At 35.7% G+C, this 72,089-nt stretch overlaps 1 protein-coding gene across 1 annotated transcript; it reads right to left on the bottom strand.

Moving 5' to 3' along the window:
* Positions 1-28,654: 28,654 nt before the first annotated feature.
* LOC150090547 (deoxycytidylate deaminase) lies at positions 28,655-67,130 on the bottom strand. The gene is made up of 5 exons (XM_090378723.1): positions 67,053-67,130; positions 57,339-57,441; positions 54,198-54,333; positions 39,635-39,848; positions 28,655-28,742 (listed from the first exon to the last, which is right to left on the bottom strand). The coding sequence occupies exons 1-5, from the start codon at positions 67,124-67,126 to the stop codon at positions 28,667-28,669; spliced, it is 603 nt and encodes a 200-aa protein (XP_090234849.1). The 5' UTR covers positions 67,127-67,130; the 3' UTR covers positions 28,655-28,666.
* Between the last annotated feature and the right edge of the window lie 4,959 nt (positions 67,131-72,089).

The raw sequence follows: 72,089 nt of genomic DNA, 5'->3' as shown, positions 1-72,089 counted from the left end.
TGATGGTGTCATACTCTTATCAAAAGCAGCCTGCACACGAAAAGAGCTTTCACTAAGAGATCTGCAGATTTACTTAACAAGTACAGGTCAATTTGAAAAAAGGTTGCGATTTAGGATTCAATTTTAAAGTGTCTGCAATTCTGCTCAGACACAATAGGAGGGAGTATATGATGAGAGCCTTGTCAATCAATTCAGCCCTGGATAGATTGTGCAAGGCTCATAGGGCAGAATTTTTTCGGAGTGGTCTGTGCTTGCTAACACGAGAGAATGCTTCTACAAGGATGGGATAAATTAAATAGAAAGGGTGCAAGAAAATTTGCAGATGACTTTGAGGCAGTGTTAGGTGGGTTGGAAAACTGCTAGCTTGGGGGATTCACAGACTAAAAGGTTAAAAGTAGCTGCAGACAGAGGTGAAAGTGATTCTTGCACTGCTTCTATTAGAATGAGCAGCAGCCTGGAAAGATGCTGGGAGATTTCAAAGACTGCTGGGATTCATCACGGAACAAGTAAATACATGGACTGTGTCAGGTAAGAACAGGTGCATGTATACGTGCATATACACTAATGCTAGAAGTATAGTAAATAAAAAATAAATTTGAAGTACTGGTCAAGACATCAAAGGCAGATATTGTTGGGATATCAGAGACATAGTATCACAAAAAAATAAGCAGTGCAGAATTGGAATTTCAGGAGAACAACGTGTAAAGAAAAGGAGGAGGGGGTTATATTGTTAGTTAAGAAACACAAAACTTAAGGAAGTGCATCCAGTTGACATTGGCGCAATGTTGAGTCAGTTTGGTGTGACATAAGCAGCAGGAAAAGGAAAATAAAGAGTAGGAGTGTGCTATAGACCTAATGACTGATGAGTACAACGAACAATTGTGCAGAGAAAGAGTGGGCCAATAAATCAGAATGTCTTGTAATGGGGTATTTCAACTTTCCAGATATTGATTGGAACTTGTGGGACTTGTGGGTGAACTTGTGGGAACTTGTCATTTGCACACTAGCAAGACTTTTGTGAATTTATTGGAGGATTGTTTTCTACAGCAACATGTTCGAGGGACAATCAGATGGAATAATACTCCTGATCTGATTATCAGCAGTGATTATTCATGCATTAAGAATTTGCAGATAAAGGAACCACTAGGTGACAGTAATCATAGTGTACTGATGTGGGATTTACTTAAAGATGTTAACTACCATCAAGGGTAAAGGAAAGAGATTTGTTTTCGTAAAGGTGACTACAGTGGTCTCAGGCAGTTTTTAAATTCTATACAGTGGGATCAACTGATGATGTTAACAACAGCGAATCCTAAATGGGAAGCATTCAAGGAATTAATCTTGGAAGCTACTAGGCTTTTAATACCAACTAAGAAATACTGTTCAAGATTTAGACCTAAATGAATGTCAGATGAACTACTGACACTCGTGGCAGAGAAGAAAAATACATGTGATGCATATAAATTATAAGGCAACACAGAAGCCTATGGTAGATATAAGCTAATCTGTAATCACGGTTAAAAGGTTAGGCAGGCAAAGGCAGATTGCAAGAAATCTTTGGAAAAGGATGCAAAGAAAAACAGTAAAGACTTCTTTACTTATGTAAACTCTAGAAGGAATCAGATTGGACCATTTGATATTGATGGTTCGACTGTTGATGATCTTGCTCAGATAGCTGACAAACAATGAGTATTTTGCATCTACATTCACACGAGTAATTCTGTATAGAAGGAGATGACAGAAGTTTACTAAACTCTAACAGGAAGCTAAATGATTTTGTAATAACGGAGAGCAAAATGGAGGAGAAATTATTGAAGTTAAACAAAAAAGGCACCTAAGGTGGATGGAATCTATCAAGTTTTATTGAAGGAGGCAATGAGGGAAGTAAGCAAACCCTTAGCCATAATTATGAGAGCATCCTTGTTCGGGAGAGGTCCCCATGGACTGCAGATGTATCCTCAATTCACAAAGGGGGATCAAAGGGTGACGAATAATTATAGACCTGTTAGTTTAACTCCTCTTCTGGGGAAAATGGATTCGCTGGTTAAAGAAACATTGCAGGATCAGCTACAGCAGCGGTTCTCAACTCTTTTTTTTGCTCGTGGCCCACTTGAGTTTCATTCACCTCTGTGGCCCAGCCCCTCCTATTGTTTAATTAATAATAAATATGTACTTTATAAACTGCACTTTTTGTTTATAATATAATGAATATTAATAATAAAAAGGGATTTCTTAACTACAATCTTTATTTATAATAGAATATTTTTACTCATATAATATTGTTAGCATTACTAGAGGCATTTGATGCAAGAAAGCAAGCTTATAAAGCATCAGCCAAAAAAAAAAATAAATAAATAAATAAAAAATAACCACTTCCACTTCACCCCTCTGTTTGTTCGAAATACCTGTCCAGCTGAGCCTTAAACTTATTTAGGCTATCAACTTCCACGACAAGGGATGGAAGTCTGTTCCACCAACCAACCACCCACTGGCTAAAGGCAAATTTCCGCACGTCTATCCTACATCTGTCTTTCCTCAATTTGAATTTATGCCCTCTCAGGTGATTATTCTGAGCAAGAGGAAGAATCCCATCAGCATTGAGCATGCTCAAACCATTCAAAGCTTTATACACCTCTATCAGATCACCTCGCTGGTGCCTAGTCTCCAGACACTGTAATTTGCAAAACTTAAGCCTTTCTTCGTAAGAGCACGTCTTTGTTCCATTCACTAATCTTGTTGCTCTTCTCTGTACTCGTTCCAGCAGCTCTACATCCTTCTTGAAATGAGGCCTCCAGGCCTGTATACAGTACTCTAGGTGTGGCCTGACCATTGCCTTATACAAAGGAATAATCACCTCCTTATCCCTGCTAGAAAAATTCCTATATATCATTGACAATATACCATGAACTACTCTTGCAGCCCATCTACACTGCTCAGAGAACTTCATATCTACCTGAACAACCACCCCCAGGTCCCTTTCATTCTCTACCACTGTCAGTGTAGTATCACAGAGTTGAAACCTTGCTCTGGAGTTGCTGTTTCCCATATGTAGTACTTTACATTTGTCAATGTTAAACTTCATTTTCCACCTCTCAGCCCATCTGCTCAACCTTTCCAGATCCTGTTGCAGCAGCATAGTGTCAGTAGTGTCCTTGACAATCCTGCCAACCTTTGTATAGTCTGCAAACTTGGACATTAAGCTTGATATACCATCATCAATATCATTTATAAACACAGAAAACAATAATGGACCCAATACTGGCCCTTGAGGGACTCCACTAATAACATTAGTCCACGATGAGCAGTGTCCATTGATTACCACTCTCTATCTTCTCCCCCTCAACCACCCCTTTATCCATAGCAGCAATTTGCCTCCAATGCCACACTGCTCCAATTTGTGCAGCAGTCTTCCATGTTAAACAATATCAAAAGCCTTTCTAAGATCCAAGTATATAATATCAAAGTTATTCCCTGCATCCAGTTCTTTTGTGATTGCATCATAGTATCCAATCAAATTGGTCAGGCAAGACTTTCCCTTAACGAAACCATGTTGTGTCCAAGCTATAACTGAAGTCTTGTCTAGATGATCCTGCAGTGCTTCTTTAACCAGTGCCCCCATTAATTTTCCAGGAACAGAAGTTAAACTCACAGGTCTATAATTACTTGTGTCAGCCTTTGATCCTCCTTTGTGAATTGAAGTCACATTCGCACATCTCCAGTCCACGGGTACCTCCCCTGAGTCCAAAGCTCTCATAATTATGGCTAAGGGGTTTGCTTACTTCCTTTGCTGCCTCCTTTAATATAACCGGATAGATCCCATCCACCCTAGGTGCCTTTCTTGTGTTTATCTTCAACAATTTCTCCTCCACTTTACTCTCAGTTATTACAAGATTATCTAGCTTACTGCCAGAGTTGAATACACCTCTGGCATTCCCCTCGCTGAATAACTTCTCATGTGTGAATGTTGATGCAACATATTCATTTAGTTTGTTAGCTACTTGAGCAGGATTATCAACAGTTGACCCATCGATATCAAGTGGACCAATCTGATTCATCCCCTTCCTTCTAGAGTTTACATAAGTAAAGAACTCTTTGCTGTTTTTTTTTTTTTTGCATCCCTTGCCAAAGATTTCTCGTAATCTGCCTTTGCCTGCCTAACCTCCTTTGTGACTTTGTTACAGATCAACTTGTATCCATCATAGGCTTCTGTGTCACGTGTTAATTTGTATGTATTCCATGCATTTTTCTTCTCTGCCATATGTCTCATTAGTTCATCTGACATTCATTTAGGCCTAAACCTTGAACAATATTTCTTAGTTGGTATGTAAAGCCTAGTAGCTTCCAAGATAAGTTTTTTGAATGCTTCCCATTTTGAATTTGCTGTTGGTAATATCATTAGTTGGTCTCACTGTATAGAATTTAAATACCGTCTGTCCTTCGTAGTCGCCTTTACGAAAGCAATAACCCTTGCTTTTACCCCTAATGGTAGTTACCTCTTTGAGTAAATCCCACTTCAGCACACTGTGATCACTGCCACCTAGTGGTTCATATGCATGAAGAATCACTACTGATAATCAAATCAAGAGTATTACTCCCTCTAGTTGCCTCCCAAACATGCTGATGTAGAAAACAATCATCCAATAAATCCACAAAAGCCTTGCTAGTGTGTGAGTGACCAGCCCCCAAATTCCAGTCAATATCTGGGAAATTGAAGGCCCACTCTATTTCCCTGTACAGTTTCTTATTATACTCATCAGATTCATTAGGCCTATAGCACACTCCTACTCTCAATTTTGATCTCCCAATGCTTATTTCACACCAAACTGACTCGACACTGCACTCTCCAGCGATGTCGACTGGCTTCACTTCCTTGGATTTTATGTATTTCTTAACTAAAGCATAACCCCTCCTCCCTGTCTATCCTTTCTGTAGACATTGTACTCCCCAAATTCCAGTTCTGCATTCCTTATCTGTGTGACACCACGTCTCTGAAATCCCAACAATATCTGCCTTTGATGTTTTCAGCAATACCTCAAATTCATCAAATTTATTTACTAAACTCCTAGCATTGGTGTACACGCAAGTATACATGCACCTGTTCTTTTTCTTAGCTACCCTAACACAACCCATGTGTTTACTTGTACCCCAATGATTCCCAGCAGTCTCTGATATATCCTGCATCTCATTTTCCAGGCTGCTGCTCATTCCAACAGAAGCAGTGCAAGAATCATTCACCTCTGCCAGTGGCTACAGTTAATCTATTAGTCCTTATATCCCCCCAATCTAGCAGTTTTCCGACCTACCTAACACTGCCTCGAATTGTTTATTCACAATATACAATTGTGCTCCTAATAAAAAATATTAGTCCCTTAGTTTAGTGAGATCCTTGCAGATCTCACTAATTTTTTTTATATTAGCAATAATTTTATTTTAGAAGTGAACTTTTCGTGGCCTGCATAAGTTTCCATGGCCTCCGATTTTATGACTTTTACCTGTGCCCCTCAGAAATACAGCATGGCCCCTGTTGAGAACCACTGATGTAGACAAGACTGCAGTAATAGTTCAGACACAGCATGGGTTTAAGGGGAAGTCTTGTCTGACCAATTTGATTGGATACTATGACGTGGTCACAAAGGAACTGGATGCAAAAAATAACTTTGATATCACATACTTGGATTTCAAGAAAGCTTTTGATATTGTTTCATGTTTGTTTGTTATTTGGGTTTTAGGAGCATTAGCAGCTAAGGCCATATTGCTCTGTGGGGGGGGGAGAATATGCTGTGGTCATTCCCTGACCTTTCTGCATCCTCCGTATTTGGTGGGCACGGGCTCAAACCCCATTCTAATCAAGAAGTGTGTGCTACGCACTGCTGCTCCTGCCCACCTGGCTACGGAGGTGCCTATTGTTTCACGTGAAAGACTGCTGTACAAATTGGAATGTTATGGCATTAAGGGCAAGTTACTACAATGGATAAAGGGATGGTTGAGTGGGAGATGACAGAGAGCAGTAATCTATGGATACTGCTCTTTGTGGACTAATCTTATTAGTAGAGTCTCCCAGGGTTCAGTGCTGAGCCTATTGTTGTTTTGTGTATTTATCAATGATATTGATGAAGGTATACAGGCTTAATGTCCATGGGTACAGATGATACAAAGTTGGCAGGGTTGTTAATGACAGTATGCTACTGCAGCAGGATCTAGAAAAGTTAGGCAGATGGGTTGACAAGTGGCAACCGAAGTTTAACATTTTTGTCAAAGTACTGCATATGGGTAGCAATAACCCAAGAGAAACGTACCAACTGTGTGGTACTACACTCAGGGAAGTGGAGAATGAAAAAAAGATCTGGGGGTATTTGTGCAGTCAGATATGAAGTTCTCTGAGCAGTGCAGACGGGCTGCCAGGGCAGGTCATGAAGTCTTGTCAATGATATTTGGGAATTTTGCTAGCAAAGACAAGGAGGTAATTATCCCTTTGTATAAGGGATATGGTAGCCACACCTTAGGTAATGCATCGTAAAATGAGGTCTGGAGGCCTCATTTTAGGATGAATGTAGAGTTGCTAGAAAGAGTACAGAGAAGGGCAACAAGATTAGTGAATGGAACAAAGGGGTGCTCTTACCAAGAAAGGCTGAAGTTCTGCAAGTTTCAGCATCTGAATACTAAGCACCTACGATGTGATCTGACTGAGATGTATAATGCCTTGAATGGTTTGAGCATGCTCATTGGCATTGAGATTCTTCCTCTTGCACAGATTATGCACTTGAAGGCATAAATTCAAATTGAGGATTTTTTTGATTTGGTAGTTGTTGGCGCATCGGCTTCTGTGGCCATATTGCACCTCCCAAGGTTTTTGCAGTACTTTGATCCAAGCCCGAGGCGGGAATCGAACCCGCGACTTTTGGGTTGCCGGGCAGGTACTTTACCCACTCGGCTAGCCCGGTCGGCTCAAATTGAGGAAAAACAGTTGTAGAATAGATGTGAAGAAATTTGCCTTTAGCCAGAGGGTAGTTGATTGCTGGAACAAACTTCATGTTGTTGTGGAAGCTGATAGCTTAAATAAATTTAAGGCCGAACTAGACAAACATTTGGAGTGACTGGATGGGTGAAATATTTTTGGCTGATGCCATATAAGCTTGCTTTCTTGCACCATATGCCTCAAGTAATGCTGTCAGAAGTTATGCCTGCCAACATAAAATCGATTGGGTGCGAGTTAGTTGGATGCAAAGGTATAATGAGAGTGGGAGTTATCTGCGGACCAGGATTATAATGCGTGTGTGGGTATGGTTTTTTATTGGTGCATTAGCTGCTATGGCTATAGTGTGTCTTATAAAGTGAATGATAAGTCTCTACATGCAAATGAAATGGGCAAGCAAGTGTGAATGTCTTATTTTGGGTGACTTCAATCTTCCTTTAACTGACTGGAATTAGTGGGCGGGAAACTCACCACAGATAAAATTTTTAAACTAGAATATTATTTGTCAGCATGTCAAAAAATATATATTAGGGGTAAGAATATTCTAGACCTCAGAATTACTCACAGATCAGATGACATCACAGGTCTTGCAGTACAGAAACCATTATTGTGATCAGATAGTGATCATGCAGCCATTAGTTGGAGGATGAAAAAAGGTGGTTGCAGTAGTTAAAGGCAAAAGTTTTAATTTCAGAAAAGGGGACTATGGCAGTTTAAAGCTCTATGTAGCATCTATTAATTGTGTGCATTGCAGAGAGAAGGTGAATACATTAGAATTATGGACTATCCTTAAAGCAATAATCACAGAATATATATCATTCCCACTGCCTTTCCCCCCCTTTTTTTTTTGTGCTTAATTTTGAATATCACTTTAAGGATGCTGACACATTCATTAGTCACAATGAATTAAATTTATTCAATGAACAATTATAATCACTTTTAGAAATCATTAAAAAAAAAATTTCAGTTCAGATCCCTTTTAGCCAAAGTTATTTCAAAATTAATAAATTAATCATAATATGCATTATAGGGTGCAGTGAAAAAAATTACACTCCATTGAGAAATGTAACTATATATTAGATATATGATTTATGTTCTTAAAGTACTTAAATTTATTATTTCTGTTTCATCCTTTCCTAGGGTTGTCAAGTTTCCTAAAAAAATTTTTTTTTGTCAATAAAATTAGTTTTAAAAAATACAAAAAGATTCAAATTGTCTGATATTTTAATTGTACTTATTTTGATATTTTTGCCCTTTTTAACAATTGTTTATTCCATTTTACACATTGAAGGAACTCTTTACAAATTAAAGAGAAATTCATTACAATCTGCAACTCTGCTTCAATTAATTCTCGGTGACTTGAATGGGTTGAGCACGCTGAACTCTGATGGGATCCTTCCACTTGTTCAGATTACGAACCTAAGGGGGCATAAATTCAAATTAAGAAAAGACAGATGTAGAATAGATGTGTGGAAATTTGCCTTTAGCCAGCGGGTGGTTAATTGCTGGAACTAACTTCCATCTGTCGTTGTGGAAGTTGATATGTTGAATAAATTTAAGGAGGAACTGGACAGGCATTTGGTGGGAATGGTGTGATTTTTTTTTTTTTTTTTTTTGGCTGATGCTGCATAAGCTCATACACTTGCTTTCTTGCATCACATGCCACCACTACTACTTCTGTTTCTGACATCTATCCACTTCAATTTCATTAACGAAAACTCCCTTTCTACTACAGCATCTGAGCCAGGGATACTTAACAAATATCCTACTATTCTACTGATATTGGGTACATTTTCTCTAGGAACTTAGGAAAAAATATCAAGCCACTTGTACATATCACTTCCTGTACACAACACTTTCCAGCAACTTCAACCTATTCTCACAAAACTCTTCCAGATTTACACATTCTTGGAGTTGAAAAATAACAATTACCATTTCAAAATCTTGATACAGTCAATCCTCGTATAGAACGATAGTTGTGTTCCTAGAAACCCTTGTGCAATATAAACAACAGGCCCTATGGGAAAAATAGGGTTAGGTGCCGACCACCCAAGATTGAACACACATTTGTAACCAAACACAATAAATAATCGTAATAAAATACTTACGTATAAAATATTTTATTACGTAGTAATTACGTAATAAAATATTGCTAATGCTTTTGCTTCTCTCGTAAGCAAACTTGTTTTTTGTTTGATTTTCTATCCAAACAGATGACAGCCGTTCCATCTCTTCCAATTCTTTGTGTTTTAATCTAATGGATTTTAATTACACTTTAAGTTGTTCCTGCTATGAAAGTTGTTTTTATTTTCTCTGCATTCTTTGTAATTCTCGGCATTGCCTCATTTAGGTCTGTAGCATGTGCAATATCACATGGTCTTTCATTTCGCTCAAAGCGTTTCACAATTTCACATTTTTTCTCTATCGACAAACTGCCCATAAGCCTTACAGGGGAAACCCCGGTGGGTCGGAGGCCAGTGTGATTTTGGCCATAAACCATAGTATGAGGCCACTATAAAATTTCCCAGGTAAGAATTTTTGACCCAGTCAGCCTCTGTTTATCGATATTGCTTTTCTTTTTCTCCCTGAATCTGTAGTGTCTTCACCAGGACGCTTCCTTTTCACCTTTTAAGTATTTTACTCATTTTTAGGGAATAAAGCACAATTTCAAAGCGAGGAGGCACACTTGATACACGTAAACAAAGCTGCGCGCATATAGCAACTGAATAAACTACACCATAAAGGCAGAGACACACTATTAACACCTCACTGGCTCACATTTTACTAAAGCACATTTCTGGGGGTTACTACCATAAAACAAAAACAATTTCCAGTTGCGTTCCTGCTAATGGAATCTGTTATAAACTGGTAGTAAACTCGATCTAATTGCATTTGCGATTATACCGATAGCTGGAATTGTGTTGATTTTTACGTTATTATGGTGAAATGTGTTTCCCCTTCACTGATATAAAAAACATAAATACATTTTCAGAATCTTCTCTTCATTCCTATCGTGTTATGTTCGGTTGGGGTGATTCTGCGTTCAACTGCCATTTCTCGTAAACACAAAGGCGAATTGTGCATAAGCGAATTCGGTTCGTGTTATATAAGATATTGTTCCCCTATTTATAAATCATGTATGATCGAATTCGTGTAGTCTAAACACGTGTTATACGAGGACTGACTGTACTTAATTTCTTCTGTTTCCAGAGAAAAGTTTATCAACTTAGAACACTTATTTTTCTCACTGAAGTCTTAGTTTTTTTCTAGGTATTGCAATAGATTTGAATAAAAATCACAACATTCATCAACAATCTTTTTCTGTTTGCATATGGGTAACTTTTTCAAAAATTGCTTTGTGGAATTTCCGAAGTGTTGATCCTGGATTCTTTGATTTATTTTATTTCTGATCATTGTCATTGATTTGTATGAATCCATAATACTCAAGCCACTTTTCTCAAGAATTGTACTAGTAACATCTAGCAATTCTCCAACATTGACAAAAAAGTTAAAAACCACTTGCAATTTTATTTCTGAATCTGTATCCTCACTTTGAAATAATTTGGAGAAAAATTTGGGGCAATCATCAATACTGTGGAAATAGTTCTTAATAGCAGACGAGTTCTGAAGTAAACTTTTAACAGCTGGCATTAAGGACAACCATCTCATTGGTACAAAGCATACTAATTCAGACCAGTCCAGCTCCACAAAGTCAAAAAATGATTAAGTTTTTCCTTCTTTTAGCTGATACAGAAAAAAAAATTGTAATTTTCAGTACAATGTTTTCTATATCTACTTCAAAACTGTCACAAGCATATTTCATGGCATTATGCAATATGGTTAGCAAAATTACCTTTAACAATATCAGCATTACTTGCCCATAACAACTGAAAAACAGTGATATTTTACAAAATTTACATTAGCATTATCAGCACTGTATGCAGAAATATATTTTGGGTTAAGGTGAAAAGCCTCAAGCTTTTCTAACAACATTTCAGATATAGTAATAGCTGTTTCATCAGCCCTTTCAACAACATTAACAATTTATTTTCTATACCTTTAGTAGGATCAAAATATCTAATGCAAAAATGGAAAAAGCTTTCTATTGCCCTTGTTTGAAGCATCTGCAGCAACACAAAAACACTGACTGCATTTAGTGGTATCATTAAGAATGTCCACAAAGTCTTCTACACTTTTAGGAGCTAGAACGTTTTTAACTAACAGTTCTGATTTTGTTCTTCCACAACACCATTTTGTTGCAATATCAGAATAAGGATGATGCCATTTGTTACCACAGTCCAAACTATTATAACTATGATTGTTTCACATTATGGCATATTAACTCTAGTTCACATGCTGTCACTGTCGTATTTTGGTTTTTTAAAACAAACAAAATAGCTTGATACCCACATTTCCCTTTTCTTTTTGCTAATGTCCTTTGTATTGTGCATGTTGCTTAACGTTGGCTTGACCACCATGACTTATAGAAAAATTCTTGTTGCACAATATGCAGTAGCACGGCACAATCCTCTGAAGAAGCTGGAGCCACCCATGCAAAAGTTTCTTCCCACTTCTTTAAGTAGACTTGCTTATACTGCAATTTCTTCTTTTTCTTGGGAGCAGTGTTGGGAGGACTAATGGACTGTGATTCTTTACTCATTCTATCAAAAATTATTCAATGGCAATCTGAAAATAATAATAATAAAAAAAAAAAAAAATTAATAGTAAAAGTTGCACAAATATCAAATATTGTTTGTCAGCCTAACAATGTATTTCAGTACATAATAATTTGTTAATCCTACCTCATCAACAAATAATCCAAAGCCCACATCTCTCCTAAGATCTTGCTCTCAATTCGAGAAAGAAAGAACTATTAAGAAGAAATAATGCGCACAAGTGTTTTTATATTTAAAAATACCAATAATAGTGCACAATATACATTAAATTTCTATAAAGTTTAATATTCCATATTATTAAAAAAATGATAAAGTGCAGCCATTAACAACCCACTGCAGGATGGAAGCCTCCTCAACAATTCATGCTGAGGGAAATGGACCATAATCTGCCATGCTGGTCCAGTGCGGGTTGGCAGATTGACCATATTCAGCAGTCAGGGGCTTGAACCCCGGTCTACTCAAAGAGCGTGTGCTACTGCACTCCCACTCCTGACCACTCTGCTACGGAATACTATAACTTATTAACAACTTCACATTTCAACAAGTGATAAACAACATTGCATCCTTCTCACACACAATGAAAGTGAGAGAACATGTTCTGCAACTTCCACCTTTCTCATGGTAAGCAACTGTAGAAAAAAACTTTGTTGCCAACAGTTTTTGAATAGCTGCAGCATCATCTGATGGTTGTTAGCAACCAACTTTTAACTATGTTTACTGGGACGTTCGAAACATGATTTTCATCATAAAAAGAAAAAAAAAAAAAAAAAGGAAGAAACCTATTTACAGCAAATTAAAAACGTAAACAGTAAAACTGGCCAAAAAACGTAGGACATGGCAATCCTACCCTACCCTTCCCTCTCACTTTGTTCATTTAAATAGTATTTGCTATCAAATTTGAGTTCTGCAAAAATTTAACCTTTCACCAGTACTGGGCAGTCAGTCTCAACAAGACCTGAAAGCCTTATTTTGAATGATGATAAGGCTTAAAGATATACAGTACTGTCTGATCTTGAATTCATAAAATCAAATCCATCCATATCAGTCATAAGTCCTGCACAATGCTTTCAAAGCAGAGACTGCATTCTTAGTTTTAGCACTCATTTTAGTCTCCTTAAGAAGTGTTTGTTTTCTCAAGGGGTCTTGTCAATGATATACAAGGATTTTGCAAGCAATGATAAGGTGATTATCCCTTTGTATAAGAAAATGGTCAGACCACACCTTGAGTACTGCATACAGGTCTGGAAGCCTCATTTTAGGAAGGATGTAGAGCTGCTGGAATGAGTACAGAGAAGGGCAACAGGATTGATGAGTGGAACAAAGGGTTTCTCTTATCAAGAAAGACAAATTCGGCAAATTGCAGTGTCTGAAGATTAGGCACTGTGAGGTGAACTGATTGAGGTGTTTAAGGCTTTGAATGGCTTGAGCAAGCTCAATGCTGATGGGATTCTTCCTCTTGCTCAGATTACAACCCTGAGGGGGCATAAATTCATATTGAGAAAATACAGTTGTCGAATAGATGTGTGGAAATTTGCCATTAGCCAGTGGGTAGTTGATTGCTGAAACAAACTTCATGTTGTTGTGGAAGTTGATAGCTTAAATAAATTCAAGGAAAAACTGGACAAACTTTTAGAGCAAATGGATGGGTGAAATGTTTTTTTTTTTTTTTGGCTAATGCTTTATTAAGCTTGCTTCCTTATATCATATGCCTCTAATTCTTTAATATAACTGGGTGCACCCCTTGAGAGAGACTTAGGTTCTCTAAACCCCAGAAGTTTTTCTGAAAGGTCCTTTGCAGCAATCATAACAATCTAACTCTTCTATGGTTCAACTGTGCAAAGGTTGTAAATATGGATGTAAAATACCTGTTCAACTCATCAGCAATTCTTGCTAGCTTGTCTATGATTTCACCATTCTCTTTAGGTAAAACTCCCAGTCTTAATTTTTTTTTTTTTTTTGGTAATTTCTCACTCAGCTTTCACTTTGTTATTGCATCTAGTACAGTCAGTCCTTGTATAGCACGATACTTGTGTTCCTAGAAACCCTCGTGCAATATAAACAACAGGCCCTATGGGAAAAATAGGGTTAGGTGCCGACCAACCAAGATTGAACACACATTTGTAACCAAAACATTACCAAACACAATAAATAATCATAATAAAACACGTATTTTATTACGACTATTACGTAATAAAATATTGCTAATGCTTTTGCTTCTATCGTAAGCAAACTTGTTTTTTGTTTGATTTTCTATCCAAACAGATTACAACCATTCCATCTCTTCCAATTCTTTGAAAGAGATGGAATTAATCTAATGAATTTTAATTACACTTTTGAGTTGTTCCTGCTATGAAAGTTTTTATTTTCCCTGCATTCTTTGTAATTCACAGCGTTGCCTCATTTAGGCCTGTGGCACGTGCAATATCACATGGTCTTTCATTTTGCTATCGCTTTTTTTCTCTATCGACAGAGGCAGACTGGCCATAAGCTTTACCGGGGAAACCCCGGTGGGCCGGTGTGATTTTGGCCATAAACGGTAGTATGAGGCCGCTACAAATTTTCCCAGGTAAGAATTTTTGGCCCTGTCCGCCTGTTTATCGATGTTGCTTTTCTTTTTCTCTCTGAATCTGTAGTGTCTTCACTAGGACACTTCCTTTTCATACCTTTTAAATATTTTACTCATTTTACTCCTCATTTTGTAAAGCACAATTAGAAAATGAGGAGGCACGCGTGATACACATAAAGCTGTGTGCATGTAGCAACTGAATAAACAACACCGCAAAGGCAGAGACACTATGAACATCTCACTAACTCACATTTTACTAAAGCACATTTCTGGGGGTTACTACCATAAAACAAACAATTTCCAGTTGAGTTTCTACTAGTGGAATCTATTATAAATTGGTAGTAAACTTGATCTAATTGCATTTGCGATAATACTGATAGCAGAATTGTGTGGGTTTTTACATTATTATGGTGAAATGTGTTTCCCCCTTCACTGATATAAAAAGCATAAATACATTTTCAGAATCTTCTCTTCATTCCTATCATGTTGCATTCAGTTGGGGTGATTCCATGTTCAACTGCCATTTCTTGTAAACACTAAGGCGAATCATGCATAAGCGAATTCGGTTCGTTATATACGATATCGTTCCCCTATTTATAAATCGTGTAATGTAAACACGTGTTATACGAGGACTACTGTACTCTGTTTATAGTTCTCATAAGTGGCAGTGTTGTGTGATAATCTATCTCATGCTTCCTTTTTTTGGGTGTATAAGATTTGTCAACTCTTGTTGTATAAGATCTGTCAGATTGCATCTTCCATTAATGATACTTTACCTCAATTTGTTTAATTATTTCCCATGCATTTGTACCCAGCAACCTGAAATTATTCTCCCAATTGACAGAGCCTAAGATGTACCTTAAACCATTTTAGTCCCCCCCAAATCAAAATCCTCTTCTGGATACCATCCATTTTATAATATAGAGGTCAATAAACTGCTAGTGTTCCTATACCCTATCTTTGATAATACAGCAGACGCTCGATTTACTGGGATCAGATTAACCGGGACACCTCAAGACTTCAAATTAAAATTTAAAAAAAAATCAACCAAAAATTATAAAATTCAAGTAATAACTAGAATAGGTATAAAATGATGTGTCGCAAGTTGTAAATAAGCGACAAAAAGCAGCAGTACGTAGTCATTAGGAGATTAATGTGCCTATTATCTTGCAACCCCTGCTGTCTTCACACCCACTGCTCAAAAAAAAAAAAAAAAAAAACCCAAATGTTAAGTTTGTTTTAGCGTGTCACACCACAAAGACAAATTTTTGTTTCGTTATTTATGTCAGTGGTGTCAAATTTTTTTTTTTATAGTGAATATCAGTGCTTTTTTTTGTAAAAAAATAGGTGCCGGTACTCATTCTTTGCTATCGGGAAAAATTGAAAATTAAAAGGATATGAAAAGTACTCTAATTTAACCCCCTCCCCAATATTGTTACTTTAGTAGTAATTTTTTTTTTTTTTAGAATAAGAACAAGAAATTAAGTATATTAACAGTTTATTAAGCATAAATTTATTATTCAAGTATATATAAAAAAAATAAGTAAAATGTGAGTAAAATAAGTAAAAATAATTTCATAATAACGTTTTTATAGAATATTCCAAATTTTTATTAAGTTCTCATCCAACACCTATGCTGACTTCTTTTCCTGCTCTTTGCAATGGCTGGTGAATGACGTTTTCGAAGCAGCCACGAATAGACATATTTTGCTGGATCGCAGCCACGTCAGCGGAAAGCCCACAATTTTAAGAAACAGTAGTGAAGAAACCGTTTTTGTTATCAACAAAGCGCTGGTTGGCGATCAGATTTATTTCTGAAAATCCTCGTTCACATTCACTCGGTGAAATTGGTATTGTACTCAGAGCGTTCATCAAATGCTTCAATTCTTCGGAAACCTTATCAATTAGGTATCCACGAATTGCATTTAACTCTAATTGACAATTTTCTAACTTCATTTTCACCAAATGCCAACATTTCAGGTTTAGAAGGTTTAATACCTTCGTTGTCCTCGTTTTCCTTCTATCGTCATCAGTATTGTCACTAGTTCTTAAATTTAAAATTTTTTTCTTTTCTTTTTTTGAAACTGTCCAAAATATCAGTATCATTTGGATATTCAGGTAAAGTACAGAGATAGGGAAAATTTTCAGTAAAATGTGGATAACGCACTTCTGCGAAATAACAGATAATTATTTATGGGGTAAAAGAAAATCACTTTTCTAATTCTTGAACGGGGCACTTACAGTTGATTCACAGAGGTGCCCAACCTACGACCCCGCAAGGAAATTAAAATAAAACAGCATTTTAAATTTTATTATCAAAAAATTTTTCTCATTAAATGTTTTGTTCAGTAAATGTAATTGTGTATTGTACTTAAGTAAATTTTTGAATACTTTCAATTTTACTTTTACATGCAATAAGATATCGAACGTGATCCACCAAATACGGAGGATGCGGAAAGGTCAGGGAATGACCACTGCATATCCCCGGAGCAATATGGCCTTAGTTGCTAATGCTCCTAAAAACCAAATAACAACAACAACAAGATATCGAAAATGTAACACACTAAAGAAACTTTGAATTTTTTTGAATATGGCCCCGGTACTGGAAAAGGTTGGACACCACTGCAGTAGGTGGGCCAGAGCCCATTGGGAATACCCGTTGATCTGCTCACTCTTGACCAGCGTGACTTCTCCATATGTGGGACAGGTGGTCGGATGGGTTTTACCAGGTACCACTAAGTTATACAATACTAATCACTTTAGCTCTCTTAATTCGCACAGCAGTACTAATTGCCTGAAATATCACATTTCTGGCCTGAAGGCCAGAAATGTGAACAGTCCCTACCAAGTTAATTCTCGCCTAATCCGTTCGCTATATAAAAATTTTCTTCCCTCAACCGAAACTATTTTAAATGTAACTTCCAAGGGAATTCAAAATAATTAAACAGAGGTCCGACTGAGTAATTTAGAATTATAAAAATGGCTATACAGTTTTATATAGAAAATATCTTAACAATAAACAGTAAAAAATACAAATTTAGTTAAATTATTTTAAGCTTATTTGAACAGTAGGTAAACATGTGAAAAAATTTATGGAATATTATAAATTTCAAAGTGCATTGCATCCAAATGTCACACATTTGTTTGTTTGTTATTTGGTTTTTAGGATCATTGGCAACTAAGGCCATATTGCTCCGGGGATATGCGGTGGTCATTCCCTGACCTTTCCGCATCCTCCGTATTTGGTGGTCACGGGCTCAAACACCGGTCTAATTAAGAAGCGCATGCTACGCACTGCTGCTCCTGCTCACCTGGCTACAGAGGCGCCATGTCACACGTCACTGTTAATAAAGGTGCCGGTACGCCTTACTGTTACAAAAAAAGCACTGGTAAATATATATATTTTTTGTTTAGAAATTGCGAAAATGATGGGTAAACGCAAAAGAGTTGCACTTTCAGTTAAACAAAAACTTGAAATTATTCAAGTTTGAAAACGGTGCATCCGTTAAATCTTTAATGAACCATTATAATGTTGGTGACCAAACCATACACATCGTAAAAAATAAAGGGAAGCTATTAGATTTAAAATCAACATCGCAAAAAATAAAGGGAAGCATCATATTCGACACGCGAGTAGTACCTGGTAAGTTTTTTTATCTATCGCCATATTTTTTACATAGGCTGCTGAACATTTTTCGATACAATAAGTCCCCGACTTACGCAAGTACGGATTTACATAAATTTTTTTCGCTCGAATTTTTTTTTTTTTTAGGATTGTAAAATTTAAAACAACAAAAAAAAAAAAAAAAAAAGCAATCAATAACGACGATCACGGCACGCACAAATTTCAAAAGTGAGATCGGAGTAACAAGCAAAAAAAAAGGAAAGAAGAGAAGATTCTTACAATTTATTTATGTTTTTTTATATGACTGAAGATTTTAGTGAAGGGGACACACATTTCACCATAATAACGTAAAAACCCACAGAATTCCAGCTATCAGTATTTTCGCAAATGCAATAAGATCAAGTTTACTACCCGTTTATAATTAATTGCACTAACACAAAAGTCCAATAAAACGGAAAGTGCAAATTGTTTTTATTGTTGTATGGTAGTGACCTCCAGAAATGTGCTTTAGTAAAATGCAAGCTCGTCCTGGGTGATAATAGTGAGTTTTCACCTTAAACCTGTGAAGTTCTTTACAGAAAATTTCATTTTGATCGTTATCATGGTGTCGACTAAGAGGATAAGTGACAGCAGTACTAGTAAATATACCAAAAAAAGGAAAGCGATCGATTTGGATCACAAAATTAAACTAATAAGAATGTATGAAAATGGTCAAACATTAACACGTATTACGCTGAATTTAGATTTGTCAGTAATAATATAGTAGTAATATGTTACAAGCCATTCCTGAGTTACGTAAAACTTGACGAAGTAAGAAGTCCTGGAACGTATTCCTATGTATGTCGGGGACTTATCTATTTTTGGATTAACCGGGATTTGTTTTTTACCATCTATCCCGGAAAATCGAGAGTATACTGTACTTGGATCCTTAGTGAGGACCAAGCCGAGGATATAGGGGCACCTTTTACTTTCCCTAACATTGAATGAGTAAGTCATCCAGTGGTTATCCATACCATTCCTTCAGTATACTTCAACTATTAACCACTAATATCTCCTGCATGATTTCAAAATCCCTCTCCAACTTGTTTTTAACAATTAGGGCAGAATAAGCCAAGAAACTTCAACCCCCACCCCAAGTCCGATAATGTAAAATCCCACTGAGCATTACTGAACAGAATTGCATTAGTCACTTATGCACAGTACTCAGTTCATTTACGCTTAATATCATTAGTGCCCATATGTATAATCATACCCCCTTTAATCTACTTAAGAACTGACAACTGGTTTATTACATGCTCAATCTTAATACCAGGCAGACATATTCTGGCTTTACATTATTTATTTACAGAAAATATTCCCAGTTTCCTTTACAATTGAGTCTCCAAATATAATTAACTAGTCTGAATCTGAGCATTCAGCACTTGATAAATCCACGTTTCAGGTTAGTCAGTTGGCAGTATATGACTTAGCACACATAAATACTAAACAATGTAGATAAGCCAGGCCTCAGTTTTAATACTTTCTAAATAATCTACCTCCTTCTCAGAGACTCAATTCTGTTCATTAATATGATAAACTTTTTAAGCTCACTGCATCCTCTATAGTTGACACACAAAAATGCGTCACCATCACTTATTGTCAAATAACTGCAAAAAGGAGGGCTTGCATCAGTCAACAAACCATAGTTATGACAACCATAAGGCAGTCATCCACTATTTTCTGCTTTCCATCTGTTCCCCCCCCTTTAGCAATTTTATTTCTAGTAAAATTATGTAGTTTTCAACCTTTTTTAATAACGGCACCACTTAAGTAATTAATTTTATTTTGTGGCACTCCTATTCAGTTTTCTGACTGTTAGATCTCCGATTCTGTGTGTGTGTGTGTAAAATATTAAAAAAATATGTTATATGATAGTTATTACAACAATATAACTATAAACAAAATTACAATTCATAATACAAATTATATATAATAATAATTTTATTCTTTATATAGAAGTACTAAATTAATATCAATTAAAAAGATACTGTACACCTTTTTATAATTAAATAAATATATAAATTTAAAAAAGTTTAAGTAACTTAAACCCAAATTACATGGCACCCATGGAATGTTGCTGCAGTACACTAAGGTGCTGCGGCATCCCAGTTGAAAACCATTGAACTATATCAGTGGTTTTCAACTGGGGTGCCACAACAACATTCCAGGGGTGCCACATAATTTGGGTTTAAGTTACTTAAACTTATTATTTTTTTAATTGATATGTTTATTTCATTATAAAACGGTGTACAGTATCCTTTTAATTTTCTGGTGATCTATAATTGATGCTTACTAGTACCTCTATATAAAGAATAAAATTATTATATACTGTGTATATATATAATTTGTACTTTGAAATGTAATTTTTATAATTATATTATTGTAATAACTATCATATAACATATATTTTTTAATATATATATACACAGAGAGAGAGAGAATCGGATATAACAGGCAGAAAACTGAGTAGTTGAGTAGGGATGCCGCAAAATAAAATAAATTACTTAGGGTGCCGTTATTAAAAAAAGGTTGAAAACCACTGAACTATATGATTAACTAGGATTTATATTTGCCGAAATAAAATTCCCAAATTAAGTTCTATAACAAATCCTGCAAAAGCAACTTTATAATTAATTAAATATTTAAATAAATCCAAAACTTTTTAATAATTAAACCTACATGATTAGGACTCCTTTACTACAATTTACAATACTGATTCCGCAGCAACAAAAAAAAAAAAAAAAGAAAGAAAAGAAAAGAATCCTTGCTTATAAAGTTTCCACCGAAATTATGGATACAATCTTTAACAATAATCAAAGGGTGATGCAAATAATTAGACCTGTTCGTTTAACTTCTGTTCTGGGAAAATATGGAGTCACTGGTTAAAGAAGTGATGCAGGATCACCTAGACAAGATTGCAGTAATAGTTCAGACGCAGCATGGGTTTGTTAAGGGAAAGTCTTGTCTGACCAATTTGATTGGACACTATGATGTGGTGACAAAGGAACTGGATGCAAAAAATAATTTTGATATCATATAAAGCCACTCCCCAGCTTATGTAATACTTGACTTGCAAAATTCTACTTTAAGTAAGTTTTTGCCGGCTGGTGCAAACATATTTTGTACCCCGTAGGAATAGAGGTATTGTGAAAATATAATGTGAATACATAATGAATTTTTTTTTTTTTTTTTTTTTGTAATTAGTTTCATGACCTCAAGAAGTTGAAATTTTCACTATATATCTAAACTATCTCTCTAAAGGATCATTTTTATAATGGAAATAGCACTACACTTTCATTGTTATCATATGTTCCGTTACAAGAATCAATTTTTAATGCCTTTGTGATATTTTTCGAAAACACATTTCTGGAGGTCACTACCATAAAACAAAAACAATTTGCACTTTTGGTTTATTGGGCTTTTCTGTTAGCGCAATCTATTGTAAAGGGGTAGTAAACTTGATCTTATTCCATTTGCAATAATACCGACAACTGGAATTCTGTGGGTTTTTAGGTTATGGTATTATGGTGAAATGAGTTCCCCTTCAATGAAATCTTCAATCATATAATAAACATAAATAAATTTTCAGAATCTTCTCTTCATTCTTATTTACTTATTACAATGGTGAAGGGAAAGAGATCAACGAAAAGTGCAAGTGCTGGTAGTGCTAGGAAATGAAACAAAATTGATGCAGAAATGAAGAGAATTAATTAAGAAGTACAAAGTTTGTCTATTACACAGAATTAGGTCTCGCTGCTTCAACGGTGAATATTCTTTTAAGTGCACGTATAAAAGAACATGTTAAAGGATCAATGCATTATGATTAACAGTGATCATAAAACAGCATTCAGGTGCTTTATCCAAGATGGAAAAGCTATTAATAATATGGATAGAAAATCAGATTCAGAAGCAAGTGCCCCTGAATCCAATGCCCATTCAAGCAAAAGCAAGAAGGATTTATGAAGATTTTTTTTTTTTTTTTTGTTAGTTGTTGGCGCATCGGCTTCTATGGCCATAATGCACCTCACAAGATTTTTGCAGTACTCTGATCCAAGCCTGAGGCGGGATTCAAACCCACGACCTTTGGGTTGCCAGGCACCTTACCCACACGGCTATGAAGATATTAAGGATAAATACAGCGAACCCCAAGCCCAGTTCATGGCAAGCAACGGGTGATTTAATAGGTTCAAGCATTGCGCTGGTTTCCAAAACATTAAAGTATGCGATGAAGCCACCAGTGCTGATTCTGCAGCTGCAGAGAAATTTTGTGATGTGTCGGGGAAAAAAACCCCTTCTAAATCTCCACAGCCCTCAACATTTGCAGCAACATGCTTATGAGCTGGAGAGTTAATTCTGACAACAATGCTCGAAAGGTAAAACTTGTTGACATTATGCCTGTCTTCTCTCTTTTTGAAATTTTTGTAATTTTATCTGCACATGAGATAAAAAAATTAAATAAATAATTCTATTTACATGTTCGTTGAACATTTCTTTTTTGCTTCAATCAAATTTGAAAGTGCTGCATAAACATTAAGAGAAATTCCAACTTACGTCAAGTTCTGCAGAATGCAACCCTTACGCAAGTTGGGGAGTGGCTGTACTTGGATTTCAGGAAAGCTTTTGATACTGTTGCGCATGGAAGACTGCTGTACAAATTGGAGCGGTATGGCATTAAGGGAAAGTTGCTGCAATGGAAACTGCTATACCACAAGTTGCCCAGGTTTCAACACTACGTTCAAACAAAGACATCAGAGAGAGAGTCTAGTCTGCCTCTGCCATTTATTTAACTATCCACTTATGATGAGGAACAAGTCCTGAGACAGGCGATCTATCACAGTGTCTCATCTTTTAATTAAATGGGAGAATAGCCTTTTAATGTTCATTTGACTGAAAGTAGTGCAGTACCTACATAGCTGTTGATATAGGAGTTTGCTATTTTCTCAGTACTAAGACAACTGCAATAGTTACTGCAGTTTACAATTTGCTGGTAGAAAAAATATGCCAAGTTATTTTATATAAATAAAATTCTACCATATACAAAATATATCACAGAAGATCAAAACACAAGAAGTTTCATACAAACATTGCAAAGTCCCACTGTCTGGCTGCTTTAACGATGCAACATTTCTACAATTGATAATAACCTTGTTTATGTTTTGAACTACAGTAGATCCTCTATTTACAGGAATTCGTAGATATGTGATTGTGGCAATAAGTTTTTATTTATTTAAACAGTTTAGGTACTTCAACTTCTACAGTCATTTATGTGTGTGTGTGTGTGTGCGCAGATATATATGTACATACATACATATGTATATTTCATAACATGATATTGCATCAAGCTCAATAGACAGTGTTAGCTACTGATACGTTGATGCACAAGCCAAAATGACACTTGGAGCTTAATAGATGGCATTTCTGGTAAGCTGATAATGTCACTGCCATTTTGTTTGGTTCTACTTGGATGCAAGTTGTCTTGTTAGTGAATCTCTAAATATGTCTGAGAAACATAAAAGTGGTGAGAACAATGTAGACTGAAGTAGAAATTATGAAACATGAGAAAGGTAATAAGTTTTTACACATTGCGTGCACTTATGAAGTGAATGAATCGACTGTTAGAACTGTGTGTATTATAAAAGATGAAGTTCAAATTACGCAACACATGAAAAGTTCTTTACAAATGCAATCCATGATTATTTCCAAGAAAAAAGCATATTAAAAGAAGAAATTAGATAGTATGAATCAGAGCTGTAATACTCAATATGTTCTACGTTGATAATAATATTAGTAAATTAATAAGAGGAGTTTACCTCAATATAGTACGTAGAACACTTCCGTATAATACCCTCCAGAAATTAAAACGGAAAAAACGAAAAAAATCGACAACTTACCGGTACATTAAAGTAAAATATAAATAATTAAATAATCAATTTAACACAATTCAAAATCAATTTAAAACAATTAAAATTCAAATTAACGCAATTAAAAGAATCTAACAAAAAAATTCAAACCGATTTTCCTTCCTGAAGCTGACAATGCTTTTCGACCGAGTGTCGTGATCACAGGAATGAAAATTCGTTAGATTCTTTTAATTGCGTTAATTTGAATTTTAATTGTTTTAAATTGATTTTGAATTGTGTTAAATTGATTATTTAATTATTTATATTTTACTTTAATGTACCGGTAAGTTGTCGATTTTTTTGTTTTTTCCGTTTTAATTTCTGGAGGGTATCATACGGAAGTGTTCTATGTACTATATTGAGGTAAACTCCTCTTATTAATTTACTAATAAAAGAAGAAATGGAAAAATTATTGATTTAGATTGAAGACATGCAACAACAATGAATGACAATAAGGCTTATGCTCATACAAGAGAGAAAGTCTTATCTTCTTGAAGAACTAAAGCATAAAGATGGTGAGAGCATTGCTTGTGATACATTCATTGCATGCCATAGATGGTTTCGAAGATTTAAGGTGCATGCTAAGCTACATAACATCAAAGTGACTGGTGATGCTGTTGGTGCAGCCACAGCAGCAGCTACGGAGTTCCCTAACACTTTGGCAGAAATCATCAAAAACAAATACCACCACAACAGATTTTTAATGCAGACAAGAATGGGTTATTAAAAAACATTCTTGCATAACACAAGATGAAAAAACTATGGCAGAATTTAAGGTATCAAAGGATAGGCTGATGCTTCTACTTGGTGAAAATGCAGCTGAGAACTGCAAAATAAAACAAGTTAGTTTACCATAGCAAAAACCCAAGGGCTTTCAAAAATATTTCGCAGGCATCACTACCTGTTATATGGAAATCCAATCCAGGGGCATGGGTGACTCAAGAAATTTTTCAAGACTGGCTTCTCCATCATTTTGTACATGGGGTTGAAAATTATTGCAAAGAAGGAAAACAACCTACCATTTAAGATATTGCTGTTGGCTTATAATGCACCAGGCTACCCAACAACTGTGTGCAACTATCACGAAAACAAAGGTAACATTCTTGCCTCCAAATACAACTTTCCTCATATAACCCATGGATCAAGGTCTTATACAAAGTTTTAAAAGGTTTTATCTACGAACAACATTTAGACAGGCAGTAAGGGCTACTGAAGGCCAGAATGGCAAAGCAGTTCTGAAAAGAGTACGACATTTACAAAGCTGTGAAAAACATCAGTGCTGCCTGGAGTGAAATTACAACATCTACCATGAATGCAGTCTGAAAGCTCCCACCCACTCCAAGTTGCTAAGGATCTGAAGAGCATAAAGATGTAATTAGCAACCTCATGAAAATGATCAGGAAATTTGAATTAAATCTAGAGGAAAATTACTTTCTATTGAATTGTTGCAAATTCATACAAAGGATATGAGCAATGAAACTTTAACAGAGTTTGAAGACCAAAGATATGAAGATGGCCACCAAAACAATTTGAGAATAAGCAGATGGCAGAATGATTTAATATGATCGACAAAGGACTTACTACCTTAGAGGCTCTCAGGATCCAAACACCGAATGGTTTGCGAAAGTGTTTAGAGCAGTGCATGATGCTATTACATGCTATAAACTGATTTATGATGAGAAGAAAAGAGCTGCAGTACAAACATGTATTTTCATAAATCAGAGAAAAAAAGGTCAGGCACTCTCAAAAGTTGCACAGTTTGAGCACATAATAATCAAATAATATGTATAAATATTCATAGTGAACATATAGTATGTATTAGTTTTCTTACAATTGTTTTTATATATGTACTCTAAGAGCAGATATCAAAAAGTTCATACCCTTACCTAGAAACAATACCCCTAGAAAGGTGAAATTTCACAGGAACTTTAATCCTTTTCTGTGTACTCTCCGTGTATAGTAACACATTTCTCCTATCTATGTCAAAAGTGTGTACTTTTTGCCTGAAACCATGGTTCCACTTCATTGATGACTTCTCAGACAAATCAAAGCGGTATCCACGCAATGGTTTCTTCATTTCTTGAAACAAGAAGTGTGACGGTGCTATGTCAGATGAATAGGGTAGGTGCTGTTGGTGGAGACAACAGCCGTGTGAGCCGATGCATTGTCTGACAGAAGACTGATACCTTTGGTTAACATTCCACACCTTTTCGCCTTCAAAGCATCACATAACTTTTTCAAAATATTTCTGTAGTATTCTCCAGTAAGTGTGTAACCACAAGGTAGGTAATCTGTCAAGATAACCCCTTTTCTGTCCCAAAACACAGACAACATCACCTTCTTCGCAGATGGAATGGTCTTTGGCCTTTTGTAAAAAAGTGGAAACAGGACTTTCCATTTTTTTTTGCAGTGTAATAGGATGGACAATTCTGCCCATACACAGCTTTCATTTCTTCATCAATTTCCTGAGCTTTTTTGCCCTACAAATGCAGAAACTTGATCATTGCTTGATACTCCACTTTGTCAACTATAGTGTCCTTCCTCAGATTCTGGGCTCCGCCTCTGGTGTACAATCACCTACGATAATGAAATTTCACATGTTAGTTATTGAACATGCAGACAACATATTAAAAACGGCATCTTCCTACTGATGTTTTATCTAGGTCAGGGTACGAACTTTTTGACACCCCCTCGTATATGCATACTGAATAAAAATTTATTTTCTTAGTGTTTTATTTTCAGAATCAGAACCTGTTTAGCTTTAACTGTCCTTTGAAATTAACATATACATCAAAAAATATATCGTATTTAGGCACTGCTCAACTTACATGGTTTTTCAATCAATACAGAACCTTTGGAACGAATTAACCACATAATCTGAGGACATACTGCACTGCAATCATCTTAGCCAGTTGCTTTTCTGTAAAGCATCATGCTCTATACATGAATCATTAGACCTAAAAGCTCTGAGTAATCCATTGCTAATTAGCAATGAGTCAGAAATCACATTCACAAACAGCAGTAAATAATTCCATGGCCTTCTAATAAATTTCTCAATGTTGTTAGAAGGCAGTAAAAACTTTTTTTGCCAAAGTGAAATTGCCACCCTACACAATCAGCTCTGATGTGCTGCTCAACCAAACGGCCAACCCAAGAACTAAATTTGTTGGATTTGTTTACTTTCCTAAAGATAGTCAGAAAATGGATTTTCAGATTTAGGATATTCCACTGTATATTTTTTAATTGTTCCTTCTACATCATAAACATAAATTGTATTTTAATGGTGTCAGGTTGTCCTGACTTTTGATGTTTGTTTGTTATTTGGTTTTTAGGAGCATTAGCAACTAAGGCCATATTGCTCCAGGGATATGCAGTGGTCATTCCCTGACCTTTCCGCATCCTCCATATTTGGTGGACAAGGGCTCGAACCCCGTTCTAATCAAGAAGCATGTGCTACGCACTGCTGCTCCTGCCCACCCAGGTACGGAGGCAACGACTTTTGATGTACGCTGCATAAAGATAAACTCCTTTTTGAAGAAGTCTACAACTAGCATTAACCCAGAAGTGACAGCACTTTCAATCATAAGCAATGCTACTGGAATTGATCAGGCCCACCCACTTCTTTTTTATTGCTGTGGGGGGGGGGGTTAATTCTGCTTGTAGTTTACCAGTGTTTGAAATCTAATGAACTGCAGTAATTATTAAACATTTATTTTTAATAAAAAATTTTGAAAAAAAGTGTTTTTATACTTATTTTAAATATAAAAAAACTTCTAATTCTACTGGCAAGGAAGAAAAAAAAACAAAAAAGTATAAAGCCATTGTGAATGCAAAAATTCAAGCTAACACACACACACACACACACACACACACACACACACACACACACACACACACACACACACACACACACACACACACACACACACACACACACACCTTGTCAGATAAATAATAATCAAGTCAGCAAACCATTTATATAATAATAGTAGTAGTGTCTTAGTAGTTCCACAGCGCCTCTGTAGTCAGGTGGGAAGGAGCAGCAGTGCACAGCACACGCTTCTTGATTAGACCGGAGTTCAAGCCCATCACCACCAAATACAGACGATGCGGAAAGGTCAGGGAATGACCACTGCATATTCCCAGAACAATATGGTCTTAGTTGCTAATGCTCCTAAAAACCAAATAACAACAAGTAGTTGTGCAACTGTCTGATGGGAAACATCTGCTAACACTGCTGTGAAATCAAAAATAGCAGCAAAGTGTGGATAATTTTAGCACAAATGGTGGTGGCTAATTTATTAAATGTTTCACATAACTCTGCATAAAAACATATCACTTCCAAAACTATACGTAAAACTGTATTTTTTTTTTTATGAAAACCCCAAACACGAAAGGTATCAAAACCTATAGTACTTAGTACCGTGCTTGGGTTGAAGGAGAAGTATGGGGGGGGGGGTTTGCCGGAAACTTTGCTCTAGAGCCTAAACATGGGTTTCACCACTTCAAGCCTCCAATAAGCAAAGTGGTGGTATTTCACCGGTTGATGAAAGTCATCTACCACCTCAATGCTTTGGAAGGTAGACAGAAACACAACGAATCTCTAACTGGCAATTAATGCGCAATAGATATAATCACAGGTGGGCCTCTTACATCTGCCAGGTAAAGCAAATGACACTTCTGCCAGGTAAAGCAAATTTTTATGTCATTACTGAAGTAAAAAAGAAAAATGAGTAAGTTACACCTCCATCAATGATAATTGGCTTGTCTGAACTTTTGTACCTAAATCTGGAATGTCTTAACTGTTCACACCATGAAGGTTGCATGCAGTTTTTGATAAAATCTTTATTACAATAAAATCTGTTAATACTATACATAGGATGATACTCAGGTTTCAGAAAATGAGGAGTGATTGATAACATCAAAATCTATTTCAATTTTTGAAACTGTGGAATGATGCTGCCTGTAAATGACAATAAAAAACAAAAATCAGTTTTGAAATTAAAAAACATTTTTAATATTCTATAATTAATGTGTTAAGAAAAGGATCTTACATAATGACTTTCAAAAATAAGGGGAAAGCCACTTATCTCATTTCACATGATAAGATTACTTTTATTTATATATCAGAAGAACAGTTATAATATCACAATCGAGTACTAAATTATGAGACAGTTAAATATTTGGTATCCTTTGTCATCAAGCCAAATACAAGGAAAGGGGGCTTGAGAATGCTAATTACTATCACGTCCAACCAGAGACAGGGTTCCAAATATCCAGAAATAGCCAGTTGTCATTTAACAGCTATCATTTAACATCTAACAATAAGTGGTGAGATATTGTAACTGCAATTCTGGTATAATCTGAAGAGTAGTTACATAATATGTAACCAATTGCATAATATGTCATTTATAATAAGTGCTTCCTTTACTTTATATTATTAATTTAGAGAGTTGCTGGTCATTCCTCCAGAATTTCCAAATATTCACTTAGAAGTATATGGATACTGAGCATCAACCAGAGAGATCCAGATTTTGACACAATACTTCTAAACAGCTGGTTATGTTGTCTTAAAATCTTCACAGTGTATACTGTATGTAGAGCATTACGGAAAGAGATCAAGGAGAAGCTAATGCCAACAAGCAATTCCATCACAAAAGTTAATGCTGGAAAGAAATGGCCTATGGAGAATTGGAAAAGTACACCGTGAAGCAATGTTTTAACATTTGCTTCTATCAGATAGAATGAGTTTTTCACCAAATCAAGGATAGTCTTGGAAAAACCTGAAGTTTTTTCGATTGCCATACGACAAAATTTAAATTGCAAACAGAGAATTTCATTAAAATTTACAAAATGTATAGGAAGTGACTCCACCTTGCTAGCATTGACATGTATTCCCTAAGTATCAAATTCCACAACGACAGATGGAAATTTGTTCCAGCAATCAACTACCTGCTGGCTAAAGGCAAATTTCCGCACATCAACTCAACAACTGTCATTCCTCAATTTCAGTTTATGCCCCCTCAGGTGTGGAATCTGAGCAAGAGGAAGAAACAATCATCCACAAAAGCCTTGCTAGTGTGCGAGTGACCAACCCACAAGTTCTAGTCAATATCTGGGAAGTTAAAATCCCCATTATAAGACACTGATTTATTGGCCCACTATTTCTCTGCATAATTATTTGTTGTACTCATCAGTCATTAGACCTATAACAAACTCCTACCCTCATTTTTGCTTTCCCAGTGGTTATGTCACACCAAACTGACTCAACACTGTCCATCTGTCAACTGGATGCACCTCCTTAGATTTCATGTGTTTCTTAACTAACAGCATAACCCCTCCCTATTCTGTCTATCCTTTCTGTACACATTGTACTCCCCAAATTCCAATTCTGCATTCCCTATATCTGTGTGACACCACGTCTCTGATATCCCAACAATATCCACATTTGATGTCTTTACCAGCACTTCAAATTCATCAAATTTACTATACTCCCAGCATTGGTGTACATGCACCTGTTTTTACTCTTAGTTACTGTAACACAGCCCATATATTTACTTGTTTCATGACTCCCAGCAGTTCCAAAATCGCCACCAACTTGCTTTCCGAGCTGCTGCTCATTACAATAGAAGCAGTGCAAGGATCACTTCCACCTCTGCCTGCACCTATTGTTATCTATTAGTCTGTGAATCCCTCCAAGCTAGCAGTTTTCTGACACACCTAACATTGCCTCAATAGCCATTTAAGTGTATCCCATTCCTGTAGAAGCAGTCTCTCCTTTTAACAAGCACAGACCATGCTGAGAAAAATTCTACCCCATGAGCCTTACAGAATTTCTCCAGGGCCGCACTGATTGAAGGCTCTCATATACTCCCTCTTATCGTGTCTGGGTAGGATTGCAGACACTTTCAAATTTAGCCCTAACTCATGACTTTTTTTTCAACATTGACCTGTACTTGTTAAGTAAATCTGCAGATCTCCTACACTTAATGTCATTAGACCTATAACAAACGATATCACCTTTAGTGACCTTAAAAGATATCTGCTCTATTAACATTATCAACTTTTGCCACTGGCAGACATACCCCGGTCCTATTCCACCTACCCTTTTTGTACAGTATATTTCCAGTTTCCCTGACAAGTGAATCACTGAGAATAACTAGCTCCTGTGGGACCAGCGCATTCTGCACCAAAGAATGCCGCTGTTTTGTTCCTGGTGCACAAGAGTGAGCTCTGGCATTGAGTTGGGCAGCTGAGAGCTTGATGGGCCCCCCCCCATTTTAATTCCTTCTTGACGCCCATCAGAATGCTGAGTTGGCGCCTAATTTCTTCACATTCTCTGCACCTATCATACATAGACATCCTCCATGGCTATATCATGTCCTGTTCCAGAAAGATCTGCAAACATGTCACTTTTTGCACATTTTTTTAGACTCTGATGCATTGGAGAATTGCCCCCTTCGGTTCTCCTCTGAACCACAGCATTTGCGCTACTTTGTGCACATTACTTCGCTGCTCTAGTCTGAGGCATGATTTCCGTTTAAATACAATTTAATGACATCAACCCTACGATTTTTGTAGAGTTGCATCAACTCTACAAAAAAAAAAATAAAAATCGTTAATGGTGCAACACAGTTCTCTGTGCTTTGCTTCAGTTCATCCAGAGTACATTGGTTGTTTACATAACCCTTATCCTCAAGTGTGTCTCCACAAATAATGTTTCAAATTAAGACACTTTCCCGAGGGGATCTATATTACACAGCATGCTAATAAATACTGTACTACTATTCAAATACTACTGCCTTCTGCCACCTGTCCTAAAAACATTACTCCATACTTGACAAAACTGAGTGCTCTTTTGCCACAGTAACCTCAGTACACACCACTGACCAATGGGTCATGTAACAAAGAGATAAACCAGTATAATGATGGAAGATGGATTAGATCCCTGAACCACCAACTAAAAGAACTTTGCCATGTCCTAAAAGGAATATATCCTTGTTTGAAACATATGAACTGATCCAATCATTGAATGAATATCTAATAATAAATCAAAAACCCATGTCCAGATCCAATACCTTTTAAGCCCGAGAAACAAAATAAAAAGACTATTTAAACTACATGAACTATTGTTATCAAATGAATTTTACTATGTAAAAATTATGTGGCACTGTGTGCCTGTAGATCCATTTTTCGATTTGATCAGTGTGTATACATTAGAAAAAAAGAACCCAAATGGCATTGGAGAAGGAAACTTAAGTATTTATCTTTCTTCTAGAAGGGTTTGTTTTTATTACTTTAAAACAGAAAATTGTATATCTAATGAAATCACCAATGATAAATACACATCTGTGTAATATTACTAAAAGCTACAGGTGCGATCAAAAGAGTTTGGAGACCAACTTTGTATCTTGAAATTGCGATGTCAGTGAGTTGTGACTTTGCAACATGTTTGGCAGCTCGTCTAGATGTAGTACTGCATGAATCACCCACTTATCTGCAGTCAGTCTAAACTGGTGCATTTGGATAGATGGCATTTTATCTATTGCACTGCATCTTAAAATGAGTTATTTTAATTAACATTCAAATTTTATTTCAAATTAGGGAAAGTGCAACTGAAATCCATGAAATGTTAAAAACAGCTTTCAGGGAAGATGCTATGTGTTGATTGAAGACTTTTCATTCGTTTGCAAAGTTTAAAGAGGGCCACTTGTCTGTCAAAAATGATCCCTGCTCTGGCTACCTACAACTTCAAAAACCAATGATTCGATCAGTTGTGTTAATGATTTGATCAGGAACGACCGACTTGAACTACCCACGAAGTTGCTAACAAAAGTGGCATATCTTATAGATCGTGTTAATCAATTTTAACCCAAGCTTTGGAAAAGTGATATCTCTGCCAAGTTTGTGCCTGATATCCTCACAGACTATCAAAGGGCAGCATTCTTGCAGGTCAGGATCTTTGTCAATTTGTTGCTGCTCCATACTTTGTTTCTTCCATCATTACTGGTGACGAATCACAAGTATATAGCTATAACTTGAAAGTCCAGTCTCCTCAATGAAAGACTTAGTCTTCTCCAAGGCCCAAAAAGCTAAACATCTTGATCAAATATGAAGATCATGCTTATCATATTTTTGACTCACAGTGCATTGTGTATTTGTCCCACATGGTCAAACAAAACAGTAAATCAGGAATACTATAAAACATGTGTACAGCAAATGCAGATTGCTGTTCAGAGAAATCAGCTGGAAAAATGGTTTTCAGGAAATTGGCACTTGCATCATGACAATGACCCTCCAAACTTGTAGCACTCCATTTGAGAATTTCCTGCAGAGTACTGCATCACTATGGTCCCCCACCCACTAAACTCAATGGATCTGGCTCACTGCAATTTTTTGTTTCCAAAGATTTGCAACAATTAAGATTTCCAAGCTTAAAACTCCCTTAAAAGGTCACAAATATGCAACAATTGAGAAAATTATTCAGAATGCAACAAAGGAACTATTAGCAATTCCAAAAGAAGTCTATTGGTATGCCTCCAGCAGTTGCAGAAGCACTGTAATCAGCATATACAGTGTAAGGAGACTACTTCAAAGAAGACCCATCCAAATAGCTGGTAAGCTTAATTTCCTAAATATTAGATTCAGTCCCAGGACTTTTATAACACCTTATAACTGGATAGCTGTGGATTCCACCAGCAAGCTAGTGAAGATATCATGAATCATCACATAGGCTGATCCAGAAATTAGGTGGGGGGGGGGGGGAGAAACAAGTTCTAGTGTCAGTTACAATAGTCTAGCTCAGTGGTTCTCACACTTTGAGCCTACACCTAACTTCACCTGCAAAATTTTCCCGGCACCTCCCTTGAAGTAGAACATATATAATCGTGCAATTTCTTATTTATAATATGTTAATACAATAATTCAAACTCATACAAGGTAAAATAACGTTTGAAAATACCCGAACCAATCACCCGTAGTAATCAGATCAGAAGAATACAGTAAGGGAACATGATGCATTCTCTTTGTCAAAAATACACTAAATATTTTCAATAATTATTAAATTAATAAAGATCAAATTGTAGTAGATATCTAACAGAAAAAAAAAAAACACATTCTTAATATTTTCCATGGAAATCTTACAAACTATTACATTGTCCAAGGTGCCCCCGCTAAATTATTAGCATTAGTAGAGGCATTTGATGCAAGAAAGCAAGCTTATGCAGCATCAGCCAAAAAAAAAAAAAAAAAAAAAAAACCACTTCCACTTCACCCCTCTGTTCGTTCAAAATATCTGTCCAGCAGAGCCTTAAACTTATTTAAGCTATCAACTTCCACGACAAGGGATGGAAGTCTGTTCCACCAACCAACCACCCGCTGGCTAAGGGCAAATTTCCGCACGTCTATCCTACATCTGTCTTTCCTCAATTTGAATTTATGCCCTCTCAGGTGATTGTTCTGAGCGAGAGGAAGAATCCCATCAGCATTGAGCATGCTCAAACCATTCAAGGCTTTATACACCTCTATCAGATCACCTTGCAGGTGCCTAGTCTCCAGATGCTGCAATTTGCAGAAATTAAGCCTTCCTTTGTAATAAGACCCTTTGTTTCCCTCACCAATCTTGTAGCCCTTCTCTGTACTCACTCAAGTAATCTCGACACCTTTCTAAAATGAGACCTCCAGAGCTGTACGCAGCACTCCAGGCATGCCCTGACCACTGCCTTATAAGAGGATATCACCTCTTATTCCCTACTAGTAAAATTCCCATATTCATTGACAACACAACATGACCTGATCTGGCAGCCTGTCTGCACTGCTCAGAAAACTTCATATCTGACTGCACAATTAGTACCAGGTCTTTTTTATTTTCTATCATCCTAAGTGTAGTATTACACAGTTGGTACATTTTTCTGGGGTTACTTCTACCCATATGCAGTACTTTGCATTTGTCAATGTTAAGCTTCAGTTGCTACTTCTCAGCCCATCTGCCCAACTTTTCTAGAACCTGCTGCAGTAGCACACTGCTATTACTGTCATTAACAACACTGCTAACCTTACTATCATCTACAGACTTGGATATTAAACCTGATATACCTTCATCAATATCATTGATAAATATACAAAACAGTGGTCCCAACACCAAACTAATTTCTCATCAACTCTGGGGGACTCCATAATAACATTAGTCCACGAAGAGCAGAGTCCATTGATTACCACTCTGTCTTCGCCCACTCAACCACCCTTTTATCCATTGTAGCAACTTGGTCTTAATACCATACTGCTCCAATTTGTACAGTAGTCTATGTGCATCAAAAGTTTTCCGGAAATCCAAGTATATGATATCAAATTATTTTTTGCATCCAGTTCCTTTGTAACCACATCATAGTATCCAATCAAATTTGCCAGACAAGACTTTCCCTTAACAAACCCATGCTGTGTCTGAATTATTACTGCAATCTTGTCTGAATTATTACTACAATCTTGTCTTAATGATCCTGCAATGGTTCTCTAACCAGTGACTCCATTATTTTACCCAGAACAGAAGTTAGACTAACAGGTCTGCAATTACTCATGTCACCCTTTGATCTCCCCTTTGTGAATTGGGGCTACACTTGCATATCTCCAGTCCATGGGGACTTCCCCTGGGTCCAAGGATGCTTTCATAATTATAGCTAAGAGTTTGCTTACTTCCTTTGCTGCTCCTTTAATATAACTGGATAGATCCCACCCACCTCAGATGCCTTTCTTATGTTTAACTTCAACAATTTCTGATCCACTTTGCACTCAGTTATTACAAAATCATTAAGCTCCCTGTTAGAGTTCTGTCCTCCACTTCCCTGCAGAATTCCTCATGTGTGAATGCGGATGCAAAATACTCATTCAGTTTGTCGGTGGACCATTCTGATTCACCCCCTTCCTTCTAGAGTTTAGTTAAGTAAAATTCTTGCTGTTTTTCTTTGCATCCTTTTCCAAAGAATCTGTCTTCGTTTGCCTAACCTCCTTTGTGACTTGATTACAGACTAGCTGATATCTACCATAGGCTTCTATGTCGACTAATAATTTATATGCATCCTATGCATTTTTCTTCTCTGCCACAAGTCTCATTAGTTCAGCTGACATCCATTTAGGCCTAACCTTGAACAGTATTTCTTAATCAGTATGAAAAGCCTAATAGCTTCCATGATTAATTCCTTGAATGCTTCCCCCCATTTAGAATTTGCTGCTGGTAACATCAACAGTTGGTCCCACTGTATGAAATTTAAAAACTGTCTGAGACCACTGTAATCACCTTTATGGAAGTAAAAACCCTTCCCTTTACTCCTAATATTAGTAATATCTTTAAGTAAATCCCACATCAATACACTGTGATCACTGCTACTTAGTGGTTCCTTTATCTGTAAATTTTTAATGCATGAATAATAACTGCTGTAATCAGATTAAGAGTATTACTCCCTCTGATTGCCTCTTGAACATGCTGCTGTAGAAAACAATCATCCAATAAATCCACAAAAGCCTTGATAGTGTGCGAGTGACCAACCCACAAGTTCCAGTCAATACCTGGGAAGTTAAAATCCCCCATTATTAGACATTCTGATTTACTGGGCCATTCTATTTATCTGTACAATTTTTACTGTACTCGTTAGAGTCATTTGGCCCCTAACAACACACCTACTCTTATTGTTGCTTTCCCAGTATCACACCAAAATACAATACAGCCAGGCCTCGCATAACGCGAGTTTGATTAACGCATTTTTCAGTTACCGCTATTTGAAAAAATTATACCACTTTTCACTTTACACGATGCAAATTTCCAGTTAATGCGATCTTTTTTTTTTTTTTTTTTTTTATGCGATAGTTGAAAAAGATTTGAATCGCGCGTTGGACAGGCAATAAACAAGCATTTGCTTGCTGCCCACTTCAGTTGTGCTCCATCAACCATTGGAAGAAGACGTGTTACTTGTTTGTCTCCCGCTAATAAAGTCAATGCAGACTTGCATTTAAAAATTCAAATTTTTAAATGAGCCAAATGAAAATGTTACCGTGAAGGAGATAATGGTAAAAGAACTAGATAAAACCTTTCGTATCGCAGAGAACCTCAAACAAAAGGTTTGAGGTTCTCTGCGATATTTATTTCGCCAGGGCCCAGAGAAGATTGTTGTCAGCTATCGGAAATTGATTGATGAAAAGAGAAAGTCAATATTGTTCAAATATTTCCGCAACAGTCATTTCTTCATTGTGTATTTTATGTCAAAGGTTCCAAAATTTTCTTGGTTCACGGCACCCTTAGTGTCTCAGTAATTTTTTCACAGTGCACCCAGACCAAAAGAAATACCTAACAGTTCCATTTAGTAGTTAGGTCCAAACAACTTAATAAGAAATGTTGAAACTGTGAACTACCTCGAGCTAGTAGTTGGCGCAGTGTCCAACAGATGTCGAGTATCGCTGTTTTATGCAATAAACATTTAATTCCATAATTGTTTTCATTATCTTTTACACATTGTATACATTAAAAAAGTTATTTAAAAGGTATTTTTAAAATTCTTTATGGACATTCCAGAAGGTCAAGGACCAATTATAATATTTTGTTCGGTTTTTTTTTTTTTTTTTTTGGCTGGTGCAGCATAAGCCATAGGCTTTCTTGCACCATGCAGCCATTACTAATACTAATATTCCTATTTATTGTTATATTCGATTAACGTGTTTCCGTTTTGCGCTCGCGGGATGAATTACTCATGTTAATCGAGACCAGCCTGTACACTGATTCAGCATTGCACTATCTACCAATGTCAACTGGATGCACTTCCTTAGATTTTGTTTCTTAACTAACAGCTTAACCCCCCATTCCTGTCCTGTTTATCCTTTCTGTACACATTGTACTCCCCAAATTCCAATTCTGCACTGCTTATATCTATGTGACACCACACGTCTCTGATATCCTAACAATATCCGCCTTTGATGTCTTGACCAGCACTTCAAATTATACTCATTAGATGTACATTAGCGTACATACAAATATACATGCATCTGTTCTTACTCTTAGTTACCCTATCACAGCCAATGTATTTATTTGTTCCATTATTACTCCCAGCAGTCCCTGAAATCCCCATCACCCAGCCCTCCAGGCTGTTGCTCATTCTAATAGAAGCACTGCAAGAATCACTTTCACCTCTTCCTGTAGATCTTTTAGTCTAAAAGATCTACAGACAGACTAATCTTTTAGTCTGTATATCTCCCCAAGCTAGCAGTTTTCCGACCCACCTAACACTGCCGACAGCATCAGCAAACACTCTTGTACCCCTTCTATTTAAGTGTATCCCATCCCTGAGGAAGCAGTCTCTCCTGCTAACAAGCACAGACCATGCTGAAAAAAATTCCACCCCATGAGTCTTGCACAATCTCTCCAGTGCCGAATTGACTGACAAGGCTCTCACCATGTACTCCCTCCAATCATACCTGGGCAGAATTGCAGATACTTTCAAATTTAACCCTAACTCGCGACTTTTTTTCAACATTGACCTGTATTTATTAAGTTTAAGTAAATCTGCAGATTTACTCTTAATGCCATTAGTACCAATGTATACAATAACTTTGTGCCCTTAAAAGATGATATCTGCTCTTCATCAACTTTTGCCCCTGGCAGATATACCCTGCTCCTTTTTACACAATATATTACCTGACTCCCTGACAGCGGAGTCACCGACAATAACTAGCTCCTGAGGGATCAGTGCATTCTGCCCTGAAGATTGCTACCGTGTTGCCTGGTGCAATAACAGTGAGTTCTGGCATTGAGTTGGGGAGCTGAGAACTTGATGGGCCCCTCCCCATTTTAATTTTAAATTTATGATGTTTCTAATTTAAATTTAGGGAAGGCATGTAACTCTGGGGAATCTAGTAGGCATGTTACATTGGGGAATCTAGCAGAAGACTGAGACTGGATCCCAGGGCATGAGAGGGCAATCTGGTCTGCTGATTCGGAGCACTCTGTGGTCACAGAGCATTATTGGTCTTGACCCATGCCAAGACATCAAAGTCATCGACCACTCAAGAGATTACCACCAATGATTGTGGCTAGAATCACTCCACATATCAGGTTGCCATGGTGCTTTTAAATGCAATAAAGGAGCACATATTCATCCTATTATGGAAACGGTTATCCTCCAGCATGATGAACATTGGCATGCACCCCATGTACATGCTTTGCAATCACAGCTACAAATGACTAACTCCAACTAGTAATTGTTGCTTGCACTCATGCCATGCTTTTGTTTGCCTCACATGACGACGACCAGGCATTCTTTGTTTTGATACTAACATATATTCAACTGATGAAGAGTCTCTGACTTGAAAGCTTCTGTTTTTTTTGTTTTTTTTTTGCTTTAGTTTATCTTATTAAATGGTTCTACCTACAGCATATTTGTTTTCTTTTTATCTGGAGTAAATAGTAATTTTATCTTTATCATGAATACTGGATTCCGAGGCTTTTTTAACCTTATAAATAAGATTATACTAAATTGCATTAGTAGAATTACATTAAATGTTCGAGCTTTTACCCGTTTTGTTGCTAATGTTATGAATGATCGATACAAGACTGTTTTTCTCATTCCCGTATAGTGTATATAAAAAAAAAACCTTTTAGAAATCAGAGAGAATGAGAATATTTTACCAGAGAGATTATACTTGCAATTATGATAAAATCAACAGCAGCTCAATAAAATTCTTTAAACAACCAGATAGCATAATAATTAAAGAATGAAAACAGCACACAGCAATTTTTGTTCTTTAATAAACTGATATGTCTGAAAACTCGCATTTAAAAATTCCTTTTTTAAATAAAGTTATCTAACAATAATATACCTATACTTGATTCCTGCCAAATCCAGAAGTCTTCGAGAAGCAACTGTGGAAGGCTTATCATGATATTTATCTGACATATACACTATATCCTTGATTCCAGACTGTATAATAAGTTTGGCACACTCATTACAGGGAAAAAGTGCAACATAAATAGTACAGTCTCTCACATCAACACTGTTTTTGTTAAGAATAGCATTCATCTCAGCATGACATACTAAAAAATAAAAATATAAAAGTTATTCAGTATGAGATGAGAATTTAGTGAAATTTAGATTACGCAACATTAAAATAAATTTTACTAAGAGTCCTAATAGATGCTAAAACTCTAGCATAAGGAGATCACAATATATCATAATAAATAACAGATGAGAGAGCAGGGTTGAGTGCATTAAAATAACTAAAACTTAAAGGCAATGCCATGAGTTTTAAATAAATATTGGATTCACCTTTTTTGACAATGACATATGAAAGCAATACTAGCAACTCAGGTTGGTACATGGATCACTAGCTAATGTGAGCATAAAACTTGGAAGCCAATTGTCCATGACAGTATAGTGGTTTTCCCAGTTTACACTCATTTGGAGAGGTCACAGTTTGATTCCCATCTATGATTTGAGGAATTTTAAAAGTTCTCTTCAACCTAGACTGTAGCTAGTCAAATTCATGCAGAGGGAGTAGGCCCCCCAATGAGTTAATACAGGTTTTTTACACTGAACAATGTGCAAGCAGGCACATGAAACACACTTGTGCAGACAGTACACACTAGAACAATATGGTATAAGTTGCTGATGTACCCAAAGCCCTACAAATGAACTAAGAAGCCAAAAGTTAGTCTCTACTAACTTTTGAAATGTCTTCAAGGCAGAATCTGAATACAGAAATGAATAGAATTTTCAAATTATTTGCTAAAACTATTAAAGAATACACTGAAAGTGTCCATCTTGCTCACATAGACATGCATTTCACCAATGGTGTGAATGCAGTTGTTAGTGTTTATTTATTACTGAACATCTATTAGACCACAAGGATGGTCTGGATGTAAGGTAATGTTCTAAAAATAAAGACATTTTCTTTTCAAGAAAACCCACATTACGTGCTACTCTTTCAAGTATACTACTGCTTACAGTATGAGTTAAACAATTTAAAGATCTGGGAATAAGACCTGTTGCACTGAGTTGTTCTATAAAGTTGAGTGGAAGACCTTGAAAGGCAAAAAATGAAAATATAGAAACAATGAAGCAGTTTTTGGCAATTCCAAATTACTTACAGCACTGGTAGGAATAGTAAAATGTATATGTGTGTAAAGGAGCCTGCTTTGGAGGGTATTAATCTCTTATCCTTACGAATTACAATATCTCAGTTTTCACAGATTCAACCTTGATACTTTGATTAGTTGTTACATGCACTACCCTCCAAAAAAAAAGCATCTAGGCATCCCTGTTTTCATACTCCACTGAACTTTCCCGAATAGACAAATGACTCAGACTGGTATATAAGGAAGGCACACGAGTCACGCAAGTTATCTGTTCTCATCATAGCATGTAGAGTTAAGCTGATCAATTTCAGATGTCACATTGCTGGATTGTCAAATTTGTGAAACTGCTGACAGCCTACACTAATGGTGGGTATCCCATGCATTATGCATTCACACTATTTGTAGCCCACCTAATGTGACACACACACAATTTGAAATATCAGATATGAAGTTAAACAAATACACCTGAAATTCCACTTTACTGCCAAAATTTAAGACTCAGATTAAGATGTCAGGATTCATATTTATCACAGATAAGTAGGGACATTAGTGAGCACCTGACACATAAATTTTGTAAGAACAAATGTTTATTTGCTAACCTATATTAAATTTATTTTTATAAATGTAAATTTGTTTTAATTTTTTTTTAATTACAAACACAGAGCATAAAATTCCTTTAAATAATTAACAAAAACATTTGGTGGTGGTGAAGTGGTATTGTTATGATTCCACTAGTTTCTGGATCTGACCCTAAATGGCATGCTGCAGGAAACATTTGCCCACCCTTAGTCTTCACCAGTGGTCTTCAAACTTTAGATACCAGAGGAACCCTTCTCAATGTGAAAAATCAGTGTGGGAACCCATTAATAAATACATTTCGTGCAATACATTTTATTTGAACTAAATGTTACAATTAAAGTTGCAATAATACATTTCATACATGTAAAAAGGACCTATTTATAAATACATTAATGAACCCATTTATTATTTAGTAACTAAATAATACTAAATTTACTGAATATATACTAAATTTTAGTATAATGTCACTAACAAATAATATAAAAAATTATACTTTATTTTAATGACTTGGATGTGCTTGTATTTTGCAACAAAAAATCAAAATTGATGACAGTTGCAAGTGCATTTCTGGTTCTGCATCCATTTTATTCCTGTATTTTGTTTTTGTCGCTGTATACATGGAAAAAACCTTTTCGCATAAATAAGGTGACAAAAGACATAAGAATCTTTATTGCATGATCAGACGCTTCAGGATATTCACTGTAAATTTGCAACCAAAAATCAAGAGGTTCTTCTTGTTGGTACTTAATTTTTAAGGTCAAATCTATAGATATCAATTAACTGTTCCCTCTCTATCATTGATAAATTTTCACTTTGGCAATGATTAAATGGGTTTAATCCAGTCATATGATTTTGTGTGCTGAAAAATCTTCTCTAATAGTTTTTTGTAGATTAAGCAAGTGCTCTATTATGTATTCGTGAACAATTTTATGACGATTCAGATCATTTTGTATCAAGAAGTCACTTAATTTTTCAAAACAGTTGACTTTGTTTTGTACATATGAAATCCATATCGCATTTCAAAATTAATGCATTTCTTTTATCATTAACTTTAAATATATGAATTGTAGTTCCTTGGAGGGATATATTTACTTCATTTAAAATTGAAAATATATCTGCAAGGTATGCCATAATCTGAATCCATAAGTTGTCACGTAATTTTGAGCAATAATTGTTTCATTTGAGTTAAAAATATTTTCACCTCTTCTTTCAGCTCATAAAACCTGCTCAAAATTTTTCCTCGTGATAGCCAGCATACCTCTACATGTAGGAGCAGTGTTTTGTGAGAACTAGATAGCTCCTTGCAGAATAATGAGAATAATCTTGAGTTTAGCTTCTTGAATTTGATAAAATTAATGATTTTAACATCTAAAACTTTTTCTGGAATTTGTTTCACAATGAGAGCATGACAGTGCAGACAGCAATGAGAATGTTGAATATGTGGGGCTACTGTTTTAATTCTTAATATGACTCCTTTTTTTGCACCCAGTAAAGGTTTTGTCCGTCAGTACAAATGTGAAAATATAAATCCCAAGATAGTCCATGCTTCTCTATATATATACTTATAACATAAAAAATGTTTTCACCAGTAGCTCTATCCTTAAGAGGATTGCACAAAAGAATATCCTCTTGAACAGTTGAATTAAAAATATAGCGTACCAGAACAATTAAGATAGCCAAACCAGCAACGTCTGAAGATTCATCTGATTGCATTGTGAAACCATGGGGAGAAGATTTTAATCGTCCTCACAAATTAATTCATCCTCACAAAAAAGTGCCATATCTCTGATGCATCTAGCAACCATGGTATCAGAGAGAGGTACACTATCAATTTCTTTGGCATATTTCTCACCAACCTTACAGGTAATTAGATCTTTGGCACAAGGTTTTATTAATTTTTCGCCAAGTGTATATGCCTCCCCATCTTTAGAAATATGATAACTAACGAGGTAGGAAGCCTCGAGTGATTTTTCATTATCGCTATACATAAATTTTGAAAAATATTTTTTCTTGATTTTGAGCTCTTCATATTTACGCTTAAAATATTCTGTTTTTGCCAATCAAATGTGAGTATTACTCTCCATATGTCTTCTTAATTTTGCAGGATTTAGACTACTATTGCTTACAATCTTTACACATTCGACCCATATTCCATTCAGCTCATCATTTCCGGTCCAAGTAAATCCAAAACTTAAGTAGCTTTAATCATATTTTCTTTTATTAAAACCATGTAATTTCTGGTTTTTAATAAGCATTTCTGCATGTTGAGTTTCCAGAAGTAGATGATGAAACAATTGCAGATGCTGCTGAAGAATTTATCTTTCTGTTTGTTCAGCTTTTTGTTTAAGTTTTCCGGTTTTTAACCATATATCCATAGTGAAGGGCAAATCTAATAAATTAAAATTCTTTAATTAGTTTTTCAACTATCATCGATCACAAAATCTATTCCATTACATAAATGGAATTAAAATGAATGAAGACCTTACCCTGTCACAGACTTCTCTTTTAAACAAAACAAAGAAATGAATATTTTACAGTTTCACTGTAATCATAAGAGTAAACTGTCATGTTGAGCTGACCAGCAACAACTGCTTTTAAAAAAGGCAAACATGTAGAGATGTGGGAGAGCAAGATTAAATAGACCTTCAAGGTCAATTACGATCAGAAATACCTACCTGTTTCGAAAAGGGTGCAAATTCAAAAATGATATTTTTAAAATTATTTGACACAACAAAAGCGATCAATTTTGATTAGTGAATTCAAACTGTTCCGCAGAACCCCTGGATGATTCTCATGGAACCCCGGGGTTCCACGTTACACAGTTTGAATACCACTGGCCTACACTATAGAAAGCCAACCACTGGTGATGTTATGAATTTGAAGGAAACATGATGATACCACCACCACCACCATACAGAACTGATCAGGATGATCATCTCATCAACATCTCCACAAAACATCAACACGGTTGAGGTCAGCACGAACACTATATATATTTTTTATTTTTATTTTATTATTTTTATATTTTTTTGTCCTCGCTTTTTCCCATTATATATGGGGTCAGCGTTTTGTTTAATTTTTTTTTATTGTTTTGGCATGCAATTTTTACAGCCGGATGCCCTTCCTGAGGTTGGGTACTTACGAACCCAGCTTGCCTAGTATCTTTAAAATCTTTTCCTTCTCTTTACGTCTTTATACTTTCTATTCTGCTTTTTCCGTCCGTTGAACTATTAGTGCAATACGAGGGCGATTCGGACATTCCTTCTTTTCTTATTCTCGCTATTTTCGCCTCCTTTTTTTACCACTATCTTTTTTCCCACCCATACCTTGTATTACTTCCCTTTTCTATGCTGCTGCCTGGTACACCTTTTAATTACACCTTTTAATTTAACGGTTCACTTAAAATATACACACTGCATTGGGGCTACCTCACTCATGTCTATGAAGGTTTCAAAAAATTTTAATTTTTATTTTTTATTATTATTATTTTTTTTTTTTATTTTTTTATTTTTTTAAATTTATTGCTACCTCCATCGGCATGGGTTTGTATAGAAACGCAGTATTTTGGTACATGATCGGGTGTAGTCCCCTGATGAATTACCTGATCTATGTACCAATTGTTATTTTCATTTCTATTTATTACTACTTTTTAATATGCATTAATTACCACTTTTTTCTAGCTTTTGTAAATATGATTTGGCTTATCAATTCAGCCAATTTTTCCACTTAATTCATTAGGATCTTAACATTCTTTTCTTCTCATATCTTCCTTTAGGCATGGCATGTTGTTGTTAATAACTTTCCCATCTTACTATGTCCTTTATCATTTATTTCTATGTTTTATTTTATAGTTGTATCCTGTTCTGTAGCCTTGCGCGTCCAGGTACATCTATTCTCTATTTTCTTTTTCTTTTCCTTTCTTTACCTTTTTCACCTGTTTTATATACTATATATATATATATATATACAGTAAACCCCCACCATTCGCGGTATCTGTATTCGCGGTTTCGCGATCGCTGATTTAATATAAAATGAAACCTAAAAAAATGTGAATTTTAAAGCGCCGTGAATATTATCCGCCATAAAAAAAACATGGGCATGGCTAAAATTATCTTTCCCGGTCAACACAGCGCTCAGTGGGTGGGGAGAGAGGGGTGACAAAACCGCGAGCGTGGATGTTTTTCGCTAATCCTTGTTCAGTATGTGTTATGCGCTTGTAATGGAAGTTTTTGTCATTTGCTTTTAATTTATATGCTTATAAATTGAATAAATTTATCAATTTATAAATTGATATGCTTACAAAAGTGATAAATCTACCGTTTTGCAGTGTAAAACAGACTTTTTCGAGAATGTTAACAGACGAAAGTGACTTTATTGTGGACAAGTTCTTTCTAACCCGTACAAAAAATATGGCTACAAATAACGAGGGAAATGTGAAAATATCAAAGGTGATAACATTAGCGAATAAAATTAAGTTATTAAACAAAATTTCTAATGGTGAAAGTGTCTCCTCAGTGGCAAAACATTATAAAATCAATGAGTCAACGGTACGACCAATCAAGAAATAGGAAGAAAAAATCCGCCGTAGTGTCCGTGAAAACAAGCTAATTGCTTCAAAAATTTGCTCTGTAACTCGTGATGTTAAATTAGAAAAAAAATGGGAAAAGCTTTAAATCTGTGGATAGAAGACCGAACTCAAAATAAAATTCCGTTAAGTTCACTCATCATTCGTGAAAAGGCAAAACGCCTTTATCAACACTTTAGCGAAACTGGTGATAGCACTGGCGGGATAAGTTTTTTTTGCTAGCAAAGGCGCTGGTTTGAAAGATTTGTTTGAAATTTCTAATAAATATTACATTTAATATTAAATTGTTTCTTATTTTCATTTCGATGCCATATGCTTGCATTTCACTATGTACTGTCTATGTACATAGTCATATTATGAAGGTACATATAATACATACATAGACAAAATTTTAGACTAGTTTTTCTCATATATTTCATGCTTTGGAACGGAACCCCTTTATTACTATGGGAGCCATAACTCAGTATTCGCGTTTTCAGCATTCGCGACATTTCTCAGGAATGTAACCCCCGCGAATAGCGGGGGTTTACTGTATATATATATATATATATATATATATATATCCAATATTTTAAATTAAATAAAATAAAACATAAGCCAGTAGTATGGCAAAAACTGTAGAGCGAAAATTAACATAAAAATAACCCAAATAAACAAACGAACGAAAAGAAAGAATAGACATAAATAGTAGCCCGGAAACCCTTATATAATTTCGAGTTTTAAATCCAATTAACAAAAACTGTACAAATTTTAGGATAATGCCAATTACATATAAATTTAGCGGTACCCCCCCCCCGAGAGGTACCAGTTCCGAAAGACGTGAAATATCACCAAAAGAGGGTTAAAGGAACTACCAAACGATAACAAAATCAAAATAAATTAAAATAAAATAGACTGACTATTATGCCCCATATCGACAGAGGACCACGAGGCCAATAATGGTCATGGAATCGCTGCATTTCAATCGCTATACAAATCGTCGCCATGGTGAAAAGATCGAGGTACCAATTCACCCTCCCTCCTCCGATCAATCCACCAATGCAGAGGATTTGCACGGCGGTGGTCCTTATGCAGCGAAAAATAAACTATAGAACAGACAGCACTCTAGAGCAGAGCCACACCACTGACATACTGTAAGCTGAATCAGCTTATATAGAAGAAAAAGGAAAATGGAGGAATTGCAAGTTGCTGCCTCTAATGAATGCTTAATTAATTAATTATTTATTCATTTTATTATTTAACTTTCGTCAACATTTAATATAATTCAATAGTAATGGGTCGATATGCTAATTTGGCAACGCTTGCGTCGCCATCTATTTTCCTTTTTCTTCTATATAAGCTGATTCAGCTTACAGTATGTCAGTGGTGTGGCTTTGCTCTAGAGTGCTGTTGAGTGTTCTATAGTTTATTTTTCGCTGCATAAGGACCACCGCCGTGCAAATCCTCTGCATTGGTGGATTGATCGGAGGAGGGAGGGTGAATTGGTACCTCGATCTTTTCACCATGGCGACGATTTGTATAGCGATTGAAATGCAGCGATTCCATGACCATTATTGGCCTCGTGGTCCTCTGTCGATATGGGGCATAATGGTCAGTCTATTTTATTTTAATTTATTTTGATTTTGTTATCGTTTGGTAGTTCCTTTAACCCTCTTTTGGTGATATTTCACGTCTTTCGGAACTGGTACCTCTCGGGGGGGGGGGGGGGGCACCGCTAAATTTATATGTAATTGGCATTATCCTAAAATTCGTACAGTTTTTGTTAATTGGATTTAAAACTCGAAATTATATAAGGGTTTCCAGGCTACTATTTATGTCTATTCTTTCTTTTCGTTCGTTTGTTTATTTGGGTTATTTTTATGTTAATTTTCGCTCTACAGTTTTTGCCATACTACTGGCTTATGTTTTATTTTATTTAATTTAAAATATTGGATGTATTTCAGCTTCATATGGAGGAATTGCATGTCGCTGCCTCTAATGAATGCTTAATTATTTATTTATTTATTCACTTTATTATAATTTACTTATGTTAATATTTAATAAAATTCAATGATAGTATATATATCTATATATATATATATATATATATAGGGTGATTCACCTACCAGTGCGACAAACTTGCAGGAGGTGTAGGGGGCACAAAGACGAATCGGAATCACATAGCATTGCAGGGTCCGAAATGCCTTCATCATGCGGTAGAGGACGTTGAACAGGAGGTCGCGTGAACAGCGATCCCGCTGGAAGTCAGCATTTGCGAACCAGTTTCCGAGGAAGTAGGATGGACGAGTATTCAAACGTTGAACTGGCCGACATGCACCTCGCGTATGGAGCTGCGGACTGTAACGGGCGCGCTGCTCTGCGCTTGTACCAGGAACGTTTCCCGCACAGACATGCTCCTCATCATACGATTTTTGCACGTGTGCACAGGTTACGTGAGACTGGTTGTTTCACAAGAGGTACGTACCATGAATCGAGAGCAAACGACGAGGACGCCAGACAATGAGGCGAATGTCCTACGTCTTGCAGAGGGCAATCCAAGTACGAGTACTCGAGCGATAGGCCAACGATTGGGTATTTCCCAATCCACTGTATGGAGGATACTGTCAACAAACCAAATGAGTTCATACCACCTGCAATGCGTCCCATCATTGGAGCCTGCAGATTATCCACTCCGGAGGACTTTTGCTACTTGGTTTCTTCAACAGAAACGGTTTGCAAATGCTGACTTCCAGCAGAATTGTTGTTCACACGACCTCCCGTTCAACGTTCTCTACCGCATGACGAAGGCATTTCAGACCTTGCAATGCTATGTGATTCCGATTCGTCTTTGTGCCCCCTACACCTCCTGCAAGTTTGTTGCACTGGTAGTGAATCACCCTGTATAAACAATAGGGATGAATATAAAAGTTATTAGCCAGATCAGATTAATGCCATCAATAGCAGATTGTACATTACAACAGTCTGTAATCTAGTTATTATAGTAAACACACAATAAGTACTATATATAGATGCTGAACATGTATATGAACACAACAGTATACAGCTTACAGTAGGTCATAAGGCCAAAATAACTTATAAAGACTAAAATAGGCCCGTGTAGGCCTACAAGGTCAAACCCTGGAAATAAACATATAATTAGTAATAAAATATAGATATATAATACAATGATGAATATGTAGTTAACTATTGTTGTAGAGATACATTGAAAGGGACTTTTTCAAGGGCTAACCCTCTCAATATATCGTACCAATAATTAACAGAGCTATCTGTTTCTGATTGCCATCTGCTGCTTGTTTATCAGTGTCCAAATCTTAAACTTAATTTTGTTATATGTTATCTTGCCTGTTCGCTACTAAATTATAGACAGAAACAGATAGCTGTTAATTACTGATAGGATATATTGAGAGGGTTAGCCCTTGAAAAAGTCCCTTTCAATGTATCTTTACATCAATAGTTAACTACATAATCATCATTGTATTATATATTTATATTTTATTACTAATTATATGTTTATTTCCAGGGTTTGGCCTTGTAGGCCTAGATGGGTTCTTTTAGTCTTTACAAGTTATTTTGGCTTTATGGCCTACTGTAAGCTGTATACTGTTGTGTTCATATACATGTTCAGCATCTGTATAGTACTTATTGTGCTTTTACTATAATAACTATATACAGGTGACCCCCGCTTAACGCTGATAGTTCGTTCCGGGAAAACAGAGCGCTAAGTGAATCCGCGCTAAGCGAGCGCCATATTCCCATAAGGTAACATATCTATTTGTGAGTTGCGATCTATTCCATAGGATATTTTCTAATCAATAATAAATGGTAGTGAAAATATGCACCAATGTCGATTAAAAATATTTAATATTCAAAATTTTGTACATATAAAATATTCTACATTATATACACATATAATTATGAGGTAATTAACTAACGAAAATCATGAATTTATTAATTCGATGGCCCTGTGCTCTCGAGTTTTCGTATCTTTGGACTGAAAAATGAGTCGATTTTGGGTTGTGCTTTGGCCTTCTTCCTCTCATTGTACAACAACATGTAGGGATTCATTTCTTTCTTCAAATTTCTTATTACCTTGGCACTTCGTTCCATGTCAGGGTCGTTCTCCCGGAAATAATCACACATTTTTTCAAAGTGTTCAAAAGCTTCACTAAGTCCTTTTGCAGTCAGCGACTTCATCGGTTCTTCATCTATAGTATCTTGATCATCATCTCCCTCAATAGCAAGCTCCTGTTCTTTTATAATTTCCATTAGTTCTTCATTAGAGAGGCCATCCCTGTCGTTGTCGATCATCTCTTGTACGATGTCTTCGTTAATTTCGTGTAATCCTGCTTCTTTTTCGAGCTCAACAATTTGTGTTTTAACATTTTCAACGGAATCATCAGGTTCCTGGGAATGCTTTATGCAATTTTTCCAAACTTTGCTCCACACTCCATTCATGGTTTTCTGAGTCACTTCATCCCAGGCACTTGAAATGTTGTAGATGGCGGTTTTAATGTTATAGGATTTCCAAAACTCCTTTAAACTCGGTACATTTTCAGTGTTGATGGCTTTAATAGCTTGGGAAAAGGTGTTCCTTATGTAGTACGCCTTAAATGTGGCAATTACTCCTTGGTCCATTGGTTGGATCAGAGACGTAGTGTTTGGAGGCATGTAAAAAACTTTTATGTGATTGTTCAAGTCTTCTAAGCTCTCTTTGCTTGGGTGTCCTGGCGCATTGTCCATGATTACAATAGCTTTATAACCAATGTTATTTTTTGCACAATATTTTTCCACTGCAGGACAGAAGAACTCAGCATACCAATCAATGAAAAGCGGTCTGGTTACCCAAGCTTTTTTATTAGCCTTCCAGATGACAGGTAGGTTTGATTTAGCTAAACCTTTAAGAGCCCTTGGATTTTCGGAATGGTAAACTAAAAGGGGTTTTAATTTAAAATCCCCAGCAGCGTTACCACCCAACAACAAAGTTAACCGATCCTTCGCCGCTTTGAAGCCTGGCATGTTTTTTTCTTCTTTCGATATGAAACTTCTTTTAGGCATTCGTTTCCAAAAAAGACCTGTTTCATCTATGTTAAAAACTTGTTGAGCAGTATAACATCCCTCTTCAATCATTTTAACCAATTCTTTTTTGAAAGTTTCAGCTCCTTGTTGATCTGCACTTGCAGCTTCTCCCTGTATTGCTACGTTGTGCAGGTTATAGCGCTTTCTAAATCTATCAAACCAGCCCTTACTAGCGTTAAATGGTTCCACGTTTTTTTCAGGGTGAGCTTCCTTTAAATCTTCATATAGGCTCTTCGCTTTTTCTTTAATAATAATTGAACTTAACGGAATTCTACGTTGAATGTTGTCTTCAATAAAATTACGTAGAAGTTTCTCCATTTCAATCATAATAGCTGGCCTAGCCCTGGTCAATTTAGTTGCCTGCAGGGGAACAGCTGTTTTTCCAGCTGCTAAAATTGATTCTTTATTTTTTATGATTGTTCTTACAGTTGAACCTGCCAGTCCTAAATTATTGCACACATCCACTTGTCTTTGACCGGAATCAATTCTCTTCAAAACGTCTAATTTAATTTTCAAACTCAATGTTTTTCTTACCTTTCCAATCTTTACACCGCGTCCAGACATTGTTGCTTTTTCATTCTTATCCGCCATAACTCTCTGCAAATATAACTGCGTTGCACTGATTGTGATACGATGTTCGAGTACAGTAAACTGTATGTCTAACACTGTATGCACTGAATGATATCTAGAATTCCTCTGGCAAGTGAGCTGAAGACGGTCACAAATGTTTTATTTATCTGAAAAGTTCGATTTTACCGTGCAGTAAAATCAAATGGTTGTTTATTGCACGAAAATACTGTAATAAATTATGGTGTGAGTCATGGAGAATGTTTATGGAATTTCCAAAACAGTAAAACAAACAAATTTTATGTACTTCGGGTGACCACAAGGTCAGAGGAGTTCAGAAGACAAGAGAATACTGTACAAGAAACAGCACCGCATTTAGCACTCATGGGATTGATTGTGCGAAAAACATTTCGCAAGTTATAGTTCCCACAGTAAAACAAAAGAAGAGATAGGGAGTAAATCTATTTTTAGTATCTTTCTATTACAGGTCAGAACAGAAAATGCAGACTTCGTAACAACATATGACACTGGATGGTAAATTTTTTCAGCTTGTGTACTAAAAAAGAATTTCTCCCTTGAAACTATCCACACCAAGAAAATAGAGCATATTGAAAGTTTCAATTTTGTACATAGAGTAGAAATTATAAAAATAATTACTGTAGTTAATTTCATGGTGGCTATTTTCTCCTTTTGCCAAAAAAAAAAAAAAAAAAAAAAAAAAGGCTCAAAACAGACTGGACTGAAGACGGATTTGCCAAAAATTCAATCTGTATGCTAGTAAAATAGCGTTATAGTGAGTTTTGACTGCATTATAGTCAAATACGGGTTATAATATAAGAACAGCGTTATAGCGAATCAGCGTAAAGCGAACCGCGTTATAACGGGGGCCTGCTGTATATATATATATATATATATATATATATATATATATTTGAATAATGACACAGTTGAAAAAGGTAATAAAGCAAACATCACAGGCAGCAAAATGCATATTGCTCTACATTATGCTTGAAATATAACTATAATAAAATAAGAAATGATACTACAAAAAAATATGGCAAGAGTTTTTATTTTTAAAATTTTATTTATTTTGTAGTGTCGTTTCTTATTTTATTTTAGTTATATATACACAGATATACAGAAGTCAACAGACTTGGTTTTTGTGGGAGAGCAGTGGTGAATAAGCAAACATCACCAACAGCAATCAGAAGTCTCACTTTCCAAATGCAATGAATGCCACCACAATTGGTCTAAGTCACTGCAAATGAGTTTCATGCAGAAAAGAATCTTACCATACTGAATTCCAATCAGATGGGTGGGTCAGTGTTTGAAACAAGCTAAAATTAGCATACTATAAACAGTATTAAATTATTATGTAATGCTGCACTAATGTTACATGCAGTGTGGCAGGGTGCAGAGTCTTGTTCGAAAAAACAATTTTCTGTTCCTTGGGAGAGGGCTAGGAATCTGAATGGGGAGGCAGAAGAGTCACGTTTAAAACTTGTGTGGTAGTCACCACTAACAAAGTGTATTTAACTGATTTGCTTACTTTACTGTTGATTGAATATCAGGGAGATAAGCTTTGTTAGATCTACACTGAATGTAGATCTAACAAAGCCATCTGATCCGTGGAGGTTAAATTTGAATTCATCTGAAAATATTACAGATTCTCATTACTCAATAGTCCAATTATTATGTTCTTTAGTCCAGGTTATCCATTTTTTGTCTCATGGATTTTGTCAATAAGAACTTCTGACAAAGTGGATATAATTTCAGACCACACATTCGCAACACTTTGTCAGACAGTTCTATCATTTTCATTTACCCTAGTATGTCTTCCTTCCACATGGATTTTACATTTATAAAACTTGTGTGACAATCATGGAAGCACAGAAACTTCACAACTGTGTCCTGTGCTTCAGTACTTTTCTATTTCAGTCCAGTTACTGATTTTCTTTCAGCATCTACGATCTCACATTTATTTTTAAGTAACATTGACAAAGTAGACTGGTTACAGCCAACTTTTGAAGATGTCGACTAGTAAAGTCCTTCCCATCAAGAGCAATAATTATGCTTTTCTTCCTCTGAGTTAACTGCAGGTGGCAGTTAACTCAGATAACTCAGCAATGCCATACTGCTGCTAAACAGGAAGTGAAGACAGATAGCAGCAGGTGGATGCTTTTATAAACAAGTGATGCAGTATTATGCTAGTTTTACAGGATGTAATAGTGTCTTGGGATGACAATTTTACCTAGCAGAAGGAGTTAACGAAATATTAAACTTTAAGAGAGAGTGATGCAATTTAAGTGGCTGCCACTGTGTGTGTATCTATATATATTATATATAAAAAATAATTAAAAAATCCTTACGGAAGTAAACTTTTAGTAAAAACATAATGAGACAAAAATAACAAATAAATTAGTGCAAATAGATCAGCAAAACGGGGGGGGGGGAGAGAAAAAGTAGAACATAGCATTACCATAAAATATTATGCTTCTTACCATAAAGACGCTTGGTATCAAGAATACTGTCTGCTTCTCGTGTCCAGGGTAAATCATCATCACTACAGCCAATAGGCATTCCATTATAACCTACACCAACAATCTTGTTCTCTTTATTTACAATACATGCTCCAACCTAAAATATTTAAAAATATTAAAATACTAGAATATATGGGAAGATAATGCATTAATGCATGAGTAATAATTATATAGTGAATTTGTTTTTAGGGCTCTACCAGTTCTTAATGGTATTACACCATAGATCCAGACACAAAATCTGACATTAGCATTAGTAGAGGCATTTGATGCAAGAAAGCAAGCTTATGCAGCATCAGCCAAAAAAAAAAAAAAAAAAAAAAACACCACTTCCACTTCACCCCTCTGTTCGTTCAAAATACCTGTCCAGCTGAGCCTTAAACTTATTTAGGCTATCAACTTCCACGACAAGGGATGGAAGTCTGTTCTACCAACCAACCACCAGCTGGCTAAAGGCAAATTTCCGCACGTCTATCCTACATCCGCCTTTCCTCAATTTGAATTTATGCCCTCTCAGGCGATTATTCTGAGAAAAAGGAAAAATCCCATCAGCATTGAGCATGCTCAAACCATTCAAGGCTTTATACACCTCTATCAGATCACCTCGCTGGTGCCTAGTCTCCAGACACTGTAATTTGCAAAACTTAAGCCTTTCTTCGTAAGAGCACCCCCCTTTGTTCCATTCACTAATCTTGTTGCCCTTCTCTGTACTCGTTCCAGTAGCTCTACATCTTTCTTGAAATGAGGCCTCCAGACCTGTATACAGTACTCTAGGTGTGGCCTGACCATTGCCTTATACAAGGGAATAATCACCTCCTTATCCCTGCTAGAAAAATTCCTATATATCATTGACAATACACCATGAGCTACTCTTGCAGCCCGTCTGCACTGCTCAGAGAACTTCATATTTGCCTGCACAACCACCCCCAGGTCCCTTTCATTCTCTACCACTGTCAGTGTAGTACCACAGAGTTGATACGTTGCTCTGGGGTTGCTGTTTCCCATGTGTAGTACTTTACATTTGTCAATGTTAAACTTCATTTGCCACCTCTCAGCCCATCTGCTCAACCTTTCCAGATCCTGTTGCAGCAGCATAGTGTCAGTGGTGTCCTTGCCAACCCTGCCTACCTTTGTACCGCCTGCAAACTTCGACATTAAGCTTGATATACCATCATCAATATCATTTATGAATACAGAAAACAATAATGGACCCAACACTGAGCCCTGAGGGACTCCACTAATAACATTAGTCCACGACGAGCAGTGTCCATTGATTACCACTCTCTGTCTTCTCCCCCTCAACCACCCCTTTATCCACAGCAGCAATTTGCCTCCAATGTCACACTGCTCCAATTTGTGCAGCAGTCTTCCATGTACAACAGTATCAAAAGCCTTTCTAAGATCCAAGTATATAATATCAAAGTTATTCCCTGCATCCAGTTCCTTTGTGACTGCATCATAGTATCCAATCAAATTGGTCAGGCAAGACTTCCCCTTAACAAAACCATGCTGTGTCCGAGCTATAACTGAAGTCTTGTCTAAATGATCCTGCAGTGCTTCTTTAACTAGTGCCTCCATTAATTTTCCTGGAACAAAGTACAGTTATGCTTATAGCCTGACACTACCTATGAATTATTGCAAGTCATCATCAACCAAAACTAATTCTTAAAACAAAAAGACCATAATATGGTTTTTGTCCTCGGCTTTCTCTAATTAGCAATGGAACTGAGATCAAAGCAGTACCTGAAAGGTTAAATTTACAGCAGTCATATAAAATCATGTCTACACTTTCTAGCCATGGTTTCTTTAACAATGCCTTTTATGTAAGAACTTTTTAAGTACTGGAGGCAACAACCAAACTTCGCCGTTTTGTTTCTGGGCCTTAATATCATAGATTTAAATTCTGTAGATAAACTGTATACATCACAGTTAAAATATAAATAAAAGTTATGGGTGACTACTGGTTTTTGCAACAAGGTGAAACAATACATAAAATAAAAAAATCTTCATTTTTGTTTTACTGAACTTTTAGCCACTAGTTTAAATAAAAGATACCAAAAACTGAACAGTTTTGTAAAAAAAAAAAAAAAAAAAAAAGCAATAAGAAGATGAAATCGTATATAAGAGACTGGCTTTAAATCCTAAATCTTACCTAGCAAGTATACTGGGTGATCCAAAAGTGAGAAACACACACACAATTAGCTCTCTGAATCTATTTTTAAATTGTAAATCAAACACATGGTTTAATCAATTAATAATTTACAAAATTAAATACTTTTATACCACATCAAAGGAATTGTTGCAAACTACAACAAATAATGCTGAGGCATTATTAATTGCCACCATCATTCAAGCTAAAATTAAAAAATCAACTACCAAATAAAATAATCAAAAATAGGGTTAATAAGCATAGGAATAATGAGCACCTGTAGGGTTGCAGCAGTTGCACAATTCTTTAAGCAAGAGGCCACGCCTCTGTGCTTGCCTGGGTGAGTGTAGGCCTATGCTGTTTTCTATTTTGTATTTTTAATTTATTCATTTTATTTGATAACTTAATTTTTAAAATGTTTTCTTGAATAAAGATGGCGGTTGGCATCTCTTCAGCGTTGCTTCCTGCAGCTGAAACAATTCCTTTAAGGTGGTATTGCAGAATATATAAAAGTAAACTTATATATGCATGTGGCTGCAATAACCCAAATTAGAAAATATCCAGGATACCAGCTTTACACTCCCAAACTGCATCATGCACTTAATGAAGATGATCCAGATATGAGCTGAATTTGCAGAATCTCCAGATATGCAAAATAATAAAAACTTGCCCAATCAGATCACCACATTTAATCTGTGCAAATCTCCCTGCCCCCACTGCTGTAGCTATTTAAAAACTGTCTATTCCAGAAAATCAAATATACCCAAGTACTAAAATCTAAGAACAATGAACACACACACACACACACACACACACTTTTGGGTAAATTAAATAATAAAAATTTTAATTTATATTATAATTTTTATACACTTTTCCAGAGAACTAATGTGTACTTGGACCTCTGACTCACCCTGAACATAAGAAACTGATAAGTTATTTCAAATTGTAATGCTTACCTGTGTATTTGGATCTTTACTACGCATTGCAGCTAAAAATGCTACGGCCATAAAATAATCCGGCCATGGAAGGTAATTTAACCTCTTCTGAATATTATTTTGGCTGCTCAGAAAAAAAAAAAAAAAACATTTATTATAATAGCAATTATAATATGTATACATAATATGTAATTTAACTGTCAGGTAACTTTCAATCAGTGCCAAGGGTACCTGGTGCCAGCATGCCATGTCTATGAACCACAAATTCCATGGCTGGTTTGTGTGTGATATATGTTCTAAGTGTTTTAGTACTATGGAGATTGCATGAAATTTAGCAGTATAGATACGAAAGACCAGAAAAGTGCAGCCCGTATCTTGGCTCAGTTGTGATACAATTTTGTAGAAGTCAGGTGGAAAAGTAGTTTCCAGCTGACTTTAGAATTATACCTATGAATAATTGGCATAGATTATCAGCTTCTTTTTTCCTACATTCAGAAGAGAATAAACACTGATTTTCAAAACCCACAGGATAGTGTTTATCTATTCATAGTTATTCTATATTCAGTTGCAGGTGAGATACAGACGGTATATCGGTATATCTATATTGTGTACAAACAGTAAGCCAGCAAAGTTCAAAAAGGTTCCTAATGATAATCAAAGTACACCATGATGTATTGTACCAAGCAACACTTTCATTGTAAATTCATCAGAACCATAGACAGGTGCACCACAGTCTAAACATGGCCAGACGACTGTTTGGTTTTTGTTTTTGTTTCTAATTTTTGTTTCTGAAGAATATATTCATTTTCTTCAGAAACAGAATTCTTATATGACAATGTGTTTGAAAGCATTCAGAGTATCATCCAGTATCAGCCCCAGAAATCAGGCATTATCAGTAGTTCGTCTAGTGGACACAATCACAACTGTATTTCACCTCTAGATATAATCTGCATTTTTTTGCAAACATGTGCAACCTGTTCTGTACTTTCCATCCTACAATTTTGTTTATTACAACCTGCAAACTGCCTTTAAATAGAACACATTCTGTGAATATTATTATTAAATCCATTTATTACCTGCAAGGTGTACACCCAGAATAGCCATTTAGTTAGAGGGATTTTGAAAATAAAGGATATAATTACACAGAATATTATAATACATACAAAGTATGAATATAAGACGTGATGTAGTGTTCATCAGCATATAAAATATTTCTACAGTATTTGAAATAATTTGTATTGCATTGTTTATTTGGCTCACATAGAGTGGAACTAAAGAATGATCTCTGTGGAATATCCTCTTCTTAAACAAAAGACTGAAAGAATGCACCTTTGAGAAAGTTCTGAATTAAATGCAGCAGGTGATAACAAGTCCTTTGGTCCTGAAGAAGACTTGAGGACTTACTGGCACTCACTTTTAGCACTCGTTTTCTTCTTATATCGCTTTTTTAAGGTTCCAAGAATGAATAAATCTGAACATAACTCTCCTTCCTCTTGAGATTTGGTTTTGGGAAACAGATGACAAAGACCAAAATCTAAGAATCATTTATGGTGCAGTTTGTTTACTTCACATTTCGCTGGAAACTTTGAAGGTAGAATGACCACTCTTTATAACTTAATTCAACACCATTTGCTTTCCTAACTAATATAGTAATCAGCATCTTTTGTGTGTGCGTTCAATATAGCATCAATAAATTTCATTAATAACAGTATCATTATTATTTTGTTATTACAGTCGAAGCTCTTTATAGTGACCTCTTTTTAACATCAGACACGTTATAACGTCCTGTGTGGTTGGTCCTGGCCTTTCTCATTAACCTAATGCTATTTTATGAACAACTGATATAACACCATTCCAATATAATGACCACTTTCTCATTCCCTGGGGGGGGAAGGTCATTATATAGAGCTTCGACTGTACTAAGTTTATCATGTTTTATACAGTAATAATCAAGCTATGTTCAGTTTAAAAAAATATTAAGTTATTTTTTTACCAGCATACAAAAACAGTTGAAGATGAAGGAAAAAAAAAGCAAGCATAGTCCATTAAGTGTACAAGTTTTCAACTTACATATAAACCAGTGCTTCTTAAGCACTGCAAAAAAAAATCTAAAAAAAATGAATGTTATCAAAATATTAATGAAAAGTCTCCAAAAAGATAGTCCCACTTAACCATGCTGAATACAAATCATAACAGTATGTTTTCTGTGAATATTACTGCCAATTATAATAGCAGTTGAGAGGGTGGACAATAATTATATGGATCCCACTGATCCTTTTCTGGTTCTGGAAAAAGCAAGTACTCCGAGTACCTCCAGTGATGAGCTGGAGCCGGTTCACACCAGTTTGGGTGAACTGTAATAACATGATCTCAAAATAGAATAATCTTAATCTTATAAAACATATAAATTGATGCAGAAAATAATACGGTGTACAAACTAAACTTCAAAGGAAAGCAAATTTCTCATAGTAAATGAACCGTTTCTATAAAATATAGGCCAAGGGTTATGTTACTATGTGCATTAGATGGTATGAACCAGAGCAGTAGTGTTCAATATGTTCTACATTGATATCAATATTTGTATATTGAGGTAAACTTTTCTTATTGTTTTACAAATGTTACTATGTGCATGCACTTCTTATTTGTCCCAGGTTACAATATTCTTTAAAACTGTGGCCAATATTCTTTACAATATTGTTTACTGCATGATTATGTTACACTTTTTATTTTTAATACCCTAAATAGCTCACGTGTAATATTTCTTAATATAAGAATGATAGGCATTTCTTTCTTAAACATTATGATTTTCTTACTCATACATCTCTTTACATCTTCATTTCAAAGTACATATTTTAAATTTGTTTAATTAAGACATTTTATTTCTATTGTAATAAATATGTAAAAATGTTTATAAATAAATATGTAAAAATGCAAAATGAAACTTAGTAATCATATCGCATGCAAGATATTTAATGAATTTCTCCAAAAACACAATTATTATTTTTCTCAAATAGATTAAGTTAATGCATTAACTGTATGTTCACAAATGTCTACTATAACAAAACTAAAATATTATCAATATTTTAAATGAGAATTATGAAAATTTGGCAGTGCTAATAAGAGTACCCAACTAAATTTAATACCAAAATGATTTGAACTTGTACTGATACTTCAAACCCAATTTAAATCTAAATGGACATTATTTTGGTCCCTTCAAATTAACCACAGGTTTGAATGTAATAAAACAGTTTGTTTCATTGTATAGTGTATTTTACTTTTCTGCCTCCTTTCCCACCCCCTTTGAAATGGTGCAGCCATGGCAGTTGAAAATCACTAGGACTTGAATGCATTTACCTTCCTCAGGAGATGACAGCTCTTGTTTATTTCAATATAAGATTAGAGAAAAAATGATATATTTGACAGTTAGCACTTAATTTTTCCCTATATTGTTTTAACATGCACAACATTTGTAAGAAAGAAAATAAACTGAACCCAGAAATCCTTTTTTGGTCTATTTTCTGATATGCTCTGCTTTCACTTATATAACGTTGCTGGTTTTTTTTTTTTTTTTTTTATGTTGACAGAATTGTCAGTAGTTTAATATCTCCATAACTGATTCAATCCTTTGATCTTGAGCTTTTACTTCCCTGCATTATTACATGCATCATTTCACCATGTCAGTATGTCTATAATGACCTGCAGGAAATCTTAGCATAATTCTGCTGTGGGCAATATCTGTTCAGTTATCTATTAGGTAACTTCTATTAGTTGATTTTGACTAATGTAATCCTCTTGCAAAACAAGGTATGACTGGTTCAAATAAACTTTAGAAAAATTTCATTTCCTTCTATTGTTTTTGGATAAAATTTATTCTCTAAAGTTCATTTTTAGCCTGTTTTCGAACATATTATGTTTTTGCTTTAAGATTTTTTATAGCTATCAGCAGAGATTGTGTTTAGTTTGATAGCTCTAAAATTTATTCTATGCATTGTTTCAACAGTCAGTGTGACAGCTTTTATGGGTGTTTGCAACATATGTTGTTGTTGTTTGGTTTTTAGGAGCAATGGCAACTAAGGCCATATTGCTCCAGGGATATGCGGTGGTCATTCCCTGACCTTTCCGCATCCTCCATATTTGGTGGTCATGGGCTCAAACCCCGGTCTAATCAAGAAGTGTGTGCTACGCACTGCTGCTCCTGCCCACGGAGGCTACGCAACATATGTACTGGTGGGGTAGGGGGAGCACTTTATAAGCAAACAGAATATATCACATTTTTCCACAGGAGACATCTGTAGGGTTAAATATTTCCCTTATAGGCAAAAACCTGTACTGATTTATTCTTTATTAGTTCAGATACATTATCAATATTGCCATATAGTTCTCTACAGTTTCACTGTATTATGTACTGCATTATTTAGATTTTAATAAAGAGGCTGTTTCAATTTTTATTATTATTTTTTTTTTGACAGACAACTTATTGCTTGTGCTTTGAGCCTTTCAATTTTACCTCTCAAAAAAACAAAGTAGTGTTATGTGGAACTGTGACTGGAGCATTGCTTGCATGTTTGATTAGATGTTACTTACCAGAGGATTGGGTACTAGTAAAAGTGGTCCAGGTCCATTCTACTATTTATATACTTAGAGAGACTGATACTCCAGTTTGAGTTGCTGCTGTTATTATCAACTGACATTTTTGTATGGCAGCTGTACAGATATGTTTTAGCAATACCTTTTGTAATACTTGTTTACTTGACACTCATTTTGGTTTCCCCCATCCCCCAATTTTATAGAGTACACAGGTCATAGAACATGCTGGCTAATTGCCTCTTTGGTTTGTATAGTACATTCAGTTTGGATGTTCATTGTCCTCCATGACAGTATAGCAGGGTTATCACTTTTAAGAGGTTTGGGTTCAAATTCCACCAGAGAAAGAGAGAAGGAATTTTTCAAGGCCTATTCAATCAAGGCTTCATTCAGGACCTCTTCAATCAATACTGTGCATGCAAAGATAGAGAGGGCTATGGTGGCCTTTCAGCCATTGTATAAGAATCAAAGATGAGTAAGAAGGGGAAAAATTAATTAAAATAAGTTAAACAATAACAACCTTTAAAACGTTTGTTGTTTAAACACCAAGTTTTTCATATTTTGTAATATTCATCATAATATAAAAATTTTAAAAAATACCATAAGATAAAATCAAAAACCTTATAATGATATTAAAAATATAATGCAAACAATTAAGTTTTGTATGTTGGTGAAAACACTTATAATACAGAAAATCTTACTCTGCATTAAAAAACTATACCAAATTTATAGATACATATTTATCTTTCTTCTTGTTAAAGTTATTAACTTATTATAATAATCAGTGCTTTTTTTTTGGCCTCTTGTACACAAAGTACGGTATACCGGCGCCTTTATTAACAGTAACGTGTGACATTTGGATGCAGTGCATTTCGAAATTTGTAATATTCCATAATTTTTTTTCACATGTTTACCTACTATTCAAATAAACTTAAAATTATTTAACTAAATTTGCATTTTTTACTGTCTATTGTTAAGATATTTTCTATATAAAACTGTATAACCATTTTTATAATTCTAAATTACTCAGTCGGACCTCTGTTTAATGAAGTCCTTTTATAGAGAATTATTTTGAATTCCCCTTGGAAGTAACATTCAAAATATTTTCCGTTGAGCGAAGAAAATTTTCATATAGTGAACGGATTAGGAGAGAATTAACTCAGTATGCACTGTTTGCATTTCTGGCCTTCAGGCAATTTAGGCAATTAATGCTGCTGCACGAATTAAGAGAGCTAAAGGGATTACTATTCTACAACTTAGTGGTACCTGGTAAAACCTATCTGACCACCTGTCCAACCACATACGGAGAAGTCGCACTGGTCAACAGTGAGCAAATCAAGGGATATTCCCAATGGGCTCTGGCCCACCTTCTACTGCAGTGGTGTCCAAACTTTTCCTGTACAGGGGCCACATTCAAAAAAATTTCAAAGTTAGATTTCTTTAGTGTCTTACATTTTCTATATCTTGTTGCACGTAAAAGTAAAATATTCAAAAATTTTATTAAGTACAATACACAATTACATTTACTGAACAAAACATTTAATGAGAAAATTTTTTTTATAATTAACAAAATTTAAAATGCTGTTTTCGTTCACTTTCCGGGTAGGCCATCACTGTGAATCAACTGCAAGTGCCACATTCGAGAATTAGGAGAGAGTGATTTTCTTTTACCCTGACAAATAATCATCTATTGTTTCCTGGAAGTGCATTATCCACAGTTTTCCGTAAATTTTCCCTATCTCTTTTTTACATGGTCACAGTATCTGAATATCCAAATGACACTCACATTTTGGACAGTTTCAAAAAAAAATTCAAATTTAAGAACTAGTGACAATACCGATGACAAGAAAAGGAAAACAAGGACAACAAAAGTATTAAAACTTCTAAACATGAATTGTTGGCATTTGGTGAAAATGAAGTTAGAAAATTGTCAATTAGGTTACAGTTAAATGAAAGAGATACAATTTGTGGATTCCGGGAATACCTAATTGAAAAGATGGTTTCGGAAGAATTGAAGCATTTGATGAGTATGAGTATGATACCAATTTCATCGAGTGAATGTGGACGAGGATTTTAACAAACGAATCTGATCACCAGCCCAACTAGAGCATTGATGACAAAAACAGTTTCTTTACTACTGTTTCTTAAAATTGTAGGCCCATCGCTGACTCGCTTTGATCCAGCAAAATATGGGGTGGTTGAGGGGGAGAAGACAGAGAGTGGTAATCAATGGACACTGCTCATCGTGGACTAATGTTATTAGTGGAGTCCCTCAGGGTTCAATGTTGGATCCATTATTGTTTTCTGTATTTATAAATGATATTGATGATGGTATATCAGGCTTAATGTCCAAGTTTGCAGATGATACGAAGGTTGGCAGGGTTGTCAAGGACACCACTGACACTATGCTGCTGCAACAGGATCTGGAAAGATTGAGCAGAGGGGCTGAGAGATAGCAAATGAAGTTTAACATTGACAAATGTAAAGTACTACATATGGGAAACGGCAACCCCAGAGCAACCTATCAACTCTGTGGTACTACACTGACAGTGGTAGAGAATGAAAGGGACCTGGGGGTGGTTGTGCAGGCAGATATGAAGTTCTCTGAGCAGTGCAGACTGGCTGCCAGAGTAGCTCATGGTGTATTGTCAATGATATATAGGAATTTTTCTAGCAGGGATAAGGAGGTGATTATTCCCTTGTATAAGGCAACGGTCAGGCCACACCTAGAGTACTGTATACAGGTGTGGAGGCCTCATTTCAAGAAGGATGTAGAGCTACTGGAACGAGTACAGAGAAGGGCAACAAGATTAGTGAATGAAACAAAGGATTGCTCTTATGAAGAAAGGCTTAAGTTTTGCAGATTACAGTGTCTGGAGACTAGGCATCTGTGAGGTGACCTGATTGAGGTGTATAAAGCCTTGAATGGTTTGAGCATGCTCAATGCTGATGGGATTCTTCCTCTCGCTCAGAATAATCACCTGAGAGGGCATAAATTCAAGTTGAGGAAAATACAGATGTAGGATAGATGTGCGGAAATTTGCCCTTAGCCAGCGGGTGGTTGGTTGGTGGAACAGACTTCCATCCCTTGTAGTGGAAGTTGATAGCCTAAATAAGTTTAAGGCTCAGCTGGACAGGTATTTCGAACGAACAGATGGGTGAAATGTGGAAGTGGGTTTTTTTTTTTTTTTTGGCTGATGCTGCATAAGCTTGCTTTTTTGCATCAAATGCCTCTACTAATGCTAATGTCGATTCATGGTTGCTTCGGAAACGTCATTCAGCAAGAGGCACATAAAGAGGAAGAAAAGAAGTCAGCATAGAGTGTTGGATGAGAACTTAATAAAAATTTGGAATATTCTACAAAAACTTTATTATGAAATTATTTTTATTTGTGTTATTTATTTTTGCTTATTATTTTTAGGGTCCGTAGTCCAACGACGTCCGTCTGTCACAGCACTGTATCTCTGGAATCACTCAACCTATTGACTTGGAATTTTACATGGTCTTGTACATCATGGGGGCCAACATAACCATATTGATCGTTGTTGACAAAAATTTATCTGAGAAAAGGGGGGGAGGGGGTAATTGTGTGGGGACAAAATGTTGTCGACAACCTATAGCTTATTATACACCGTTGGAAAGAACTCAATGAGTAGGTTTAAAATATAATTTTAAAATATTTTTTAAATTAAAAACGCCAGACAGGAAAATGTGAGTAATTTTGTGTCCCACCCCTATATTTCCATCACTAATGGCGCTAAAAATTTAAAAATCACATTAGTTGTTGTTGTTATTTGGTTTTTAGGAGCATTAGCAACTAAGGCCATATTGCTCCGAGATATGCGGTGGTCATTCCCTGACCTTTCCGCATCCTCCGTATTTGGTGGTGACTGGCTCGAACCCCGGTCTAATCAAGAAGCGTGTGCTACGCACTGCTGCTCCTTCCCACCTGGCTACGGAGGCGCCTCAAAAATCACATTAGCTATGCGTTATTTGATGCTTATCAAGGGAAAACTATTCTGATTGAAATCTATCATTTACTTTTTGTGTTAAAATTAAAAAACAATTTTTTATTGCACTTCGATATCGCGCTTCTTTGTACTAAGTAACTCTCCTTTTGGTGACAAAAAGGTTGATAAATAGTTAATTAATAATTCTATAAAGGTCATTTATAAATTAAATTTTTACACGAGAAATATTTAACAATTTTCAACTCTGGAGGTGTCCTGGCAAGGAGATACTCAGAGAGCAAGTGTTAAGGCGGTGGTGGTGGTGGGGAGGCACCTGCATGGAATCTTGCAGACCCCTCACCTGCCAGTCGCTTCTCCCACCCTTGTCATTCACAACAACTGGAAAGACTCAAATAGACAATGTTTTTGTTAGTTCCTCAGTTTTAGCCCAAGCTAGGGTACTAGAAAATTTTTTCAGTTACCATAAAGCTCTCTATTTGAGATACTACACTAAAGACCATTCATGACTATGGACCCTTCATCCTGAGTGCCCGGCACTCAATAGTTGACCAATTTATTTACTTATTTTACTCACATTTTAATTATTTTTTTATTTACTTGAATATTATGCTTAATAAACTGTGTTAATATACTAAATTGTCGTTCTTATTCCAAAAACATTACTACTAAAGTAACAATATCAGGGAAAAAAAATTTGAGTACTTTTCATATCCTTTTAATTTTAAATTTTTTTCTGATAGCAAAGAATGAGTACCAGCACCTATTTTTTTTTTTTTTTTTACAAAAAAAGCACTGATAATAATTATATAATTATTTTAAAACACTAACTGTTAACACCAACTAACTGAAAAGATCCGTAATAATCTCAAAATATGTTAGCCAATGGATTTTAAAACAAAAGCACATTTGATAAACTGTTGGTATTATGTTAGGTATCTCATATATAACGCCAAAACCTCCACTTTTCTTATTGGAGGTTTGAAGTGGTGAAACCCATGTTTAGTCTCTAGAGCAAAGTTTCCGGCACCCCCCCCCCATACTTCTCCTTCAACCCATGCACGGTACTAATTACTATAGGTTTTGATACCTTTCGTGTTTTCATAAAAAAATATATAAAAAATTTTTAAAAATAAAAAAAATAAATAGCTTGATATGAATATATATCAGATAAATTGTTTACCCAGTGTGACTGCCATTTTCACTCAGATGTAGATCACTAAGTGCATCATCAGGAAAGGTGATATTATCAGACATTGGGAGAATTCTACAGGAAAAATATTTAATGGATTAAATATTTTGAACATAAAAATGATTGTATGAGATACTTAGAGATGGATGCTGAATTATACTAAATAATGGATGCTAATTTCTAAGACACATCATATCGAGGATCTTCTTAGTTAAGGAGCAGTGAATATATAATATATATATAAAAAAAACTGAATACCTCGATATTTACATGTACAGTTTTAGATAAATTAATGTAATTATTATTAAATGTATTTGATAAAAAAAGCATCTGAATCTGTCATTTAGTATTTTGTGTTTGAGAACTATTAATTGTGCCATAATCAAATCATCCTTTTTAATATCTTGTTAAAAAAAAAAGCAGGAATAATAATCAATACCATACAGTTATTTTATGGATGCTGGCACAATTGCAGTCCTGCAGATCAACATTAGTGTCACATCACCATTTCACTAGATAAAAGATGAAAAATCATATATAACACTGGTACTATGTGGAAAGACAATATCATGCATTTTTGAAAAAAAATCATGAGAGTAATTCCCACAATGATCCACATGCCAGTCTGCAAAATTTAAACATTATGCACTGTTAGATTTCAAAATAGCAGTAATTTTGCTTGTAATAATTCACAGGATATCAGTCCTCTAAATTTTTGTTGGAATTTTACTGGTCCACAAGTCAGAAAGTTGAGGAACTATTTTGATAAAAGCTAATTTTTTAAAAATCGATTTTTTTAGAACTGAAAATCAGAAATAATCAATACTGAAATAATCATTTTTGTGATCAGTTAAAATAGGAAATAAACGGACCTGCAGATGTAACTCACTGTTACTTACTTAGAAATTAGCACCCCACAAAACAGAGTATAACTGGCAGCTCGGGGACTGCATGTGTTCCTCCAACTGTGTAAACTTTCACAGGTTAATACTGCTAAACTTATATCAAAATCCTGGGTTTTAGAAATGGTAATACTTTAAAGGAGATATATTAATATAAAATTTAAACATAATCCATTGTAAATGTTGATGGTCCATAAGCTCAATTATTTTTACAGAAGAGGAAATTCATGAAAATATTTAATGTACTTCTTTCAAGTAATACCACTGGTGCTGCACAAACACTAGTGTAATCTTCGATTCCCCAAAGAATAACTTATGCAGCCCACAAGCAATTCTGAGTTTGATACCCTTGCCATCAAAGAATTCATTTATTACCTGTAACTCACTGTATATAAGGTAAAGGTTTACAGTAAATGCAATTAAAAACACCTTTATTCATTGATTACAATCGTTGAAAATTTGTACCAGTGATAATCAGAAATGAAGGCTGAATAACATGATTTAGTATTTTCTGATGAAACTTTGATTATAGTTACTACAGAATGAATAAAATTGAAATGAATAAGAGGAATTAATCCTTTCCTCTTTAAAACACATGGCACAAAGCACACTAGACCCACGGTGGTGGGCATGGGTCTAGTATGCTTGCAGCACAAATAGGGCTGGTGTAGTATGCCATGCCCACCTGTGGAGTTGTGTGCTTCCCAAGAGGTCAGTGCTGTATTTGTTCCAAACTGTGTTTGCACCAATAAAATTATTTACTACTGTAATTACAGTATGTAATCAATTAAATATTACACAAAGTAATGAAATACAGGTGACAAAAGAAAGATTTATTTTTATGAAAACTAAGTTGGATGTTCTGAAAAGAATTCTCAATAAAGATGAGTTTCTGAAAAATTTCTGTTGAATCAGGTGTGGGCAAGAACAACTATAAAACACTAGAAAAAATCATTAAAAAATCTAGGATTTTGCACTCAAAGAATGAGAACTTAAGGCCAAGGGGGGGGGGGTATTTAAAGTGGGGTGAAAACTTAACTTCAGTTCTCACTCTACTTTAAAGAAATTGAACTCATGCAAGAAAGACAACACTGAACTACAATAAAAGCAGCAACAAAGGAAAGGCTATAGTTTCAAATCAAAAGATTGGTGGTGCAGAAAATTTTACAGCAAGTGATGGATAGCTTGGATATTAGAAAAAATGTCATGGTATTGATGTACTGATTAATCTACTGCTCAAAAATTTACAGATTTAAGGTCATTTAACAACAGAAAAAACTGGCTGGAGAAGAACTCTACAGTGTGTACAAAACAGGTCTAAATTATAAAATATTATCGACAAAAATTATGACAATAAACAGTCTACATGTGCACCAGGATACAAAAAAATCTAAAGAGATAATCAACTTAACCACCTGAAGCAATGAAACTGGAACTCAAATTACTGCTATTTTTGTTGTTGGTAAACCAACTAGTTCCACAGCTTTTAAAAATATAAATCTTTCATCTATTCAAGTTTACTAAAACACAAAAATGAATATGGATGAACTTTGCATTATTAAAGAATTTTTTTTTTTTCATGAATTTGTATCTTCTGTAAAGAAACAATTGAAGAAAATAAACTTATCTGAAATGTTATCGTTATGAGGACCTTAAAGAAAGGGACATAAAAGCTATTGTTACCAACAAATAATATCCTTGATCCAGCCCATGGATTAAGGTGAAGAATTCATTTATTACCCTAGAATGTCTAGCAAGACAACATAATTGAACTCAAACTTTCAGAAAGGTTTCTGGGTTTGATTTTGCAAAAAAATAGAAGATACAAATATAGATCTTATTGAATTATTAAAAAAGTCATCAACTGAAACAAAATACCAATTCAAAATGGGAAGCATTCAAAGAACTTATCGTGGAAGCTACTAGGCTTTACATACCAACTAAGAAATATTGTTCAAGGTTTAGGCCTAAATGGTTGTCAGATGAACTAATGAGGCATATGGCAGAGAAGAAAAATGCATGGGATACATACAAATTAACACGTGACACGGACGCCTATGATAGATACAAGTTGATCTGTAACCAAGTTACAAAGGAGGTTAGGCAGGCGAAGGCAGATTACGAGAGATCCTTGGCAAGGGATGCGAAGAAAAACAGCAAAGAGTTCTTTACTTATGTAAACTCTAGAAGGAAGGGGATGAATCAGATTGGTCCACTTGAGATCGATGGGTCAACTGTTGATGACCCTGCTCGGGTAGCTAACAAACTAAATGAATATTTTGCATCGACATTCACACATGAGGAGTTATTCAGCGAGGGGAATGCCAGAGGTGTATTCAACTCTAGCAGTAAGCTAGAGAATCTTGTAATAACTGAGAGCAAAGTGGAGGAGAAATTGTTGAAGATAAACACAAGAAAGGCACCTGGGGTGGATGGGATCTATCCAGTTATATTAAAGGAGGCAGCAAAGGAGGTAAGCAAACCCTTAGCCATAATTATGAGAGCTTCCTTGGACTCAGGGGAGGTACCCATTGACTGGAGATGTGCAAATGTGACCCCAATTCACAAAGGGGGATCAAAGGCTGACACAAGTAATTATAGACCTGTGAGTTTAACTTCTGTTCCCGGAAAATTAATGGAGGCACTGGTGAAAGAAGCACTGCAGGATCATCTAGACAAGACTTCAGTTATAGCTAGGACACAGCATGGTTTTGTTAAGGGGAAGTCTTGCCTGACCAATTTGATTGGATACTATGATGCAGTCACAAAAGAACTGGATGCAGGGAATAACTTTGATATTATATACTTGGATCTTAGAAAGGCTTTTGATACTGTTGCACATGGAAGACTGCTGCACAAATTGGAGCAGTGTGGCATTGGAGGCAAGTTGCTGCTATGGATAAAGGGGTGGTTGAGGGGGAGAAGACAGAGAGTGGTAATCAATGGACACTGCTCATCGTGGACTAATGTTATTAGTGGAGTCCCTCAGGGTTCAGTATTGGGGCCTTTATTGTTTTCTGTATTTATAAATGATATTGATGATGGTATATCAGGCTTAATGTCCAAGTTTGCAGACGATACGAAGGTTGGCAGGGTTGTCAAGGACACTACTGACACTATGCTGCTGCAACAGGATTTGGAAAGGTTGAGCAGATGGGCTTCGAGGTGGCAAATGAAGTTTAACATTGACAAATGTAAAGTACTACATATGGGAAACAGCAACCCCAGAGCAACGTATCAACTCTGTGGTACTACACTGACAGTGGTAGAGAATGAAAGGGACCTGGGGGTGGTGGTGCAGGCAGATATGAAGTTCTCTGAGCAGTGCAGACGAGCTGCAAGAGTAGCTCATGGTGTATTGTCAATGATATATAGGAATTTTTCTAGCAGGGATAAGGAGGTGATTATTCCCTTGTATAAGGCAATGGTCAGGCCACACCTAGAGTACTGTATACAGGCCTGGAGGCCTCATTTCAGGAAGGATGTAGAGCTGCTGGAACGAGTACAGAGAAGGGCAACTAGATTGGTGAATGGGACAAAGGGGTTCTCTTACGAAGAAAGGCTTAAGTTTTGCAAATTACAGTGTCTGGAAACTAGGCACCAGCGGGGTGATCTGATAGAGGTGTACAAAGCCTTGAATGGTGTGAGCATGCTCAATGCTGATGGGATTCTTCCTCTAGCTCAGAAAAATCACCTGAGAGGGCATAAATTCAAATTGAGGAAAGACAGATGTAGGATAGATGTGCGGAAATTTGCCTTTAGCCAGCGGGTGGTTGGTGGGTGGAACAGACTTCCATCCCTTGTCGTGGAAGTTGATAGCCTAAATAAGTTTAAGGCTCAGCTGGACAGGTATTTCGAACGAACAGAGGGGTGAAGTGGAAGTGGTTATTTTTATTTATTTATGTTACTTTTTTTTTTTTTTTTTTTTTTTGGCTGATGCTGCATAAGCTTGCTTTCTTGCATCAAATGCCTCTACTAATGCTAATGCTAATGCTAAAGAGTTTTAAAAGGAACACTGCAAGTGTTCACTTTTTAAGTGACACTGCAACTGAAGTCATAAGGAACTTGTATTTTGTTGATATTTGTGTATATCCTTTGGTAATTTTGCGGTTTGCTGAAAAAGACA

This window comes from Mastigoproctus giganteus, chromosome 1 (genome assembly GCF_048544385.1).
Source record: "Mastigoproctus giganteus isolate SK-2022 chromosome 1, ASM4854438v1, whole genome shotgun sequence".
Classification (NCBI taxonomy): Eukaryota; Metazoa; Arthropoda; class Arachnida; order Uropygi; family Thelyphonidae; genus Mastigoproctus; species Mastigoproctus giganteus.
The sequence above is the reverse complement of the archived record's forward strand: the minus strand, read 5'-3'. Positions and strand labels throughout refer to the sequence as shown.

What these genes read in the sequence shown, in the direction of transcription:
- LOC150090547 (XM_090378723.1), bottom strand. Translation starts at nt 67,126, where the DNA reads ATGTCTGATAATATCACCTTTCCTGATGATGCACTTAGTGATCTACAT. An exon ending in GTAAAGATCCAAATACACAG is followed by an intron (nt 54,334 to 57,338) that starts GTAAGCATTACA and finishes TAAATATTTTAG; the next exon opens with GTTGGAGCATGTATTGTAAA. An exon ending in TGATACCAAGCGTCTTTATG is followed by an intron (nt 39,849 to 54,197) that starts GTAAGAAGCATA and finishes TTTATTTTTTAG; the next exon opens with TATGTCATGCTGAGATGAAT.